Raw genomic sequence first — 72,089 nt, 5'->3', positions numbered from 1 at the left:
TCATAACAAGTTGAACCCTATTTTTGACATTTGTTTTTGTGACCTTATAAACTCCTTTCACATCGATCTCATTTTAATTCATAATCTTAGTGGACCAAGTTAAGAATTGGTAATTAATAATCTTTCTTTAAATTATTTTCACCTACATAAATGGAATGAAACACATTACACATATATAAATTATTTAATAGCAAATTTCAAAAGTACCTTTAACATCCACGTTTAAAAAGTAATTTTTTTTAATCGAAGAGAGCCGTGAGATGAAGCATATTCTTTTGGCCTATGAATTGGCATCGGGACAAGCGGTCAACTTCTCTAAATCAAGCGTTTTATTTAGTAGTAATGTGGCGGTCTATTTGGGAGAGGCAATTTCGAGCATTTTGGGAGTTTTTACTCCTATCAATAGTGGTCGTTATTTGAGGCTCCCATCCTTGTTGGCAGAAGGACGAAAGTGATCTTTGCCCATTTTAAAGATCGAATGTGAAGAAAGTTGCAGGGCTGGAGAGGCAAGCCTTTATCCAAAGCAGGTAAATCCACTCTTATTCGTGTTGCAGGTCAAGCCATTCCTATCTATTTTATGTGTGTTTATACTACTTGTCTCTACTGCTGAAGAATTACAGAGGATGTTGAATTCTTTTTGGTGGGGTAATAAAAGGGATGGATCTCGTGGTATCAACTAGTTAGCATGGAAAAACTATGTATACCCTGTCTGAAGGCAGATTGAACTTTCGGGACTTCATTGCCTTCAACCTTGCAATGCTGGGCAAACAAGGATGTCGACTATTGTCATCTCCAGACTCTCTTGTCAACAGAATTTTTAAAGCTAAATATTATCCGGATGGGGATTTTCTAAGTGCACGGTTGGGTCACTCACATAGTTACATTTGTCGGAGTATTTGGGGCTCTCAGCTATTATTGCAAAAGGGTATTCGGTGGAAGATTGGTAATGGAAAATCTATTAATATTTGGAAGGATCCGTGGCTTAGAGATACTGACTCTTGCATGATGACGCCGCATGTGGTTCCTGGTTTGGATAATCTTCGGGTATTCCACACTCAACTGACTGGGACATCGAATTATTGCAGGAAATCTTATCACCTCGTGATGTTCAGGCAATTTGTATGCCATCGGTGTGGATTTCGGGTCGTGAGGATCAGATAATTTGGAATGGGTCTTCAGACGGCTGTTTTTTGGTCAAAAGTGGGTATCGAGTGGCTCAGGAGGTGTTGGAAGATAATGATGATCTGGATTTGGAAGGAGAGTGGCAGGTGATATTGAAGGCTCATATTCCTGATAAAGTACGTTACTTTTGTTGGCGGCTTGTGAGGGACTGTCTTCCTACGCATGTTAAACTCAGATCAAGGGGAATTAATATGGACAGTGCCTGTGTTCTGCGGATATTGAAGATTTATGGCATTTATTCATTCTTTTCCCCAAAGTTCAAGAGTTGTGGCAATTGACGAATCTTGCTCCAATAATCAACTCTATGGCTAGTCATTCCAACAATTTTACTGTTTTTTTATTTGATGTCTGCAGGTCGGTTACTATTGATTTTAGGGAGCGTTTTATGATGGCAATGTGGGGATGGTGGAGTGCGAGGAATTTCCTGTTATGGCAGCAGAAGACAGTGCAAGTAGCTGCAACGGTAATCTCAAGACGACAAATTCTTGCAGAATGGAAGCTGGCTCAAAAAAGACAGTTTCTGGCAACCCCGTCTATTTCTACTGATATCAGTTGCTCCTCGGTGTGCCACAGACCAGTGGCTTGTACTCTTTCGTGTTGCACCGATTTGAGTCAGCTTGCGCAGGATGGAAGATCAGGCTTCAGTGCTATTATCAGGGACTCAAATGGTTTATTTGTGACTGCCCAAACTTAAACTTGTGAAGAACTAATAGAAATACGGGAAGGTGAGGCTCTTGCACTCAATCAAGCAATCTGGTGGGCCATCGAGCATGAATTACCACGAATTACTTTTGAAACTGACTCTAAGCTAGTATGTGATGCAATTCATTCAGATGCTACTGATCATTTTGAGTTCGGAGATATCATCAACAAATGCAGATCTTTGTTATCAAATAATAACAGCTTCTTGGTCTGTTATTTTAAGAGGCAAGCAAATAGTCTAGCATATGCATTTGCAAGGTCGACTTCTATTTGTGCTTGTCCAATTTTTCATTGATGTCTTACCGATTTAGTGGCCCTAAGGGATGGCGATGTAGTGATGGTAAGACCAAGTGTCGTATTCCACAGGGATTGAAACTAGTTGGTAGAATAGTTACCTTAAGTGTTAGAATTCAAAAGGTTGGTTGGTTTGATTTTTGACAATAACTAAACATAAACAGATAAGAATAAGTGAAATGATAAAAATTAAACTAAACCAAGATAAACAAGCTCATGCCTAGCACTATACCTACGAACAACTGCATTTACACTCTTCCCTTTTAATGAAGTAAAACCATATTCCTGATTTGGGTATCTCCTCTTTTATCACTAAGGTCCGGTGTCCCATTTCCTAAGATTCTAAGCAAGTTAAACCAACCAAGTGTCCTTGTGTTAATATACAAGCAAGCATTAAGAACCAGGAAGCATTCATAAATGAAACCCCAATATATGGTTGTTTTCGTGTCCGTCCACTATAATATAAGCCAAATAGTTATTTCCATTACGTCGGAGCACCGTCGTGCCATCTTCGGTAATTAGCATATAGATTGGATCCTAATTTATTCTTTAAGCATACTATTGACAATCATTCATGGATGGAAATACTTCATTAATAAAAAAGATTTACTTACAGTCGCCGTTTAAAGTCTGGCTAGGCCTACAAAAGGAATTACTCACTCATTTCCATGAGTGAACAACTTGTTCTTCCCAAAATAATTCTTCCGACAATAAACATAAAAACAGAGAATAAAGATGAAGGTGGCGGAAAACGAGGCACCCCTTACATAAGACTACTACAATATTTATAGGTCCAAAAACAAACCCTAAAACAAAAGGGTAAAAAGTGCGAAAGGACAAATAAACAATCTCCCTACACTTGGCACAAGATGGAAGCTGTCTTGCTTTCCACGTTTTTTCTTTCTTTCTCTCTCCTTTAGCTTGCTCGACCCGTGCATTTATCCGTTCCTTCCAAGTTGACCCGTTAATGCCATTATTTATGCTGTTCTGTTCTTCTTATAGCTTGTTCGTGAGGAATCATACTTGAACTATTATTTGTGCCTATTTCTTCTATTTCTGGTTGAAAACTATAACTCTGAAGCTATTTTCCATGAATGTTCAGCCTCTTAAACTTGCTCATTTCACTCATATCAAATTACCCCAACTTGAACTCTTGCTTGTCCTCAAGCAACACATCAAAAATAAAAGTGAAGGAATAGGCAGTGATTATATAAGTAAAAACAGATAAGTCGATGCATGATAAAGTCTTAATAAAAGTGATAAATCTCATACCAGGGAGTTTAGGTTGCCTTCAACTATTGAGCGGATTCCCTGATCTAATAGTGATCACTTGTAAGTGCTTCTGTTGTTTCGCTCAGTGCTCGCAGTGTTTGCTCTCAAATTGGGTTGTTTAAGTCTCTCGACAGCAATGCATGCATAGGAGTAAGTCTGGACTTTGCCTTTCTGTCTAACAGAGAAATCAAACTTTCCTAGACACAATCAGAATCATTAAAAGGGTAAGGGAGGTTTAGGTGTTTGGTTGGATATAAATGTTTGGCTGACATAGGTACTTTCAAAGCTCCTGTTTGATTTTCTTTTGATTATTTTCAGAGGGGATGATTCCTTTTTAGATTTTTTTCATAGATTGTAAGGATTTTGGATTGAGTCCCCTTTTTGTTTTGATGTTTCTCGGAATAGGGCTATTCGATATTCGCTTCTTGTTTCCTGTGATTCCAGCCATGGGGTTAGGGTTTTAGTGTTTGGTGGTGTATATTTGAATGTGGGGACATGTGTTTGGGATGTTCATCTTCTTGTGTCAAGAATCGTTTTATCCCACTGAAAGGCAGACAAGGCAAAATCTAACCTACCTAAAACATACAAAGCGCACTCCAATATGCATGATTTGGGCACAAGTCTCACTGGTTGTTTGCACTTGTTCAGTAATCAATATGTTCAGGGAGTCCACATGCAAATTGATCAACCTAAAACTTCTCACTATCAATTATCACAGCAATTAAAAAAAATTATGTGCATGACAACTTAGCTATTAAAACTTATTCAACCAATTCCTAATGAAAATGAATGGATGGATAACAGGCGGGTGTTGCACACAGGGTGTGATTGTGATGTGCTTTGTTTTTGGAGAGGTTGAGGTTAATGTGATGCAAGGGAAAATAGATCAGTGGGGTGAGCAAATTATATGAACAGCTAGTCAGATGCTAAGACGATGTTCCCCTACCCCCAACTTAACCAAAACATTGTCCTCAATATAAGACAAATGGGTAGGAAAACAGACGCCAACAGATTGCGCAATAAACACAGCAGCAGCAGGCCAAGCAAAGGATAGAGAGAAAAGAGAGATACATTTACACAATTGGAGACTGGGAGGACTCATCCTCCTCATCAGCATTGGGTTTTGTTACGGTTGGTGTGATTCCTTCTACCATAATCTCATTGTTCTTGATGGGGCTCTTCGGTGACTCATCTGAAACATTTGGTTTTACGGCAGTGTTACTGTTTCCTTCGAGAATAGCTATTCTGGCACGCATGATTTCCAATTTTTGCTCGTATGAGTTGATTCTTTGTTCCATAACTCTCATGTTGATAAGGATGGTTTCCATACTCATTCTTGCTACAATATGGAAGATCTTGTCATCATCAACACTTGGGGTGGTCTCCGGGAATGCACGAAGGGGTATGATATGAACAGGTTGGGGCATTCCATCCTCCGATCTTCGTCTCTTTGATGGACCAGATGTGTCCTTGTCTTTCTTCTTGAGTTGCTCAGCCTCTCTCCACAGGTACCAAACACCTTTGATGTCGCAACAAATTTCAATACGCTTCATCACCTGCAAGTTTAAAGGTTCCATAATGGGACCTATTGTTAGTGTGGAAACCTTTGGGTCAAAGAACCCAAGATTCTGAGCAATGGTCGTGATGAACGGTCCACAATAGAGGCCAACGATATTTTTTTGTTGTTGCAGTGAGGCTATATACTCAGCAAAATAATACCCAACGTTCACTGGCTTTTGGTCCCGCAAACATGCCAGGGCGAACAACTCAGTAGAGGGAATAGTGGCTTGATGAACCCTACCAAATAGTGAACCAGCAAGTAAGCGATGCAAATATTTCAAGGCATAACTCTTGATACCTGAGGCTTTTGATGAACATGGGTTATAGTCTGTGTGGCCTGTGATGGAGTGCCAGAAGGCGTTAGCATCAAATTCTTGAGGAATTTCTCTGTAGGCCGAGAGGTAGGGTTCTTCTTCCAGTTTGGTCTGCTCGACCAAGCCGAGAAAGATGTTCATCTTGTTCAATGAGCAGTTCATATGATTTCCCATAAGACAAAATTGATAGCGCTTATGGTGGTTTGGATCCGTGTACTTGACGTCTCGTTGAAAGGGGGAGATGAACTCCATTGTGAACTCGTGATAGGCTAGCTCCTCAATGGCTAGAAATTTCACTAAGTTTGCTCCTTCAATCATTTGTCGGACTTCTGCATCCAGACCAACTTCTCATAGACTCTCTCAATATATTTGCCATGTTGCGCAAAGCTCGGTGTTCTGAAAATCTTCATAATTCTTCTGCTCAATCTCGTCGGAGAAAGTTAGGAGATGCTTAGATAAGACAAGGGAGTCTTGGGTGCTAGAACTGATGTCTGGTTTCTTCTCCTTTCCCTTGGAGACGGTGGTGGACCTGGTGTTCTTGCGAGCCATGATGTAGAAAGAAGAAGTCAGGGTTAACTTTAGGATGGAAAGGGTGCAAATATGAATGTACGGTAAAGGTGGTGCCTTTTATACACAAAGGCGATGGGTTATGAACCGTCAAGGGTGGTTCAAACCGTTTTGACCAATCACATTCCTTATTCCACCGTGAGAATAGGGAATTATTTCGACGTGTTTGGAATGAGGGTTAACCACATCAATGCTTGTGGCCGTTGTGTCTGGCAGCCTGCCGCCTGACAATTCCCAATTAAAGGACAAGACGGCTCGGGCGGTGGATGTCCTGTGAGTGGTGAAAAGTTGGTGGGGGAAATGATTGTTCGTACATCCCTACGTACTTAAGAGGATATTTATTCAAATGTGGACTTAAAGCAAAATATTAGTAATTAAAGATGAAGCAACGAAAGATAAATACTTCTAATTAACCTAACTATGCTTAATAAAAATATTTTTATTTTCTTTTGATTAGGGTGCGTACCTCCCTTCGTTTATCGTGGTGTGTTCAAACAATGGGTGATGCCCACTGTTCCTGGAGGTTCATGGACAATGTAGTGTTTCAGACGCTGACCATTGACTTTGAAAATTGCTCCATCGTTGTTCTGGATTTCAATTGCTCCGTGGGGGAATACTCAATGTATAGTGAATGGTCCGGACCACCTAGAACGCAATTTTCCAAGAAATAATCGCAAGCGTGAGTTTTAAAGGAGTACATGTTCGCCCTCTTTAAAAGTCTTAGATTGGATACGTTGATCATGCTACTTCTTTGTTTGTTCCTTATATTTAAGTGCATTTTCATAGGTGAACAATCAGAATTCATCCATTTCATTCAATTGGGCACACCTGTTCTGCGCAACAGCCTAGTCATCAAAATTTAAAAATGTTAGTGCCCAATATGCTTTATGCTCCAACTCAACTGGTAAATGGCATGCTTTCCTGAACAGAAGCCTAAAAGGGGACATCCATAGAGGTGTTTTATAAGTTGTTCGGTATGCCCACAATGCATCATCAAGTTTTAGAGACCAGTCTTTCCGTGAGGAATTTACTGTTTTCTCTAAAATATGTTTAAGCTCCCTGTTTGATACCTCAACATGCCCGCTTGTTTGCGGATGATATGGGGTAGATATATGATGAGTGACTCCATATTTCTTGAGAAGCTTCTCAAATAGGTTGTTGCAAAAATGAGTACCTTGGTCGCTTATGATTGCCTTTGGCACTCCGAATCTAGCGAACAGTTGTTTTAAAAAATTTATGACCACTTTTGCATCATTTGATGGGTATGCACTTGCTTCAACCCATTTGCTCACATAATCAACATCAACTAGAATATATTGATTTCCAAAAGAGATTGGGAATGGCCCTAAGAAATTTATGCCCCAAACGTCAAAAATTTCGCAAACAACTATGTTGTTTAAGGGCATAGCATTACATGCCAAAATATTACCTGTGCATTGACATTCATTGCATCTCTGAACAAACCTTTGAGCGTCCTTGTAAATGGTTAGCCAAAAGAATTCAGCTTGAAACACCTTTGCGGCTGTTCGGTTTGCTCCAAAATGGCCACCAGATTCTGAGGTGTGGCATTTTTGTAAAATTTCCATGCCTTCTTCTTGACTCACGCATCTTCGGAGCAGTTGGTCTGCACATAGTTTAAACAAGTGAGGCTCCTCCCAAATATAATATTTCAATTCAGAATAAAATTTTCGTTTTTTATTTGTGGAATATCGGAATGGTTTTATTTTGCACGCCAAAAAGTTAGCAATATCAGTAAACCAAGGAAGCGTAGAAATAGCAAACAGTTGTTCGTCAGGAAAATGATCGAGGATGTCTGGCTGTTCGATCTCTGTTGTGGCTTCAATCCTGGAGAGATGGTCAGCTGCCAGATTTTCGGAGCCCTTTTTATCCTTTATCTCTAGATTGAATTCTTGTAGTAGTAACAACCATCGGATCAGCCTAGGCTTTGCATCTTTTTTGGCGAACAGGTATTTTAACGCAGAGTGGTTGGTATAGACTGTTACTCTGGACCACACAAGGTATGAGCGGAATTTATCGAACGCATAGACCACAACCAGCAGCTCTTTCTCAGTGGTTGTGTAGTTTTGTTGAGCTTCGTTTAAAGTTTTTGCTGGCATAGTGTATGGGTTTGAATTTCTTTTCAACTCGTTGTCCAAGAACAGCTCCTATGCTTATGTCGCTGGCGGCGCACATGAGCTCGAATGGTGCACCCTAATCTGGTGAAATTAAGATAGGTGCATGTGTTAACATATCCTTCAGCTGTGCGAATGCCTGTTTGTATTTCCCATCGAAGATGAAGTTGGCTTCCTTGTGTAATAGCACAGAGAGTGGTTGTGCGATATTGGAGAAATCCTTGATAAACCGTTTGTAAAATCTAGCGTGTCCCAGAAAACTACAAACAACCTTGACAGTTGTGGGAACAGTTAGCTTCTCAATTACTTCCACTTTAGCTTTATCAACTTCCAACCCCTTACTTGATATTTTGTGTCCTAGAACAATTCCTCCTGTTACCATAAAGTGGCATTTCTCCTAGTTTAAAACCAACTGTGTCTCTGTACATCTTTCCAGCACAGCTTCCAGGGTTTGTAAACAGGCTTCAAAGGTCATTCCATAAACGGAGAAGTCGTCCATGAAAATTTCAACTGTTTTTTCGATCATGTCATGAAATATGGCCATCATACATCTTTGAAATGTGGCATGAGCGTTGCACAGTCCAAACGACATTCGTTTGTATGCAAAAGTCATGTATGGGCATGTAAAGGTGGTATTTTCTTGGTCCTTCGTGGAAATGTGGATCTGGTTATATCCTGAATACCCATCCAAGAAACAGTAGAATTGATAACCAGCTAGTCGCTCCAGCATCTGGTCGATGAATGGTAATGGGAAGTGATCTTTTCATGTTGCTTAGTTCAGCTTTCTATAGTCGATGCACATTCGCCATCCCGTGATTGTTCTTGTAGGAATGAGCTCGTTCTTTTTGTTTAGGACCACTGTGGTTCCTCCTTTCTTCAGAACAACCTGTACAGGGCTGGTCCACACACTGTCTGAAATTGAGTAGATGATCCCTGCTTCGATAAGCTTGATGACTTCCGCTTTGACTACTTCCTTCATGTGAGGGTTTAACCTTCTTTGTGGCTGCACAGTTGGTTTGTGATCCTCTTCCATAAGAATTTTGTGCATACAGATGCTTGGACTGATTCCCTTTATATCTTCAATTTTCCATGCTAACGCTTCCTTATGATGCCTCAAGATATTAAGTAATTGTTCCTTCTGGTCCTTCGTTAGTGTGGCAGAGATAATGACTGGTCTACTATTCGGTGGATCCAAGAAGGCATACTCTAAATGATTAGGCAAGGGTTTTATCTCTGGGCACCTTGATTCCTCTTTGTTTTCTATGTTTGGCTCTGGGAGGATATCTCTATCTGCTTCATCAATGCCGCTTTCAGCGGTTTCCTCATTACGTGCTGATTCGAACAGTTGTTCTACTTCTTTATCCTTCTCTGCGTCGTACTGTTCCTGCAAAAAGAGAGTTTCATCACGTGTGTCTAGGAAGTAACACGCATCATCAGAGGCATATGCATATCGAACAACTTCATGCATTTTAAACACTACTTCTTCATTATTGATCTTTATAATGAGATGGCCTCTATGTACATCAATGACAGCTCTTCCAGTTGCTAGAAATGGACGTCCTAAGATTATTGGAACTTTCAAATCTTCAGCAATATCCATTATTACAAAATCAACAGGTAAAATTAAATTTCCAACCTTAACCAGTACATCTTCAACTATACCCTTGGGGTATCAGATTGATCGATCAGCTAGTTGAACCGTGACCTCTGTAGGTCTTGGTTCTCCTAACCCCAATTGCATATAAATTAAATAAGGCATAAGGTTGATGCTAGCTCCTAGATCACATTAGGCGTTTTGAATAGTGAGCGTTCCTATCGAACAAGGTATAGAGAAACTCCCTCGATCTTTTAGCTTCTTGGGAAGCTGCTGTTTAGCTTGTAAGATTGAGGAGCTATCTCTGTTCAGTTGTACCATAGCTACACTTTCCAACTTCTTTTTATTGGTGAGTAGGTCTTTCAAAAACTTGACATACATAGGCATTTTGGATAAAGCTTTGATGAAAGGTATATTTATGTGCAGCTTTGTCAGTTGTTCTAGAAAGCTCTTGTGTCTCTTCTTATAGTTTTGCTGCTTCAATCGCCCCGGGTACAGTACTCGTGTTTCGTATTGAGGTGCAACTGGTCCATCTTCGATCAACTATTTATCTTTCTTCCATTGGGGTGCAGCTATTTGCATCTTTAGTTCAGTTGTTCTACCTGCAGCAGATTTATCAATAGTGTTAGATAATTCCTTGCCTCCTCTTAAAATAATAGCATTGACCTCTTCTTTCGGGTTGGTCACTGTGTTGCTTGGGAGTCCTCCTTTCTCTTTTGAGGAGATGATCGTTGCAAATTGTTGCATTTGAGTCTCGAGGCTCTTTATGGATGACTGTGTCTGCTTCATGAACTGCAACATCATGGATTCCAAATCAGGTTTTCCTTCTTGTTGAGCAGCTGGTTATCTTTGGTATTGTGGGTTAGATGTGCTGCCTTGTTGCGGCTGATAAGTTGTTCGTTGATTATCATGCATGTACGGTGGTTGAGCAGCTGGTTGCCTCTTATTATCCTGCCATGAAAAATTAGGATGGTTTCTCCAACCAGAATTATACGTATTCGAATAGGGATTAGGTGGTTCTCGAGCAATGAAATCGCATTGTTCTTGCATGGATGCTCCTGGTTTGATTCCCGGACAATCGATTGGTCTGTGAGGACCGCTACAGAAATCACACCCATCAGGTGATAGTATCTTAATAGGAATAGGTGGTTGCGTGTGAACTGCAGAAACATTCATCTTTCCCCTTGTTTTAACCAGTTGTTCCATCTGCGAGGAAAGTCTCATGATAGCCTCGCTATTTGCATTGTTCGTGACCCTCTTCGCATCACTTCGTACCGAGTGCCAGTTATAACTTGTGTTGACAACTCTTTCGATTAGCTCGTATAATGCTTGAGGTTCAAGTTCCTCTGGATTTCCGTTGGCAACTGATTCAATTTGGATCTTGTACGCGTTGGTTACTCTGTTGTAGAAGTTTTGAACTTGCATCCACATGGGTATGTCATGATTCGGTACTCTTCTCAACAATTCCTTGTGTCTCTCCCATGCTTCGGATAATGATTCATTTTCCTCTTGGAAGAAATGAGAGACCTCATTCCTTAGCTTGATTGTTTGTCTTGGGGGAAAATATTTCATCAGGAACAGTGTAGCCATTTCCTCCCAGTTTATGATCGAACCTGGTTGTAAATTCTTCAACCAATTCTTCGCCTTGTCCTTCAAGGAAAATGAAAACAGCTTGAGTGTGATCACCTCATCACTTTCATTTCTATGTGTGTGAAATGTGTTGCACATTGTGATGAAGTCTTGAATGTGGGCATTTGGATCTTCATTTGGGTATCCACCAAACTGAATAGCTGTTTGTAGCATTTGGATCATTGAAGCTTTTACTTCAAATAAGAGGTTTCCTTGGATGGTCTGGAATAGTCCTTCATCCGCAATCTCTGGTTGTCATTGTTATAGTTTCCATTAACACCATTGTTTTCAACATGACCCTCCTCATTGTTCCCTGGTTGTTCAGGATCTGGTATCTCATTTTCGTGATTCATCCTAGCATGTCTAGCTTGTCTGAGCAGTCTTCTTCTTCTTCTTATGTAGGTTCTCTCGATCTCGAGGTCCACATGTAGAATAGGAATACTTGTTCTTCGCATAAACAGCTAAAAATCGAAACAAAGAAACTGGACAAACACGTGGTTATCGGGTAACAAAATAAGCATACAAATTCTTCCAATCTTAGATTTAACAATACCCGGCAACGGCGCCAAAAACTTGGTATGTTGTATATGGACTCTAGCAAGTGTACTAGGGTAGATGTAGTGCTGGTAAGACCAAGTGTCGTATTCCACATGGATTGAAACTAGTTGGTAGAATAGTTACCTTAAGTGTTAGAATTCAAAAGGTTGGTTGGTTTTATTTTTGACAATAACTAAACATGAACAGATAAGAATAAGTGAAATGATAAAAATTAAACTAAACCAAGATAAACAAGCACATGCCTAGCACTATGCCTACGAACAACTGCATTTAGACTATTCCCTTTTAATAAAGTAAAACCATATTCCTGATTTGGGTATCTTCCTCTTTTATCACTAAGGTCCGGTGTCCCATTTCCTAAGATTCTAAGCAAGTTGAATCAACCAAGTGTCATTGTGTTAATATACAAGCAAGCATTAAGAATCAGGAAGCATTCATAAATGAAACCCCAATATATGGTTGTTTTCGTGTCCGTCCACTACAATATAAGCCAAATAGCTATTTCCATTACGTTGGAGCACCGTCGTGCCATCTTCGGTAATTAGCATATATATTGGATCCTAATCTGTTCTTTAAGCATACTATTGACAATCATTCATGGATGGAAATACTTCATTGATAAGAAAGAGTTACTTACAGTTGCCGTTTAATGGCTGGATAGGCCTGCAAAAGGAATTACTCACTCATTTCCATGAGTGAACAGCTTGTTCTTCCCAAAATAATTCTTCCGACAATAAACATAAAAACAGAGGATAAAGATGAAGGTGGCGGAAAACGAGGCGCCCCTTACATAAGACTACTACAGTATTTATAGGTCCAAAAACAAACCCTAAAACAAAAGGGTAAAAAGTGCTAACGGTAAATACAAAGAAAGGACAAATAAACAATCTCCTTACACTTGGCACAAGATGGAAGTTGTCTTGATTTCCACGTTTTTTCTTTCTTTCTCTCTCCTTTAGCTTGCTCGACCCGTGCGTTTATCCGTTCCTTCCAAGTTCACCCGTTAATGCCGTTGTTTATGCTGTTCCGTTCTTCTTGTAGCCTGTTCGTGAGGAATCCTACTTGAACTGTTATTTCTGCCTGTTTCTTCTATTTCTGATTGAAAACTATAACTCTGAAGCTCTTTTCCATGAATGTTCAGCCTCTTAAAATTGCTCATTTCACTCGTATCATTTTTCACGAGGGAAAATTCTCATATGCTGTAAATAAGTCTATAAAACTAAGCTTAAAGCAGATGGTAACTCGGAACACTATAAATCCAGACTTGTAGCCAAAGGTTATACCCAAATAAAAGATATTGACTATATGGATACTTTTTCACTTGTAGTGACAAGACAATTGTTGGATTTCTTTTGGCGGTTGCAGTTATTGAAAACAGGGGCTTTATCAATTGGATGTAAACACTTGCATGTGGATTTACATGAAGAAGTTTTCGGACACAAGATTCAACCATAGTATGCAAATTTGTAAAGTCATTGTATGCCTTGAAATAAGCTAGTCACGAACAGAATGCAAAGTTAACTCATTTCTTGTGTTCCTTTGGAAATCAACAATCTCTTTATTGTCATTCCTTATTTATCAAAACAACTGACGATACTATCACTTGTTTATTGATTTACATTGTTGATGATGTTATCCTCATTGATAACAACTCAACAGAGATTCAAGCGGTTACATTATTCCTAGATGATCAATTTAAGTCAAAGATTTAGGAAACATTGAAGTTTTTTTTTTAGGAATTGAGGTCTCAATAAGTTCCAAAGGAATTCTTCTTTATTGACGCAAGTATGCATTAGAACTTCTTCTTTATGTAGATTTATTAGCAAGTAAACCTTCTATTAAACTAATATAAGGTACATTACGATTTTCAAAGGCAAATGACAAGTTACTTGAAATCAAAACAAGTTATAGAAGGTTAATCAACATATTAATTTGCCTAATAACAACCAGAATAATCAATTAAGACAAATTTTAAATCATCTCTAGGCTAACTATGAAAGTACTCAGATATATTAAACTTTTCCTGCAAATAAATTATTTTTCTCAATCATCTACAAAAATGTCTTTGAAAGGTTTCAGTGATTATGATTAGGCAAGTTGTTAAGACAGACGAAGGTATGCAATATTTCTCGGGAATTCCTTTATTTCCTAGAAAGTAAGAAGCAACATGTAGTTTACAAAATTTCAACAGAGGCAAAGTATAAAGTTTTAGCACTCACTTCATATAAATGGTTAAATTATTTGCTCAACTTTCCATTGGTTTCACACAACAAACATCATCAATCTTGTATTATGACAAGAATTCAGCAGTTTATTTGGATCATAATTCAACCTTTTATGAGCGATCAAAGCACATAAAGATGTATTATCATTTGATGCGAGAGAAATTACAAGTTCGAATTGTTATTGATGAGAGTGAGGACTACCCAACAGTTAGTAGATATACTCATAAAACCTCAGATTATAGGGCATCTTAATCGCGGCGGTCCATCTTAATTACTTATTATACTAGAGTTAATTATCTACGGTTAAAAATTTGTTGTTATATCCGTTATAAATTATAACGGCTATATATTAAGAAGCTTGTAGTCTTTTAACATAGTAATTGAATACAAATTGAGTATTTTCTTGAACAATCTTGAGACAATAGCAAACTTTTGGAGAAAGTATAATGGGAAAAGCAACTTTGAACATATGGTTTTACCTCTCATCCATGATAAAAAGAGAGGAATATGTGGTCCAGTTAGCACTCATAAGACAGTACTATTTAATTATGATTAAAGATTAGAAAGAAGATAAACTTACATTAGTAGTGCTAAAATCCAAGAAAAGAAAAAAAAAAAAAAGAGTAAGGAGAAGAAAAGAAGCACCTAATGTATGGACTTATTAGATAAAAGGGGAAAAGATGATTAATAATCTATTTAGCTCTGTCTGTTATGATATCAAAACCCATCTCAGTTGGGTCAGTTGCTTGGAGTTCATAATGGATCCCTTCTAATGCTCTCCTCAATCCATCTTTTGATGTTGCATATAGCATCTTTGCTCTAATTCTTGATGCTGTTGGAGCCCTGTAATTTTATTCTTCTTCTTATTATAATATGCTACATCTACCCAATAATTGCTAACTGATTAATTATATCAATTATTATATAAAAGAATACTGTAACAACAAGTAATTGAAAAACTTGTGCACTAATAATATGCTTCTAGGATCTCCAATTATTCCATCGACATCTCAAACTCTAACTCCTAAATTCTTATTGGAAATTCATTCAAAACTAACATTACACATTACGAATATAAAAACACACTTAAAAAACTAAACTAAACTGAATCACTGACAATCTGTTTTATATATATATATATAGTCGATTTGCGTTGAAAATTACTTTCTATTATATCTTTATATACACTACTTGCTCCATGTCTCATAGATTTTTTTTCTTCTCGTTTTCTTTGATATTAATTTCTGAATTAAGTTTTATAATTAATTTTTTCTAATACATCGTTTTTTTTTTATTGTGGTTTTATAACCATGCTTGTAATTTTCAATAAATATTAAATTTATTATAATAATTGTAAAAAGTTAAATCATTTTTTAAGTGCCAAATAATCTATATTAATTACATAAAAATCTGTTTTTGATTTCTTAAAAATATTGGGACCTTGAATGAGGCTTGTTTATATACTATGGCATTAAGAGCAGAATCATACTAGTAATACTTAGATTAACAATGATTATATTATCTCTATCTAAATAGCATTAAAATTAATGGGCACTGTTTTTCTCTCACCAAATCATTATTCAGTCCCATTGGATGCTTAAAATGTCAACCATCTTTTTGTTTCTCTAAAATCAATTTTTAGTATTCTATTACAGTACTAATCACCAACTTTAAATTTCATTATTAAAAAAAAAAAAAAGCATGAAAACTACTCTTGAGTTGAGATTATAATAGAAAAAAACTCAATTGATATGATAATTATGGAAAATCAGAAATAATAAATTGGGAGGAAGATAAAAGGGAGGAGGGACGGACCAGGCAATGAAGAAGATCTTGCTTTTGCGGCAATTATCGACGGTGACATAGTCGAAATCGAAGACGGCGTATCTGCAATCGTCGTCAGGCAAAGAAGCAGCAAGCGCATCATAGCCCTCGCCGGGAGCACCAACCTTATCGACGGTGACCAATTTGGATTTCTCATCGATCTTGAAGACTACAAATCTGTGGACCTTTTTCCATTTCATCTCCATGAATGAATTCTTACATTCATCAGCCACCCACATTCCAGTGGTTGCCTAATTAAGGAACAGATTAGAATTAAGCAGAGGATTAAAATTGAAAAGAAGAGAGGAAGAAGAAGAAAGTACCATCTTGAAAGCCATAGCCATTGCTGCTGTTGTTGAATTTTGACGCAATGTTTGAGCAGAGAAAAGAACAAGTTGAAAGTAATGGGTAGGAGTGAGTGGGAATATCACTCTTGCTTTCTCCTTATATAAACTCTTTCCTTCTAATTTCCCCCTCAACTCACACTTATATTACAACTTTATCCATACTTCTCTTTCTCCATTTAATGGAAAAAAAGGTTCAAATTTACCCTTATAAATTTTTATAAAATTCATATTTATTCTTAACCTATAAAATTATATAACTATATTTTTAAGTAATATAATTTTAGTGCCGTATAACAATGTATGATGAAAAAAAATTGAATGGACTTTTAATGGTTACATTGAATAAATATCAATAATTAAAAAAAAAAAATAAATATCAATTATGTTTAAAAGGTTTATTATACTACTAATACGGTTATAAGCACCTTTTTAAAATGTCTACAACTAAATAACTCAGAGAATTACTTAATTATTACACTTATTTATTTTAATTATATTTGATAATTGCAATTCTTCCGACACTTAAAATAGGTATTAAGTTAAAAAAATCCTTAATTTGATAGGTGCAAATATTTAAATTAAAGTTTGAAGTTAAATATTATTAATTAATATTTTTATATTCAATACATATTTTTATTATTTATCAAACAATTATATCTTTTAGTACTTAAGGATTTAGAATATTCAATACTAAAATCCAATATTTTATCAATCAATACATATGTTTCTCATATATAAGTTAATCATAAAAAAAAAAATTATCAAAGTGTCTAAAATATTTATTGTAATATTAACACAAAAAAAAACCAAAATATACAAAACCGTTTCAATTGATGAAAAAATTTATTTGGCAGGTCTCATATGACAGTCAAATAATAACTGTATTTTGTTTAAATTTTTGATTAAATAGGCGTTAATTAATCACAAATTTGGAAGTTACCATTTATTTGACAGGTCTGATATGACAGTCAAATAATAACTGTATTTTGTTTAAATTTTTCATTAAATAGACGTAAATTAATCACAAATTTGAAAGTTACCCTCTATTTATTTACTTGTTTTATGGTTTTATTATTTCTACCACTTTCAACCATTATATAATAATGAAGTTATGTATAAATGAATCTTATTGTATATTAGGGTTTAATCTAGTATATAGTTAAGCAAATATTGATTTAATAATTAATACATTAATATAATGTCACATCATATTAAAAGAAAGAATACATGATGAAAAAATAAAGGAAAAGGAAAGACAAAAACGAGGTAAAGAGTCAAATTAAAAGAACTTAAGGTAGGTATTTCTATTAAAATCATTAAAAACAAAACTAGAACAAAAAGACGGAAATAAATTCTACCATTGATCTTAGAATTAGGTCCGGACTTTGAAAGACAATCAACGACTCAATTTTCCTCTTTGAGACGTGCGAAACTCAAACTGCTTGAGTATTAATAATGTGTGAACACGGTAAAGTCTCAAGGGACATCATGACTTCTATTTTTCATTTGCTGCCTTAAATGCAAAAATGGCAGTCTTAATTTTAGCAAAAAAAAAAAAAAAGAGCATCCTTATTGCCTAGACGGAGAGCAAAATAGTCTATAGGAATCTTTAGAGTTTCGAAAAATTCCTCCGCACCCAAAGTGTCAAAAATCGGAGAAAATGCACCATTTGTATTTATCTTCGTCCAACCTAGAGGAGGAGCTGCTAGTTGACAAATATATATGAAGCCTCGAAGGAGTTGGGCGACCATTAATGTTTAAGAATATGATGATCTCTGACCGAAGGAGAAGCAATACCTTGATGGAAAAAGTCGGCATCCTTGACACTCTTCCAAACTAGTCGAAGAGTATTAGAAATATTGATAGGTTCATTGTTCAAAATAAAATTATTACGGATCTTCCAAATGACCCAATTGGTATGAATAATGGCGATACGCTAAAGCAAAGAGATTTACGAAGTGAAGTGAAGATCAGTAGAGTGTTGGAAAAGCTGAGCAACATTCTCAGACGAGTTTAAGTATGTTAAGTGAGATTTCATTAGTATATTTCAAACACATTATGTATATATAATTATAAAATAATGCATCCTATCAATCAACGAGTTAACAAAAAGTAAATATTAACTATACAGCTGATTTATCGCTAATTTGTTAATCGTTAATTGTTTGATATTGTTAATTATAAATATATTTACTGAATTGAAGCTGCGGTATTACAATGTAACATGATATAACCCTAAATTATAAATAATTAAAATTGTGGTTAGCCAAAAAAAAAAATTGAAGTTAACCAAAAAAATGAGTAGAAAATTGTAGTTGATTTTTGTTAAGTGTAATAGTTATACAAGGAATTTAAGTTGGATAGATTAGTATATTCCAAATTAGTGATAAAAAAAATGAGGCAATTATAGAGTTTATAGTTGGATTTGGAGGATAAATTCTTTTTAAATGATTATTGGGTCCACTCTATACATGATAATATTGGTAATGTGCTCTCCTTTCCTTTTTCGTTCTTCAATGGATAACTACTGAAATTTCAAATCTCCAGACAAAAAATATGTTTTTTAAGGAAATGACTTATACATTGGTTCTTCAATAATTATTCTCTTTTTTTTTTTCTAAAAAAATAACAATATTTGTTTTAAAAAAAATGGTTAAGGTGCAAAAATACCCCTAACATTTTGGGTTAGAAGCAATTTTACCCCTAACGTCTAAAATTGTGTAATTTTACCCCCTAACGTTAGAAGCCAAGCAATTTTACCCCTAACATTGATAAATTGGATCAATTTCAAACACTATTATAAAACACAGATATTTTTGTTCCTTATTCTGCACCAATTGCATAACAATTCGTTATAAAAAATAGGATGTCTTGTTTTTTTATAATTTAATAATAGAATTTGAGATTAATATTTATAAATTTGGTGAATTTTTTGAATTTTTTTTGTCTAATTCGTATAAAAAGAGAGTATTTTTTTTTCACATCCCAACCTATGTTTGTGATTTGTTACTGATAAAACGACGCACGTGTGAATTGTAGATGACAAGATTCATGATCGAAAAGATAGTTTAATGAATTATTTCTCAAATTAACCTAATTTATCAATGTTAAGGCTAAAATTGCTCTTGGCTTCCAATGTTAGGGGTAAAATTGCTCTTAACCCAAAACGTTAGGATATTTTTGCACCTTAACCCAAATATATATATATATATATATATATATATATATATATATATATATATATATTTATTTACTCTCTGTGATATATATATGGTAAAGCAAGATAGTAAAAACGGTGGAATTAATTGTTTTCTATAAACTGTGGGCGGGGCATTGTATATTTTGTTTTGTAAATTGGTTTTTCTTTTTATATATAGTTATAATGCCTCAAAATTTCCAAAATTAAGAAGACTCAAAACGGTTACATCCACCCACGTTATTTTCCAGCTTCAAAAATTAAAAAGACTGAATTGATAAAATCGTGGAATACCTAACAATTACAGGCATATTGACATTAGTTTTTTTTTTTTTTTTAAATAACTAATACGCCTTTATTTTTATTTTTTTCAGCTATACCACATTTTAATTTCTAGAAAATATTGCTTTATATATATATATAAGGTACCAAAATAAATCTAAAGTTTTTGGAGAAGTACCAATTTAGGTTCAACGTTCAAAATAGCACCAATATAAGCTTAACGTTTACAACATAATATCAATTTAGGCTTAACGTTTATAATATAGCATCAATTTAGGCCTCAAGTATAAAATAGCACAAATATAGGCTTAACATTTAAAAAATAATACAAATTTAAGCTTAAAGTTTACAAAATACATGCAATTTAAGCTAAACGTCAAAATTAAATTAACCATATTATATTCTTTCCCTATTAATTATATATGTTATCTTTTACGTAGTTCTATATTCCTATTTATTATAATACAATTAATTAGTATTCTTGCCCATTAAAATCTTATATTTGTTTTCCATCAACCATTCCATGACTACTAAATTTTATTGTTCATGTAATATATGGAAACTAAAAGTAATTGAATATCCACAATATTTCGAACACTGGCATGTATCAATATTATTTTAACTAGTGTTCAAAATATTGTGGATATTCAATTACTTTTAGTTTGCATATATTATATGAGCCATGAAATTTAGGTGTCACGTCCGTGTCTGAAAATTATTTGATATAGATTTTGGAGTATTAATTAATTACGATTTTAAATATACTATTGGGTTTAATTTAATGTTTTTAGATATAAATAAAAAGTTTTGGGTAGATTTTATAAATAGTTATAAATTAAAAGGATCTTTCATAATAATAAAATGTTATATTATGGTAATGTTAATTTTAAAAATTTAATACCAATGGTTTAAAACACTATATGATTGATCATAAATCATATCACTAAAACGTGGCATTGACATATTTTTTTATGAAAAAAACAAATAAAATAAAAATAAAGTATGTGTCATATATAGAATTAATTGTAAAATAACGTGTCAATATTGAATTAGAAAGTAGTTTATATTAACACGTGGTAAGAAGTTGAGCATTAAGTTGTATGTACAAATCTTAATTTTGCATATAAAGGAGGAGAAGATGAATGTTCCTTGGTTTTTCTCGGAATTTAATTTGAGAAAAAGTAGAGTAGAGTTTTTACTTATAGAAAATGACTTCGTGTGGTCGGGTGCAATCTTTACTATAGTCATATGAGCGGTGTGTAACAATAACACTCAACGGAACAACACTCAACGGATCACACTGATAAATTTTCGGTGACCAATGATGATATTTCGGTAATTGTATTTTATATCTAAATTATTTATAAAGTGTTTTAGGCATGAGTTTGAGTAAGTTTAGTTTCGATAGTTTCGTAGAATTTTAATAGATTTATAATTAATGAGTTAGTGCCTATCAATTATTAACAAAAATATAAATTTTAAACTAGTTGTCCTTTAGATTTAATAACGTGAAATTCGGTATTAATAGACTATTAGCAGTGTCGCGAGCTTAAAGGTATAATCAGTCTAAATTAACTACGTCGGTCTAAAATAACTATACCGGTTTGAGTTACACGGTATATAATATTATTCCGGTGATAACCGAAAATAATCCAATAAGAATATTTTGATTATTTTAAATTCTATCAATCAAATATTTTAAACAACTTTAATAGTTAGAATTAAAATACCTTGAAATAGAAGAACTATATTGATATTTAACAAGTAGAGTCGGTACAACGTCGAATATAAAATTTGTACCAAAATTTGAATATAAAATTAGTCCAAGTAACTTATCCTTATATAACGAGACTAACTGAACATTCGGTCGAAATTAACGTTGTCCGTTTAAATGGTCAAAATTCGAATATTTATAGATTCGGACAATTACAACGAATTTTAGGATGAAAATTAGTACGAATAGACTTATGATAATATAATGAGTCTAATGGTATATTCGGTCTAAAATAACGATACTCAGTTAGCGTTACGCGTTACAATTTCGGTAACAAACATAAATGATCTAATAAAAGTGTTTAGTTTAAAATTATTTATATAATATTTGAGTTTAAAATTATTTATATAATATTTGAGTTACTTTGAATACTTGATTAAATTGTTTAAAATATTTATATACTTTGGATTTTGATTATTTGAAATAAATGAATACTCTAGATTTTGATTATTTGAATAATAATTATGATTATCGTGGTACTTTGAAAATTGGATTGATAAAATAAATTTGATGATTTCTTACGAATTGTTTTTGGAGAAAGCTGTTGCGGTTATTGTTGTTCTTATTTTTGTGATTTGGATTGAAGTCCAAATATGATTTTTATGTTGCGATATTTTGAAAGATAGAAAAATGGTTTTGTCCATCTAGGATTGCCTGAGGTAGGAGTTGTATTTGTAAGACCATACCTAAGGGCGGTATGGTCAGAGTGCACGACTGGTAGTCCTAACGTTAGGCAATGCGAGATATAAATGAGATATCTCGATTATTGATATGATTGATGTTATGATAAACTACATGGGTGGAATTCGAGGATGTACACACACATACGAGTTTCGTATTACGTTTTTACAATGTGTGATGATTTGATTTGTTACAAATTTTGATAAAAAGGTTTATTTGATTACGAGTTGGTCTGATAAAACGATTATGGATTGGTTTGAACAAAACGTATATTTGGTTACTATTCAGTTTGATAAAACGTTTATTTGATTTGATTCGGTTTGATAAAACGTTTATTTATTTTGATTCATTTTGATAAAGTGATTTATTTATATATATATAATTATATACTAATAAAGTGATGTATGCGGTTAAATCATTAGCGAGTTAATTAACGTGCCAATAAGTTAAAACGAGTTAATAAGTCAAGAGAACTACCGAAGTTAAGAGAACTACCTAAAATAGGTAGAACTACGTGGCTTTGATTCTCGGTTAAAGATTTAAAACGTTCGGGATACGTAGGAAGCTCGATAGAATTATCGAGTCCAAGCCAAATAATTAAATAAATTTTAGGGAGTCTGAATAAATTTTTATATAATAGAAAATCGATTTGCCTTTTAGACTTGATAACATTCATTATCCTGTTTTCCGTTCATAACCGATGCTGTTTAGGATCGGATGTGACATTAGGAGTCATGGAATGGTTGATGAAAAACAAATATAAAATCTTAATGGTTGATTGAAACCATTCAGAATGGTGATGAGTTTTCAATGCTATCAGCATAAGTTATGTACTTGTGGTTAGAGCATCGAAAACTTCATCACCGTGCTCACTTTTCAACGAGTACAATCCAAGTGGCAAGTATATTGTAAAGGGTTTTGTATGTGCATTGCTATTAACTGATTGGTTGAATACCTTAACCATGCATAAAGTGATTGGTATGTGAGTTATATTGCTATGAAATGATTGGTTAGATAGAACTGTTTAGAAAGGTAGAACTCATGGGAATACTCTTATACCTACGAGCTATACTGCTAGAACTGATTGAGTATGTGTATGTGTATGAAGCATGTTGACTTGTTTTATGTTTTGTTTAGGAAGCTAATCATGTGTATGAATGTTCATTGGGCATGTAGTTGATTAGGCATATTATGAATGTTCATTTTGATATGGGAATACTCTTATAATGTTCCTTTTCACTTGGCTTGTTAACGTACAAAAAAGCATTCAACATGGTGATAGGTTTATGATGCATTCAGCACAAAGAGAGTCCCTTGTGGTGGCACAATCATAAACCTCATTACCAAGTTCATTTGTAATGGAGGGGCATGGAGCCAACATTGAAGATCATATTGATTACCAAGTACATTTGTAATCAGTAATCATTCTGTTCTTCAAGAATGGCTCTATGCCCATCCAGTAGTCCACACCATCCAGCTCAGTGTTTCTTTGACATCCAAATCTCCTTTCTTCAAGAATGTGCAGATGGTAAACAAGGATATCGGGATGATGGGGAACCATTAGAGTTAAATGGCGTCGAATACTGGAGGGGCATGGAGCCAACATTGAAGATCAGATTGATTACCAAGTACATTTGTAATCAGTAATCATTCTGTTCTTCAAGATTGGCTCTATGCCCATCCAGTAGTCCACACCATCTAACTCAATGGTTGCCCAGCATCCAAATTTCCTTGCTATTCGCACATCACGCCCCCCTTGTACGCTATTCGCACGTCATATCATAATGCCCCCCTTGCTTGCTATTTGCACATCATATATCCACTGCATGCTCTTCAGTCCATCTCGTGGCAGTTGCTACGTAACCTGCCCTGTTGCTGATGTATTGTTCAGCAATTCTCTCTCGGCCAGGAAATGGCCCCTCAATGAAGGGCTCTACCAGTAATCTATAAATATTCCACAGCAGCTATAAAATGCATAGATAAATTAAATTAGACCCCAAACATGAGTAGATAAACTAGACCCCAAACATGAATAGATAAATTTACGGGTAAAAAATACATAGATTTACATCTTACCGTGGCAATACTATGGGAAGAGCGATCAAGTAGCTGGGGAATAGAAACATGCCCCAAGGGACCGATATTAGGATGGTAAATTTTGATCCTGAATATGACCTGCGAACAATAGTAATATCATGAGTGTATTTACAAAGATATGAACTGATTTATATGTGTTAACAAGTTTATGCATGTTCTTACAACTAGAGGTGTGGAGGGGAAATCGACAGGGAAGTCCATTTGGACTGTGAATACACCTCCTTCATAAGGGGTGTTTGGAGGGCCATTCATCACGGCAGTCCATTGCTGCCGGTCAGGACCATGTATATTGACAAGCCACCTAGGTGCCTCATATCGGAGTTGGTCAATCTGAAACTCAACATTACGATAGAGGTTCCTTCTATCCATGCTCGAAATAACAAACTGTAAGTATAGTGTTAGGTTGCCCTGGGTGACTATTGAGAATTGGTAAACGCTTCCTATTTATAATGTGGATGGGTAAGTGAATAGTCTCAGAATGGAGTGTTACTTTGTCAAAAACAAAGTAAACATACTTCTATGCTTACTTTGTTTTTGACAAAGTAAGTTTTACTTTGTTTTTTCTACCATTTGATGAGCTTACTTTGTCAAAGTTCATCTCCATCCAATGGTGAAAAAAACAAAGTAAAACTTATTTTGTCAAAAACAAAATAAGCATAGTCCAACCCATAAATATAAGGTTTAACATTACACTCATTTGTACGTTAACATCAAATCCGTTCTCCACTAATAACTATAAGACTTGTATTTTATCCTAATATATTAATAGTTACAAATAAAATTAATATAAAATATATTTTCAACAAACAAATTGAAGTGTAATATGAATCGCTTAAAATGAAACATATAAACATAATAATAGCATAAATATGTAATATAGTAAAGTGGTGTCATCCTTGGATCAACATCCACATCCCCTTCTTCTCTTCTTCCTCTAAATCTATCTATCTTTGCGTCAAAGTAAAGTAGTAAAAGAAAGTGTGGGCGTTTTAGGGTAAACTACAAAAACAAATCTTATAGATTTTCGTAAGTCTGATAATGTCTATGTAATTTGAAAGTTGTGACATCAATATGAAATTTTCTCCATTTACAAAAATAATATTTTCCCAAACTGTCTAAATTTAACTATTGACAAATATTTAAAACAAAACCATTATCACTTTCTTTTTATCTCATTTATATTTTCCTAATATTTAAAAAAATAACTAAAATTAATTCTTTTTAGTAAATAGAAATTATTATTTTAAATAGTGAAAATCTCAGACCCGTATTTAAATTTTTAATCACACAGATATCTTTGTAAATGTTCAAAACTACACTTTGTGTTTTCACAACTAATCAAGACAACAAGCTTTCGATAAAAAAAAATAATGAAATTGTACAAAAAATCATTGAAGTTTGGAATTTATTTCATAAAATCGTTCAACTTTATTTTCTTTCAACAAAATCATTGTACTTTATTTTCATTTCAATAAAGTTACTCCAGTCAATTCATGCACAAAAAAAAATCATCAAAAAAGCCGGCTCCAACATTTTAGAGGCCTAGACATTAGATTAAAAAATTCAAATAAAGATCAAAGATTTAGGATGAGACAATTTGTAGAGAATAAAATGGTTAGAAGCTATGTTATTGTTAGCATAAAGTAAAAAAAAAAACACACATATGATTTGGGTTTTTTTTTTCTAACGTAGCCTTGTAGCTTAAAAACTTATAAATATAGATCTGTGTACAGTTTGCAAAGTAAATCATTTCGTCAAAAAATGTTATCGTTGTTATACTTGTTTGGAGAAATTAAAAAATCTAACTTTGTGAATTAACTAACCACAAATTTTCGATTGGAAAATTGACACCTATCATTTAGTTGCAAATTGCATAAATCAAATCATGTTTGCGAATTTTTAAATTACGAGATTGTGTTTACAAATCGAGCAAAAAAATAAAGTTATTTTTTAATTTACTCCTATTGTTAAAATAGAAATTGTCAAATTAATTTTGGAGGCCCTTTATTGTTAACATATATAATTAATCCACTGATTAATTATTCTCTTGTATTATCTTATTGTTCTATATGTATTAAACTGTTTACTAATGATTCTATTATCTGTTGTAATAGTATAGGGATGTAATCGTAATTGTGTAAACAGTCCATGTATGATGTAAGGACTGTCACTATAAATAGGGGCTTTAGGAGTAGATTAGATTATTGATTTTTACTTTCTCTTTCCCTTCTCTGTAATAAGGATTTTAGATGAAGAGTCTTTACGACTTCATCTTCTTCTTCAACACTACTGTAACCTTTCTTCAAGTTTTAGTACAATACATGATCTCTTTCTTCAAGCATGTATGTTAAGATGGTATCAGAGCCATTCTCTCCTCATTTCCGCACCAATTTCGTGAACATCGGTCATTGATCGGTCCAAGAATCTCTGTATTCTGGTATTACGACTTCTATTCATCCTTCTTTCCCAATATTTGGGTCTTTTGATTTCTTCTGCTCTTTATTTCTCCTTTACCTAAGATCGCGATTGTTTTTCCTAGAATCTTTCCTCTACATTCTTTGAGTCTTTTGATTTCTTCAATTCACTCTTTTTTCTCTACCTAGATCGCGATTGTTTTTCCCAGATCTTTCCTCTCCACCCTTTGATTTTCAGTTATGGTGAACCGAATCGACGAATCCAGCCCTTATTTCATTCACTCTAGCGAGAATCCATCGCTTATTCTTGTTACTCCATCTTTGTCTGGTACTAATGATTATCATTCCTGGAGCCAGAGCATGAAGATGGCCTTATTATCCAAGAACAAATTGGACTTCGTTGACAGAACGATTGAAGCCCCGGCAAGCAATTCGACACAGTTCGTCACTTGGAAGAGATGTAACAACCTTGTTCTCTCCTGGATCGTTAGGTCTTTATCGGCATCAATAGCTCAGAGTGTACTATGGATGGGAGATGCAAGAAAAGTTTGGGTAAATCTGAAGGAGAGGTTTGCACAGTCCGACGTTTTCCGTTTAGCGACGCTCCAAGGAGAAATTTACACCTTAAAGCAATGTAATAAGTCCGTCTCAGATTATTTTACTCGATTGCAGATGCTCTGGGATGAATATATTTCAATCAGAGACATTCCTGAGTGTGTCTGTGAAGGCTGTGTGTGCAATGCATTGGCTACAGTCAGAAAGAACAGAGATGCAGATCAAGTGGTTTGCTTTCTAAAAGGGCTGAATGATGCTTTCGCCACCGTTAGGTCTCAAATAATGGTCACTGATCCTATCCATAACATCAACAAGGTCTTTTCCTTGATTGTTCAGCATGAATGCCAAAGTCAAGCCTCGGATGCAGTTAATATGGGTCAAGATTTGCTAGCGCTTGTTCAGAATCCCAAGAATCAAACTAATGACCTTCAAGAACTTATAGCATTAGTACAAAATGCAAGGGGAAACATGAAGTTTGGATCGAATGGTCAGAAATGCACTCATTGTGGTTTCAAGAATCATACTGTGGATAGCTGTTACAAGAAACATGGATATCCACCGGGCTACAAATTAAAGAACAAGGTTAATAGGGCAAATTTCGTGAGTACAGAAGATCTATCTGAGAACAATTCAAGTGGAATTTTGGGAGCAGCTCCAGCTAGCATCAATCCAGCAATGAATCAATTGTCAAATGATCAAATACAGCAGCTACTGAGGCTTCTTCCATCGTCGAGCAATACATCGCATATCAATTGCGCTACTGCGTCCATCTGTCCTGTGACTAATGTCACTGAAGGTATGTTGAATGTATCTATGCTTGTCAAAACCCGGAAAATCTCTTGGATAGTTGATACAGGGGCGAGTTGCCACATATCAAGTATAAAAGAGATATTTTCAGATTTAAGACCTGTGAATAATTGGAAAGTCCTCTTACCTAATAAGACCGAAATATATGCATCTCACATAGGAACTATTAGGTTCACAGAGGATTTCATTTTACACGACACTCTTTTAGTACCTAATTTTGCCTATAACCTCATTTCTGTTTCTAGGCTAACAAATACCCTGAACTGTGAAGTAAAATTCACTAATAATGACTGTTCTATACAGCATATACAGACGAAGAAGATGATTGGTTTAGCTAGGTCCAGTGATGGACTTTATCAACTGCAAAGACCCTGCTTGAATGATGACTTTTCTTTTAATAAGTATGTTGTTAATAATGTGAATGCTATGAATCATGGCCCTGTTAGCCAATCTTCTGATGTTACTTTGAATGATGTTGATAATCATGATGAATACAACGATGTTTTGATGTGGCATAATCGCCTTGGGCATATAGGACAATCTAGTTTTAGGCACATGAATAAACATATTGGCAACTTGAATATTGGAAACATTGTTTGTGATATATGCCATTTGGCCAAGCAAAATAAACCTGCCTTTCCCATTAGTCAGTCTAAAACTAGTGCTTGTTTTGATATTGTTCACATGGATATATGGGGCCCTACCCATACTGGTATTAATGGAAATAAGTATTTTCTCACTGTAGTTGATGATTTTTCTAGGTATACATGGGTTTTCTTCATTCAAGTTAAGTCAGTCATATCCATTTTGGTTCAACGTTTTGTTGCCATGATTGAAACTCAGTTTAATAAAACCATTAGGATCATTAGGACTGATAATGAACTTGAGTTCAAATTAGATAATTTTTATGCAGATAAAGGGATTATACACCAAACCTGTTGTGTTGAGACACCTCAACAGAATGGCCTAGTAGAAAGAAAACATCAACACATTTTGAACATAGCTAGGGCCTTACAGTTTCAGAGTAAATTGCCTGTCAGTTATTGGACTTATTTTATATCTCACGCGGTTTTTCTAATCAATAGGTTGCCTTCTAAAGTCATTAACTTTGTTTCGCCCTATGAACTTCTTAAAGGTAAAGTTCCTGACTATAATGATTTAAGATCATTCGGGTGCCTCTGTTTTTCTTCCACTTTACATAGAGATAGAAAGAAGTTCGATGCTAGGGCCGAGAAGTGCATTTTCTTAGGATACCATTCTGGAACCAAAGGCTATAGGGTGCTCAATGTAGACACTCATAGAGTTTTTGTCACCAGAAATGTTATCTTTTATGAAAACTCTTTTCCTTATCAAGAACCGGTCAGTAGAGATAATAACTACAATATTGCCCCTAGCTCCCAAGAAACTCTGAACAGGGATACTGAGATTGAGACTTCCAACAGAGAAATTGAGTTTCCATCTAATAATATCCCACCTAATCATAGTGTTAGGAGGTCTAATAGAACGACTAAGCAACCTGAATATCTGAGGGATTATCATTATGCCATTGCTCAGGGTCTCTCTACCACTCCTATTGAAAGTACCACTTACCACCCTCTCTCAAAAGTTATTTCATATGATAGACTATCTCAACCTCAAAAGAATTATTCATTGGCTCTTATGATAAATGAAGAACCCAGAACTTACAAGCAAGCTGCTGTTCACCCCGAATGGCAGCAGGCTATGCAAGAAGAGCTAAATGCCTTAAATAAAAACAAAACTTGGGAGATATGTTCTAAACCTGAGGGTAAGGAGGAAGTCGATTGTAAATGGACTTTTAGGATAAAAAGGAAAAGTGATGGGACTATAGATAGGTATAAGGCTAGGTTGGTTGCTAAGGGCTTCACTCAATAAGAGGGGGTCGATTTTATTGACACTTTCTCACCTGTTGCTAAGTTGACTACTGTTAGAGTCCTTGTAGCGTGCGCTGCCATCAAAGGGTGGCATTTAGAACAGCTAGACATCAACAACGCGTTTCTACACGGGGATCTTGAGGAGGAAATTTACATGAAATTACCTCCTGGTGTTTCCACCGATGTCCCCAATCCTAGTTGTAGACTGACTAGATCGTTATATGGGCTTAAACAGGCCAGTAGGCAATGGAATATAAAACTTACCACCGCCTTACGATCTATAGGTTTTATTAAGTCTATGGCTGACCCTTCGCTGTTTATTAGAAAGAAAAATAATAGTTTTATCGCTATTACCGTTTATGTTGATGATCTGATTCTCGCCAGTGATAATTATGATGAAATAAGGGAGGTTAAAGCTTTTTTAGATAGAGAATTTACCATTAAGGATCTAGGAAAACTCAAATATATCCTAGGTATTGAGGTCTTTAGGACTTCTAATGGTATACACTTATGCCAAAGGAAGTATGTCCTTGACATGCTTGCTGAGTTTGGTTTTTTAGAATGCAAACCGTGCTCCACGCCCATGTCAATGACAAAAATAGACTTTTCTCAATCACCCCTGCTAAAGGACATTACCCCCTACAGAAGACTTGTAGGGAAGCTTCTATAGCTCACTAACACTAGGCCTGATCTTAGCTATGCTGTGCAACAACTTTCACAGAATTTAGATAAGCCTACTGACCTACATTTAGTCGCAGCACATAGGGTACTCAGGTACTTGAAAGGTAATCCCGCCCAAGGCATCATGCTTTATGCAGATTCTGACATTCACATAAAAGCTTATACTGATTCCGACTGGGCTAATTGCCATAGGAAAGTCTCTCATATCCTGGAAATCAAAAAAGCAACAAACCATAAGCAAATCCTCGTCGGAAGCCGAATATAGAGCAATGTCTCTTACTTGTGGCGAGGTCCAATGGCTTCAATATCTGTTAAAAGACCTGCATATGCTAGAATTACATCCTCCCACGTTATTCTGTGATAACATATCTGCTATTCATATTGCTAAAAACAGTGTGTTTCATGAAAGAACGAAACACATTGAATTAGACTGTCATTATGTTAGACAGCAAGTGCAAGCTGGAAAGATTCACCTGCTTCCGGTTAGATCAAATGAACAATTAGCCGATTTCTTCACTAAACCACTACACACACCCGCTTTTAAATTTCAGTTACAGAGATTAGGAGTCATTAATGTTCATCTTCCAGCTTGAGGGGGGATGTTAACATATATAATTAATCCACTGATTAATTATTCTCTTGTATTATCTTATTGTTCTATATGTAGTAAACTGTTTACTAATGATTCTATTATCTGTTGTAATAGTATAGGGATGTAATTGTAATTGTGTAAACAGTCCATGTATGATGTAAGGATTGTCACTATAAATAGGGGCTTTAGGAGTAGATTAGATTATTGATTTTTACTTTCTCTTTCCCTTCTCTGTATTAAGGATTTTAGATGAAGAGTCTTTACGACTTCATCTTCTTCTTCAACACTACTGTAACCTTTCTTCAAGTTTTAGTACAATACATGATCTCTTTCTTCAAGCATGTATGTTAAGATTTATTGTTTCATTGTTGTTAAGAGACGGTAATTAAAAAAAAACAATGTATGTTATTCTTGTCGATTTCTTTTTCTATTTTAATTGATTAATTTCTTATTTTCTATATATGATTATTATTATATTCAGATGTGGATAATAATTATTTGTAAACATAATTTCTAACAATTAGGATTTCAAAAATTATTATAATCCGTATTTTTTATTTGGAATCTCTAAGTGGCTCTCCCAAGAGCTGGCTCTAGTGATTTGATATTCATTCACGAGGAATGGACTAAGTTTTACATATAACATAACATTTCTTAATTGAACTACTTGTAACTACTATCTAGCGGTAGAAAATTGTATTTTTTATTTTTTTAGTATCACATGATACATAAAAGTAAGTGAATTTTAATGTGTCAATTATACTTATTGCAATTCAATAAAAATAACTTTATTAAAATACAAAAGATAAAGTTTTAAAAAATTAATTTAAAAGAAAATCAAATTTAATAACCCAATCTCTAACTCTAATTCATTCTTTCGGAAAAACAAAAAACTCTAGTGATCATCATTAGAATTTATCTAAAAAAACCCAAATCAGAAATGATGCGTATTATTCGACTAGTGAATTAGTTTTGTGAGGTAGGTTGGTTGACCAAATTAGATTTGATTATTTATTGGTATGTATGAATGCACAATGATGATTAGCATGAAAAGAATGTGCTGCATGCATAGAGGGTTGAAGATTTGATATTATCCACAAATTTGTCTGCCTAGCTACTTGTTAATTGTGATCGATCCCATTGGAATTAATGCGTAATAGTAGTATATACTTATAACTAACATGCATATACTACTCATTAAAATAGATAGATAGAAGAGGACAAACAATAAACACCCGAAGCAAAAGAATGGAGGTGAAAGAGGAGACATGTTGGTGGTGGCCCTCACTCATGTCATGGCTTCTTCTTAATGTAACCATTCCATTTGGATCTTAAATCAATTCTTACCAAGTTGCTACCTCCTCAATTATGCATATCTCGGATGTGCTATTTTGTATCCCTTCTTCTATAACATCACACATGATACCCCATCCCATTCGTCAAATGGAGTTTTTAGTCTCCGCAATCCAATCTATCTAGATAGATAAGTTCTAAAAATAGTTATTATTACTATTAAGCCTCGTGAATGTAATCTTAACCTTGCTTGAAAAAGGAAGAAGAAACTCAACTGATTGAAAAGTACAATTCGAATGGGTTAACAATTTTAGATGTTATTTTGGAAAATTTCCCTTAAATCTTCTTCCTCTTCTATGAATGCTAAAGATGTTACTTTATGACATGCTAGGTTAAACATATTGGTCAAGATCGATGAGTCGGTTGGCCAAACAAGATTTACTAGATAGTTTAATTAAAGTTGAATTACCACCATGTGAATCATGTCTTAAAGAAAAATTGCATAGAAAACCATTTGGAACATGTACAAGTGTAGAATTTCCTTTACTATTAATTCATTCAAATGTATGGTGTCCTGTGAACGTGCATGAGGGCTAGGCATAGTGCCTACTACTTCATCACTTTCATAGATGACTATACCAGGTATGATCATATCTACTTAATGTCTCACAAGTCTGAAGCTTTAAGCTATTTCAGAAAGGTTATAAACCTTGTTGAGAACCGGTTAGACAGAAAGATAAAAGCTTTAAGAACTAATTATGGCCAGGAGTACCTCTGAAATGAGTTTAAAGTTTTATGTGATGAAAAGGGAATAGAACACCAATTATCTATTCCATACACTCCGCAATAAAACGGTGTTGCCGAGAGAAGAAATCGTACTCTTCTCGGTATGGTTAGATCTATGATGGATGAAGAAAATCTACCTATTGGGAGATGTTTGCTGACAGCTACATATGTCCTAAACAGAGTTTCCTCTAAATATGTCACTTCAACTCCATATAAGTTACGAACAGGTTGCAAACCCGTGGGGTTACACCACTTTCGCGCACTATACCTCAAGCAAGTTTGGTAAACTTCATCCAAGAGCCGAGAAATGTATCTTCATAAGATACCCAAACATATCAAAAGCATATGTTCTAGTTAGAGAAAACGATAAAGGCTATGTGACATAAACAGATTCACGAGACGTTGTATTTTTAGAGAACGAATTCCCAAAACTGGGGCAAGTAGACCATGATCTAACTTTATATGAGGAACTTGATTCAAATGGATCTATTCGAGTGGGAGGAATTTTGAGGAAGGACTTGATCCAATGGTTCAAGACCATGATCAAGTACAAGAACTTTATCTTGAACCTCAAAACGTTTCGAATGAGATAGATCCTAATTTAAGTGGGAGCATGATTCCTGACTCAGATGAGAATATGACACAAAGTCTAAGAGAAAGTTTCCGGGTTACGATGAATATATGGGATACAGCTATCAGGACTCAGAAATGCGTCGTACTAAAAGGGAAAAATTCAAACGTCGATGATTCAGTATCGAAGGCATGGCTCTTTTAGTAACTCTAAACGACGAAACGGAGCCTAGAAATGTCAAAGAGACTCTCTCTTGTCCATAAAAAGAAAATTGATTACAACGATTCAAGAGGAAATGGCCTCTATGCGATCCAACCAAGTTTGGGAACTGGTTAATCTACTAAAGGAAAGAAAAACTATTGGGAGCAAGTGGGTTCTCAAAGTGAAGTGAAAGGCTGACAACAGTATCGAAAGATACAAAGCTTGCCTTGTCGCTAAAGGCTATACATAATAGGAAGGGATAGACTTTGAGAAGACGTACATGTTGCAAGGTTTACATCTATCAGGTTAATCTTAGCTATAGTAGCAAGTTTAGACCTAGAGCTACATCAGATGGATATGAAGACTACTTTTCTCAATGCAGAACTGTACGAAGAAATCTACATGGAACAACCTGTGGGTTTTATCATACAAGGATGTCAACAAAAGGTTTGTAAGTTGAATAAATCAATTTCTGGCCTTAAACAGTCTTCTAGACAATGGTATATTCGATTTCATAATAAGATGATCTCGAATGACTTCAAGTTGATTGAAGAAGACCCTTGCGTCTATAATAAACACTTAGATAGAAAATGTATCATTCTATCATTATATGTTTATGACATCTTGATAGCAGGAAATGAAATTGGTTTTGTGAACCAGATCAAAGCTTGGCTAAGTACGAGTTTTGAGATGAAAGATATGGGTGAAGCCGCATATATTCTTGGAGTTAAGATTTCAAGAGATCGTTTGAAGAACATGTTGGCTCCATCTCATGAGACTTATGTCAACAAAATCATTGATCTATTCAGTATGTGCGGTTGTAAGCCTGTAGATAGCCCGATGATAAGGACACCATCAGTACCAATATGTGTCCATAAATACAAGAAGAAAAAAAAATGAAAAACGTTCTTTACACCAGTGAAGTTGGTAGTCTAACGTCACTTGTTGTATACACGACTCAATACATGTCATGTCATTAGGATGGTAAGATATCAATCTAGTCCAAGATAGGCACATTAAACAATTGTTAAAAGGATATTGAGATATTTTAAAGCAACTGCAAACTATTCTCTGTGCTACCAGGCAAAGATCTCAATCTGAGAGGATACACAGATGTTGATTGGGCAAGAGATTTAGACGAAAGGAAGTCCATGCCAGGCTACATATTCTTGCTTAAGAATGATGCCATTTTATAGAGTTGCAAGAAACAGACATGTGTAGCTTTATCCACCATGGAAGTCGAGTATGTATTGTACTCATCAACGGTATAAAAAGCAGTTTGGTTGAATAGGTTCCTAAACCATTAAATGTTACTACGTCTAATACTTCGGTCGTAGTTAACATTGATAGTCAATCTGTTATTACTTTCGCTAATAATCAAAGATACCATAGCAAGTCAAAGTATATAGAGATTAATTACCGCTTCATCATGGACTTAATTGCATGGAAAGAAGTTAGTATGAAGTATGTGTCAACTCATGATATGGTTACGGATCCCCTTATCAAACCTGTCAAAACAAATGTTTATACAAAACATGTTAGATCCCCAAGGATTGCGTAGGATCTAGGCATACTTCTGTTTTTCATGTATTTTTATGAACATGATTTATTAATAAAGGTTTCATGAATTTTTACAATACACAAGTGCAAATATTTTTTTTGTTAATGTTCATTGTTATATGATACAATGCATGTAAGATAGAAAATGAGCTCACTCACACAAGCGTTTACCCTTGTTTTGTCACATGGTGACAAATAGAAGGATGGGGCTGTTTTTGAACAATTCGAGAGCATATTCAATAATAAAGCCGCCTTGCAGAAGGTATGAAAGAAATTTCATCATGGTGCAAGATGATCGCATACACTACAAGTGTATGAAACAGATTAAGTGTAATCTGAAAGGTGAGTTTGAGACAACTTAAAGCCTTCTATCTATATAGCCGGAAGTAACCACTATATGTAGTTAACTAAATTAGATGTTTGAGTACATCTGAACCTATGTTTCTGTATGGTGTTAAAATACGAGATGTGCTCCTCTTTCCAAGAAAGAATTGAACACCATAACACATGTTTCATACCATGTGTGCTTTGCCATCCACAAGATGGAAAAGAAGTGATCTTGCCTTTTTCCTAATGTCAGACTGACATGGTGAAATCATGATTCTCGACCTTCCTTATCCTTAAAGACCCTTAACTTATTCTAGAAGTATAGTCTGATGTGGCTATCTTGGAAAGGTCATCTTTAGGTTGATGTGATAATTCCAACAAAAAAGAACCCGACTGGATAAGTGAGCTAGACTATGATGGAAATGATAAAATAAGAGGGAAAGATATTAATTAAGTTCAAATCTTAAGAGTTTGTATATTTCACTATCCAGACACTTATATACATGTACCTATTTGTGAAATTATAGAGATCAATGTTATTACAGTGGATGTGATGTGGAATCTAGGATAAAGCATACACCTGGGACGGTCCATGTTTAAATATAAAGATTATATATCTCCAATGAGTATACAGTCCTAAGTTTGATACATGCACATCGAGTAGATATATGTTCCGACGAGTATATAGCACTAGAGCTCTCGATAGTATGTAGGCCGTACGAACTAATTGTTGTAGTATGGATGATATTAAGATAGGGATTGGATATGTTTATGTATGGATGAGATTAAGATTAAGATGTTATGATTTATTCAGATTATGGCTGAATAAAAAAACTCATCCGAAATGGACTCAGGCCAAACCCATAAAAAAAGATTGAGGATTAGGATTAAAATTTTATAAGCTAAACCTAAGCTATAAATAGATAGCTATTTAACCTTAATCACAAGGCTAAATAGAGCTGATCCGAGTGAATAAACAATTCTTATACGACTCTCCCTCCTCCTGCGCCACCCTATCTCTCTGTCTCTAACGTTCGCTTTAGTTCATGGATCAACCGTTCTCACCTCGTGACTAATATCCGCGTGGGTGATACGTGACCAGTGATATACGAGATTATGGTTGATTCTATTCTTTCGTTGTTTATCTTATGAGTGGGTTTTGCTCTACTAGAGGTAAATCTTAAACTCATGTTTGTATTAGGATCATTTGTTAGTATACTAATAATAATAATAATAATAATAATAATAATAATAATAATAATAATGGAGATTAGCAAATGATATGGATTGGTAGGAGAAGACATGTTAGAAATTAAAGAAAGGAATAAAACTACTTCCTTCTTCTGTTTGTCTAATTGCATGGAAAAGCATCTTCATCTAACACATTATTACTATTCCCATCTTTCTTTTAGTAAATATTAGTACAACACAATATATCATAATCATGCTCAAATATACGTATGACTTGATCAAGAATACTAAGGCACAATTCAACTGACACTCAAAGATTAAAATGCATTAAGGTCCGTTTGGTACGCTGTAATGAACATTATAATGGAATGGATGATCATTACCATGTTTGGATTCGTTATATTATTTTATTGTAATGGAATCACAATTACACCACTCAATTTTTCTTTACAAATTTATGTATTGGGGATTACACACAAATTAGACATGAATTCTCATTATGACTAGCCATAATATATATATATATATATATATATATATATATATATATATATATATATATATATATATATATATATATATATGAATTATCCACCATTCTTATTAAACGGTAAAGCATAAAATGAGAAAAACATAAAAATGCAAAGAATGGGGAAAATGTGAAAACGGAAAAACACGGAAACAAGAAAACATAAAAAATGAAAAAATGTGAAAAACGAGAAAAACATGAAACATGAAAAACGAAAAAATGAGAAAAAACGCGAAAGATGGTAAAAATGCGGAAATGAAAAAATGTGAAAAACTAAAAACGTGAAAAACATGAAAAATGCAAAAAATATAAAAAAAAATATGAAAACGGGAACAACGAACAAAAACTAACAAGTTCTTAACCATCATACATCGATTATGTTTCCATGCATGTGAGAATTGGAGAATAATTTAAGTTTCTAACTACATTTAACGAAACAAAAATAAGTATTGAAATAGTAATTACATTTCACCAATTGTTTTTTTTTTTAAATTCGCCAACCAAACATTGTAAAGGAATCACTATTACATTACATTGCATTACAACTTTGATTATATTACAACATTGATTATATTACATATTGCATTACAGCATACCAAACGGGACCTAAGGGTCCGTTTGGTACGCTCTAATGCAATGTAATGTAATAAAAATTATAATGTAATTAAGGTTGTAATGTAATGGAATGGAATAAGCATTACATTACCATGTTTGGTTAGTAAAATTTTACAATTGATGTAATGGAATTACCATTACATTACCATGTTTGTTTGCTATGTATAATCATAAATTTCTATATACTCTTATAAATATGGAATAAGGTGTAAAAATACATTTTTAACATTTACAGACATGAACAATTTTACCCAACACAGATATTTTGTTAATTATTCTGCATCAATTGCACGTAAGATGATTGTAAAAAAAGATTTCATATTTTTTGTGATTTAATAATAGAATTGAAAATTAATAGTTTTTAAATTCGGTGAAATATTTGAATTTTTTTTATCCCACTTGTAAAAAGACAGGATATTTTTTATTTTGAAAAAAAATCATGTTTAATCATATGTTTGTGATCTGTTACTAATAAGTGATAAAATGACGCACATGTGAAGTGTAGATGACAAGATTCATGACCGATAGACAACTTGATGAATAATTTCTCCAATTGACACAATTTGTCAACGTTAGGGGTACAATTGCTCCTTGTCGTAAATGTTAGGGATATTTTTGCAGCTTATCCCTATAATTCTATATATTTATAGGAATAGGGTGTAAAAATACTCATAATAATAGTAATAATTGGATATTAATAATAATATGATGTAAGAATGGAGTAAATAAAAATGTTAGATCGAAGGAATCATGATTACATAGTCGAATGTAATTTGGGAATTCATATGGATTTCTTTAGAAATCCTGATTACAAAACTTATGGAAGAAAATTTAAGTCATAGAATTTTCATTACATTCCAATAAAATTATAAATTGCATCCAAACATAGTAATGAGTTTTTAATGTAACGAGCATTCCATTACAAGACTCATTACGTCTTACCAAACGTACCCTAAAATCATAAAAAGAATGACTAAATAAAACACTTGTTCAGCCAAAGTTTCCTTTTATATCCGTTTTAAGGGTCATAATCTTCGAGTCCAACCTAAGCCTTGCTCACCAAGCTAAGGCTTCATCATGCCAAAACAGATACTCATTTCATTTCAATGCTTTTGCTTACATGATTTCAGCAATGTCACAACCAACTTCACTTTTCATCATTTGCTTGCTTCTTTTCTTCAGACTGGTTATAATTGGTAAACAAAAACATCATTAAATATATACCAAAAATGCAAGTGTAATCATAACTCTGTCCTCGAAGCAATCTACACTGTAGTTCAAAAAATGCAAGCAGATCGCTTACTGGAGGATCATTAGGATCAACTCCTGCAAGCTGTGACAAAAAAAAATAGATTTGTCAGGAGATTAATCATACATGATTGGAGACTGGTCAATTATTTATCAGAAAAGTAGGAGAATACATACAGATGACATAAAAGACTGATCCTCCAGCACTTTGCTCATATCTGATTGATTTGATCCCTCCTTTGCAGCATCTTGCATGGACATTTAAAGAGCTGCACAAGCCACATACCAGCAAATCACAAAAGAGAGGTATTATTACTTGCTCAATATTATAAAACAGAACAGCCTTGACAAGTTTTAAGTTTGGACTACAGCTTGGCAAGATTTATAAACTTTGGATACCATTTTCACCATCACTTGGGCAAACTATGATGAAATTGACTGGGAATTCAGCAGAAAAAATATGACAGGCAAGACAGTAGAACCCAGACCTTTCTTTTTCATTTCGATCGTATTTACAAAAATAGTACAAGGAAAATTGGCAAATGCATTCAGGTGCAGAGTTCTAGGGACTTAGTTTCACCATTCCCACAAACAGGAAGCAGTCAGACATATGTTTCCATGCTGAATTATTTAGCATAACATAACTATTAGCCTACACTAGATATTATCCCCAATTCTTACTTGCCATAAAGTCGAAAGTAACTTACTAAACCCTTTGACTTGATTACAAATTGCCACAAAAAATTGAAGCTGAAAATACGAGTGCACGTATATCCTAATCAAGTAGTGTAACATTTTCCACGCAGGTAGCCTTTTCCAGAGAATTTAGGACAAGCCTTGGAGGAAACTCAACACACACACACAGAGGAGCGTGATGTAGCGCTTGAATAAAATGGAAGAAACCTACCAATAGCCAACTCCTGATCCTCATGAGTTGTCTCAGACATATCAACATCACGCACAGCAGAAGTAAAACGATGCCTTCAAAATTATGTAAACACTTAGCTGAGCACAAGCATCCTTCAAAATATACAAGTACAAAACAAAGCAATGCCAAGTATTGCAATTAAAAAATACCAACCATCGGAGCAGCACTATTCCCAGTTTCTTCAGCAGCTTCATCGTCAGCATTGTTAACCATTTTTTCAGCAGCTCTCTTGGCAGCCGCTTCTTGTCTTGCTCTCTCCTCTTCCATGGAAACTCTGAGGGCAAGAACCAGCTCGGGATCTAAGTTGGGATCTACACCAAACTCAAAATCACCCCCCAACCCCACATGCTGCAGAAACTGCTGATGCAGCAAAATCACTTCCTCCTGCTTCACCATTGAATACAGGTGTGCTGCACAGGAATAAAACTACCAATCACTCACAATGGAAATTTTCCAGAATATCAACTTCACTATACAACAACAACAACAACAAAGCCTTAGTCCCGAAATGATTCGGGGTCGGCTAACATGAACCATCATATAAAACCGTGAAAATCAAGTCGTGTCAGCGATACAGATTCGCTCCCTCCACTCCGTCCTATCCACTACCATATTTTCCTCAATTCCCAATAAACTCATATCACTCTCGATCACCCTCCTCCAAGTTTGCTTAGGTCTTCCCCTACCCCTCACCACTACATCCCTTTGCCACTCTTCGGTTCTCCTAACCGGCGCATCAAGCGCTCTACGTCTCACATGGCCAAACCACCTTAGTCGGTTTTCTCTCATTTTATTCTCAATAGATGTGACCCCTACTTTTGTCCTAATTATTTCATTACGCACCCGGTCCTTTCTCGTGTGACCACACATCCATCTCAACATACGCATCTCCGCCACCGACATCTTATGGATGTGGCAGTGTTTCACTGCCCAACACTCCGTACCATATAACAATGCTGGTCTAATTGCCATCCGGTAGAATTTTCCCTTCAATCTATTAGGCATGCCGGGATCACAAAGGAAACCCGTAACACTCTTCCACTTCGACCAACCAGCTTTAATCCTATGAGCAACATCTCCATCTACTTCTCCATCCGTTTGGATAATAGATCCTAAATACCGGAAGCAATCCGAGGCCTGAACAACTCTTCCATCTAGGCTTGAACAACTCTTCCATCAACTTCACTATAACAATAAAAAAAAACCCTTCTAGTCCACACTTATGCCAATCAATCAGCCAATTCTATTCATCTTTTATAAGCAAAATTGTAAATCAAACAAGAACTTCCTTCAATGATATCTACACAAGTGTTACTGCTGCCCAAATCTTAAAAGAAAATAAAAATTCAGATGATATATCACATCTGATAAGCACATCAGACAAAGCATTTGGACCAGGAGGAATGTGAACTGTGGCTACTTTCATTATTTTTGACAGCAGCAAGGAGCGCCTCCAACTTCTGTCTTTTCACCATCTTCTTCACCAAAGTCAACAATATCGAGAGCTACACTATTCTTTTTCAATTTCTTGCCAATGAGCTCCAGCGTCTTTTTATCATATTTGACAGGACTATGAACACGAAGAAAGCAAGAAAAACTTAAGATGTTAAAGAAAATGAAAGAGCGAATCATAAACTAACAGTCAATTTACCTTGCAGCAAAAACAATTATTCTCTGATGTTGAATTTTGTTTTGAAGATGTTTAAGAGTTAGTTAAGCAATTTGAATTGCAGCTGTCATGTTCATCTCACCCCCCAATTTCAACATCTAAGCAATTTCAATAAAATAAATCTAAATGAAAGGTAAGTAAATCGACTCATCATCTCATCCTATGTAAGCCCCCTTTTAGTTTTCATTCCGGCAGGTTTTATATATGGGACAACATAATCTACATACCAGGTTTGAGTTTGACCAAGGTAAGTTTCTGATGCTTGTTTCCATCTCAAATGTGCTGCTTCCCGACAATTATGACACCATAACCAGTTTTGACACCTATATGTGAAACACAATGGAAGAAACAGGCATTTTCCCTGTTGAATGTTGATGAAGATGTGTTGATATGACAAAAATGGTCAGTGCAGCAAAAGGTTCCTCTGCGTTTGATGTAAAACTTGAAGCCGAAAGCATCTCTTCAATGATGGTTTGGTATAAGTAGAGCAGCACAATAACTAAGATATGACCGAGTTGTCTTTGCTTGCTCTAGTACTCTAATTGGGCAATAGCATCTCAATTTTCACTTTTTTTTTTGTCATTAGGTCCGATTAATAACTCGAGATCTCTAGCGACTTGAGGCTCTTACAGCTCAATGTTCAGTTCCTCACTTTCACAATTGCCCAAAAAACATTGGCACAGACAACAACTGTAAAAACCCAACTACTAGATTTGATTTGATCCCATCTAACGAATGAATGCCTCTCTGGGATTTGATTTGATCCCATCTATGTACTGATGGCGTAAATGTCGTTTCCCATAGTTTTTCTTTTCTTTTCTTTTTAACTCGGCTAGAGGTACAATTTCTAACATAATAACACAATTTACAGAAACAATCTGACTTACACAACACGAATTGACACAATTATCTTTCTTTTTTTTTTGTATTTATATCATATATAAATTATAATATAAAACAAACTTTTTTGTATTTATATCATATATAAATTATAATATAAAACAAACTTGACACGACAGCCCAAAATTACCATCCCAAACTAAGGCCGCCCCTAGCCCCATAACCAGCAATTCTCAAACATATTGGACATAATTCGAAACTGCTGAATGCCGATACAGTGCATTGAAAGTAGTTTCATCTTTCAATTTTTTCCACAAAGCAATCGTATAGCCCATAAGAAACAGGACTATTCTGTTGAAAAGTTTGCGGTTGTATCAGAAATTTCAATTCAATTAAGCTACACAGAAACTTAAATGCTAATTTAAACTTATATACTGATGCAGTTAGTCTAGAACCTACTCAATATAGCTTTCAGATACTCAAGGGAGAAAATGCCACCATGCAAAATAATTTCACAACATAACAAAAACTGTCAATTGAATCTACACAGCACCAAGCAGAAGCTCCCATTTCAACATGTTGCAGTAAGTCACAACTGCTTGGCTGAGCACAGGTGCCCTTTTACATTCTCATTTCACTAATTATAAGCCATCTGTGATACAGCTAGACAAAAATGCTTTAATCATCGTATCTATACTCACTCGATTCTGGCAACAGGGGCACAGCAGCGCAGCAGAATAACTCCTTGTCCTTGAGGAGAAGACAGCTTCCATCCGAATTCCATTTCAGATCAGTTATATTAAACTGCGGCGAAGAACTGCTCACACAGTAAGCACCAGGAGTCCACATATACAAGCAAATCAGTTTTCATTATATGCTAACATCCGAGCTACACTTAAGCTTCATCCATACAATAACTTAAGAAAACACAAGACTGAAGAATAAAAAAGAACAATTCCCAACTTGGTTGAGATATTAAGCAAACTTAGGAGAAACTGATGATGCTTTTTAGCAGAACATATTCAATCAGTAAGTTGCCTGAAATTTCAGCTCTCTTTATTGAACACGCCTCATAATTGTACAATGCATCAAAAAATTCAAGATATGCACAACTCATCCACTGCTAGTCACATACAAATTAAGGACAAATGACACAGGTCAACAATTTCTATTATACAACACCACTTCTCGGAACAATCGGCACTCTATGGTTTCTACTGATGGGTAGGTTAACATAAACATCATGAACATCTGCTTTAAACACTTCCCCTCTATCTCTATCTATAGCATAACAGATGTAAATTGTGTCGATCACATCGTCCAGCACATGGATGAAGAAACTCAGAACCACAATCAACACCACCCATGTAAGAACAGCCACAATATATGAATCAACTCCCAGCTTGCTTACACCCTTCAAGATGGCCCAAACCTGTTTATGCAAAAACATAATATCAGAACATTTTCATCAAAAAGGAATACCTTAAATAGATATAAAGTGTTTACTCAGTTATCCAAACAATAACTGTAATATGCAAGATACAGGTAACTAGCTCCCTTAAATTTCCCTTTTTCCAACTTCAGGCATTACAACCCGGAATTAGATCTGAGAAATAGAATGGATTGTACAAATCAAAAGCGAATATCATAAATGATCAGTTTCTGTTACATAGAAATATACACTCACCACAATTGCATATATTGCTGAGAAGACAAATGCAATTCCAGCCAACAAACGACTGGAGACAGTTTCAACAAAAACAGCAGAGAGAAGATTGCGTTTTAATAGCTCATATGTCATCCTCGAAGAAGTGCAGTAGCCTTCACCGGTGATTGCTGCGAAGTTGATAGTGAACTTGTTAAGAAAATCTATTGTCGTCAGTAATGTGTTGACACAACACCTAAGTACAAAGTTCACCATTCCACGAACACCCTCTTGTCTTGCACTATCAACAGCAGCACGCACCACACGAACAACACAAATGAGTAATCCAGATAGGCATATAGTGCCAGAGGAGGGACCAAATGCATTTCTGCAATCACAGCACACATATAACTGTACTGTAATGATTGTTTTTCGCTAAGAAAAGTGTCAGGAGTGTTGGTATCAAGCAGGAAAAAGGTGTCAAATGATTTTATATATATATATTGGTGACAAGAAAAGAATTAAAGTTCAGATCGCTCTAAAAAATAAAAGGACTCGCAGCAGTATGCAAGAGGTCTATACTCAGATAGCTAATTTAGGAGGTTGAAAATGCAACAAAACCCCAAACATAAGCACCAGCCAGTTGGAAATATAAAATTTATCATTCATTGCCAATGTCATATGTATAATATCTGTAATGCAGTAGAAATTCTGGGTATCACTCATATTGACCACTAACATTCATACGCATCCAGGCCCTCATCAAGCTGCATAGCTCCATAAACAATATATACATATATACACTAAGGAATTTGTGAACAATAACATGCCCCTCCCCGTGACAGGACGCCTAAGCATATTATCCCCTGTGGCAGCAATGAGAAACTGCACTTAAATGTACCTAGCAAACTTAAGTTGACGTTAGCCAAATTTGTCTATATTCTCTTTTGTTGATGTATTAGGGCAATCCATTTGCCCCAAGTCTACCAACATCTAGAACTCCTTTAATACTTTGTCAGGAATAGACACAGCAATTGATTCACTCATCCTCTAGATAATATCTCATCACTGTTTATCATGGTATCTAAAGGAGCATAAAAATTAATCTAAATGTAGAATTTGAAATTCCATGAAAACCGATCAAAAAGTGCATTAAATGTAATGTTTGAGAAAACTAAAATTTCTTAGGAGAAAACATAAGCAAGTAAAAATATGCAGCAGCTGAAAAACACCTCAAGGTTCTTCTAATGCCACGCTTAGGAGCTGAATGGTCCTTGGAGAAGTACCACTGAGCAATAGTCCCGCTGATCACATAAACCTGAGTTTCAATCATCGTAGTCAAAGACCATAGCATTGTAAGAATCGCCAAGGTATAGTAAGCAGGTACCCAGCTATCCTGTTTCCAAACACAAGTGTAGCCTCCTCCACTTGATTTCTTTGTTGCAATTTTCCCATTCTGCTTTGCATACACCAAAAAACCCACAATTGGAGCATAATAAGCTAATAAACAAACAGTCAGCAACGGCAAAGCCACAAATAATCCCAAATTCTTAGAAAGTGCATCAGATGCAACCCCAAGTATCCTCACAGTCAACTCAATTCGATGCCAATTAGCCACAAAAATCCACAAAATAATTCCAATCACCAGGAACACGAAAAGCAGAACCAAAATCCTATAAACCATAGGCAAGGCGTCGCTGCAAGAAGATTTAAGTGTGCAAGCAACGAACCAATAGACATTGAAAAAGGTGGGAATGAGAATAAAGAAAGGGAGCGAGATGTACACAATCTGCTTGGTGTAATGCTTGAGTAACAAAAGCAACACGAAGCACATGGGTGCACTCAAAATCAAAGTTATTACAATGCTCCATATTGAAGCCTCCCAAAAACTAGAATTGGACGAACTCAGCAAGTATAAATACAAATTGGAATGTGCAAATCCATCAGTTGACATAGAAACCGAAGCTTGGACGCAAGAAGTTGAGTTGGAGTCATAAACATAAGAAGAAAGATTGGAGTAATTAGAATTGCTATGGAAAACAGAGAAGATTCCAAAAGCGAAAGTAGAAAGAACAAAGAGAACAAAGAGAATAAGAAAAGGAAGGTCTTTGAAGGGTCTAGGACCATAATTGTAAGAGATCTGTAAGTACTGAGTTGGGTCGGATTCATCTGGATCAGGGTGGGAAGCTTCTTCAATTGAAGAAGGAGGGGGAAGAGGTGGGAAGGGGGGTTTAGATAGAAGAGGGTCTGATGGAGAAGAGTAGTCGTAAAGAGAATTTGGTTTGCTCGGTTCACCGGTGCTGCCCATTACGGAGTCAGGGGAGGAAGGACAGCAAAGCGGTGGTGATGACGGCGGTGATTATGGCGGCGAGAGCATAATGATCGGTTGACTGGTGACGGAGGTGGTATGTGGCAGTGGAGGTGATAGAATTTATTGGTAAGGTGGAACGTTTTTCTTTTAGCTATTGCAGTCAAAAAGATTTTTGAATGTGGAAAAGGTTTAAAAAGAATTACTATTAATGTTTTCAACCAACTTAAAGTTTATCCATGCCTAACAATTAAAACGACTACCAGTTGCTTCAATGCTTATCTTAAAAAATTGGGATAAGGAGCAAATTTGCCCCTATGGTTTTAGTAGAGGAGCGAATTTATCCCTAACGTATGAAATAGACCAAATATACCCCTAACGTTTACATAAAGGATTAAATATGCCCTTGTCTAACGGAAAAAGATAACGGAATAATTTACCGTTAGTTGACTTGTTTATTGACCGCCACGTCAAATATTTTTAATCCTGATCGTACATGTCAGATATGACGTGTATGTATCTGGACCGTTAAAAAAAATATAATAAACATGTGCCACTTAAAACCCCCAATTTTTCTTTTCCCGCTCTTCTCTTCTCTGCGTTCCCGGTCCTCCTGGATTTTTTATATTTCACCGTCTCTTCCATTGGGATCAAAGTTGATCTTCATCTCTGCTACTTTTTGTTCTTCTTTTCCTATTTGCTATTGGTGCGCTTCTGGCTGTGTGTTTTTCCTATTATTTCTTTTGGCCTGCTTTCTTCTTCCTTCGTGCGATCCTGACTTTTCTGCCATTGGTTCTTCCAATCTTCGTTCTTCTTTACATGGTTAGTTCGTTGGGTTTAATTGTCGATTCGTTGGTTTTAATGGTCGAGATAAAGGGGTGGGCTCCCCTTAACTCATTATGGCTGGAAATTGCGATTTTGGAAGGCGTTCTGCATCTTCGAACCTCTGGGAAAGTAAGTTCCCCAAACCCCCTCTGGTCGAGTAACTATGTACCTTGCAGTCGAGCTTCTTCGAACCTTAACAGCAACCTTTACATGCGCCAAATTCCATAAAAACCAAATTCCCCCGGGAAAATTGAAAACTCTTAGATAGGAGCGTTCAGCGATTGAATTGCCTTCAATAAATCTAACCAGCTAAGCTTGCCTATGGTGATATGGATTTTATTTGCAGACATATTTTACAATGAGAACCTTGTAACCCAAACATTGAATTTGGAATTTGTGTTGAGAATAAGAATTGGAAAGTTTAGTATCTTACTTTACCGATATTCATGTCTTTGCAAATTGCAATTCAATATCATGGATGGTGTGCACTTCAAATCTTATTAATACAATTTTCTTTTTAGTGTTTTAACCAACTACCATGAAACTAAAAGTTTTCTATTGACTTTTATATTGTTTGTGATGTATTAATATAAGTGGCCATTCTCAAGTTTCACTTATTCATTATGAACTTTGCTTATATTTTATTGTTTTTCCACATCCATCATCACTCATAGTCTTTAAGTGAATTCTGGGAAAATATTATCTCTTATTCAATTGATTTATTTGTTGCCACTAATATGGTTTATATAGTGTGACATTAAAAAGAGAAACATCAATGAACAGAAAGCTAATTGTTGTTCTATGACAGCCTTACCAAAATAAAAGGATCAAACATTTCCTTGAATCTATTCATTCGAAGATACTTCTTCACACGGTTCATAAGAAAAAAACCCATCTCCAGTTTCAATGCGAGAGTTATCGAATGATCTTTGCCCGGTTAAAAGCACAAGTAACAACACTCCGAAGCTATAAACATTGTTCTTCTCGTTAAAGCAACCCGTAGCCAATGATTTTGGCGCAATAACTCATATAATCCCTGCCATAATATCCTCGACAAACGTCTCGCCTTCAGGAATAGACACACATAGTGAAAAAATCAGACAGTTTGGCTGCAGAATTTCCATCCAGGAAAACGTTTGAAGCTTTAATATTTCTATGCACGATAGGTCTTGGAAATGCAGTGTACATATACACTATCACATTAGCTAAATCTATAGCAATTCAACCTCGCATTCCATGATATGGACAGCAAATTGGCTAAATATGAAAAGAAAAGTGGACCAAAAAACATCAGCAGCAACGTCATCTTAACAGAAGACTCTTAAGTCATAAAGAAGTGATCAATTAATACCATCCATTTGTGTATAAATATCTTTCAATGCATACATTCATCACCACACAAACTTAATAACTATAGCCATGTTGTCTCTCTTTTTACACAAGCTACTTTACTTTCTTCTTTCCTTTCATTTCCTTTTTCTTGCATCTTCTTCTTTAGTTGTTAAACCATAACCAGAAAGACTGGTATTGGTATCAGATTCAGTCTTATGATGGCAGGAAATTCCAGACCAATTGCAAAGAGAAGTAGATAGAGACCATGAAGATAAGACAGAATTATTATGAAATTGAAGAGTAGATTTCCATCTCATTTGGCCTCCTCATTAATAACTAAAGAAGAAGAAGAATAAGCAAGAATAAGGAAATGAAAGCAGAGAAGAAAGAAAAGTGGTTTCATGGCTATTATCTATGAATGTTTATTTTGTACGGCTTACAACTTGAATTGGAAACACTCGTACCGGATGCACAAACAATTTCGTTATTGGAAAATTGATATGCTTGCTTTATAAATATTCACAAGATTAAATGTTTTCAAATTCAGAGCACCTTAAGTTTTAAAAAGATAAAATTTATCTGTCAACAGAAAACTAGTTTACCAATATATTTACTACCAAACTGTCAAAAATTTTACTAACACATTTACAACCAACCTACCAATTGCACTAATTTATGGATAAACTTTTTTCTTGCCTTTTCCTAATTACATTATCTCTTTCAGCTTCAATTTGACGAGTTGTCATAGCTTTATTTCCTTTCCACTGAAGCTTCGGAGGCTCGAATGGTAAGTCAGTTGGCATAGCAACTTCATGTTCATTTTGTGAGAAATGAATATGTCTAGTTCCACATGCTGAATCAAACAAGGGTTTCAACCTATTCTGCCTTGCTTCTCTTTCACTTGGGATAGGAAATGTAACAACAGCAGGATTATGGGAAATCACATCTTGTGCTTCATCAAATGGTTCAACATTGCCTTCAATGATAACGGTTTCACCAACATTACCAGGCTATCAATTAAGAAGAAATACTCATCAACTAATAATCTGAAATACACATGTAACTGGCCAAAAATTAAAGGATTAAATTACTTACATTATAGATAACACTACCATCATGGTCATCATGCAAATATCCATATCCAACTTCTCTAAGGCGTTGCCTAGGTTTGATCCAAACTGGTTGATTGCTTGATCCACTTTTACCTTTGTTTACTGATGGCTGTGTTGCATTTGATGTCTTGATTATTGCTTCAGAGTTTGCATCAAATAACTCAGCACTTTGTTCAGAAATTGACTTGCCCTGTGATAATTTAATCATGAAAATTTCAATTAAAACAACTAAGTAAATGAAACTAATATTGGTAACAAAAACTAATCTAATATATCAACTCTTTAGACTTTAAACCTTACATGTCTAATATCTTTGTGAAAAAACAAAGAAATAAGTTCAAGGGCAGTTGTAAAGTTTAATAATGGATTTCAAAAGCATACTTATTTAGGAATGTCAAACCAAATTCATGTATCCATCAATGAATCCCACACAATACAAATAAAAGTTTACCTGGCACTTCATTCTTTTATGCCCACAGCCTCCACAATTTCGACATCTTTGCATTTGACCCTTTCTAGATATTCTGCTCCCACGCGATCCAGACTGTCTTCCTTCATTTGGCTCTCTTGTTCTTTTTTTCTTAGGCCTTCCTGGCATACGTTGAATTTTTGGGGGTTCTATTGGCTCAAAATCATCACACCTCCAAAATCTTCTGCCTCGAACAGGTTGCAATTTGTGCTTATAAGTACTCTGGTACATTGACTTGTGATAGAATTTGTCTATTACCGTTATAGGATCAATTTTCGCATGGTATAAAGCACAAACTGCATGTGGGCATGGTATACCGCTCAATTGCCATTCTCTACAAGTGCATCTTTTTTCATCCAAGACCACACAATGTCTGTCAACCCCTTCTGTCACCTCATACCCCTTCTCCCCATTGAATTCTATTCTACAAAATCTAGATATCTCATTATTAGCATGATATACATCCAAACTTTTCGGGGAGTATTCAGTGGTCCAAGAATCTATCATCTTCTCGTAAGTCATTAGCCTTTTCATTACTTTCACCCTAAGTTCCTCCAACATTCTCAGTATTGGTCTTGACCGTTGAAGAAGGATCCAACTATTAAAACTCTCTGTCATGTTGTTATCCGCCATATGATCCTTACATCTTGTACTAAAAAATGCCCTGCACCAATGTTGAGGAGGATACTTTAATAGGTGTTCAGCTGCTTTTTTATTTACCGATCCCATTTTCTTCAAATTATCTTTGAACTCCTCTTCAAACGTACTCCAAGCACATGACCAAAAATGCTTTTGTATCTCTTTCCCTCGAAACTTCGTTGACCAATTGGCAAGAACATGCCTTGCACACCATCTATGTTCTGACATTGGCAATTGTTCACTAGCAGCGGGGAGCAGGCCCTTCACAATTTAAACATCAATTAAACCAAAATACCATTATCACATTTGTCAACATCTTCTCAAGTCTCAAGTTTCAGTATGGTTGAAGCTCTAATAAGCTAATCAAATATTGCCAGTTCTATATACAAATTTATTTAAATGGTAATCACTTGAAACTACATTTGACTAATAAACCTTTATATACAATAACTTAACCTTATATCAGAAATTACTTACATAGAGCATTTTTCAAATAAACCTTAGCACAAAATATATATTTAGTATAATTCTAAAGCAAACTTGACAATATAAAATTTGGCCTACAAATATGAGAACATATAAACATATAAGCTTCATTAATAAGAGAAAAGTACATACCTTTTGCATATCTGACATCAATGTTAAATTTGACCCATTTCCAAGATTAAGTTGTTGTTTTAGGTGCCCAATAAACCAATCCCAACTATTTTTTGTCTCTTTGTCTACTACAGCCCATGCAATTGGGAAAAAATGGTCCATTGCATCATGACCAATAGCTACAAGCAACTGACCTTTTGCTATGTCTTTAAGAAAAGAACCATCAAGGCCAATAATAGGTCTGCAGCCTTCTAACCAACCTGTTTTGCATGCATGAAAGCATACAAACACCCTCCAAAATATTCTTTTTCCTTGTCTTAGGCCCTCGGGATACAATTGAAGATCAAAAAAACTACCAGGATTACTAATTCTGAGCTCATTCAGATAGGCCTCAAGACATGAGTATTCATCCTTATAGCCCCCACTTATTTCTTCAATGATTAGCCTCTTTGCTCTTTTGCACATTGATGACTTCACATCAAGACTAAGGTATTGTTTAGCATGATCAATCATATCTGATACACTACACTCAGGTGATCCTCTAATAGTTTCCTTGAAATAGTTAGCCAAAAAGTCAGTTGTAGCCCTAGGGTTCATATATTGTCTGTCACAAGTATGATTAGGTATTAAAGTCTTTATTCTTAATCCATCACTTTGACCATCCTTAGATGCCAAGACCACAAAATTGCAAGTAGCCTTGCACCTATATCTCACCCTTTTCTTGTCACTTTTCATAAGCTTCAGTGCAACACCTTCCCTAACTGCATAATGAGAAACTGCCATTCTAAATTCAGCAGAATTTGCAAAGCTTTGCCCAACATATAATTCCACATAGCTTTTATGTCTGTTTGTCCTTTCTTTTCTGAATTCTTCTACATTTTCATCTATTGAATTCAACATTTCTTCTTCATCTCCTAGTTCATCAGATTCAGAACATTCCTCTTCCATGTCTAAATTTGATATTTCTTCACTTTCACTTTCATAATCCTCTTCTCTTACTTCATAATCTTCCCCATTATCATCTTCATTGTCATTTTCTTCTTCTTGGACTACATGTGCATAACTACCTGGACCTTCATGTATTTGTTCCCTTGAGGTTTCCTCATTAACCCCTGTCAGTCGTATGACTCTGCCCCCAACTTCCCTTGGTTGAGTTGTTTGAACTGCTTCTTCCAAGTTCTCTCCAACCCGACTTTCTCTAATCCTAGACCCTGGAGTTTTTTGAACTACTTCTTCTAGTAACTCTTCATTCCCAACAATTTCGGCACATTTAGGTGAAAAATATAATGGCAGGTCATCTTCGTCTAGTGCATATATATGCACTTCACCACCTCTAGATTCTATTAAATTGGACATCAACATGCATATGTCCTTATCAAACTCTAATGGAATTAATCCATCATCTAGAGACTTGGCTCTCTCTAAATACATCAACTTATGATCATCTTTATAAGAAAATTCTGTTTTATACTTGTCTCTTATATCTTTGACAGACAAATAATCAATATCGATCCTTTTTTCAATTTCAACCTTGCCTCCCACGTAATCCTTTTTAGGTACTAATATCCATTTCCCACCGTAATGAAAATGCAAATCACAAAGTGTGGTCATGCTGTATATGATATAAAGAAATCAGAACACTTAGATCACTGTATAAACCTAACATTATAATCAATAAAGAAATCATAACACATTAGTCATTGTATAAACCCAACAATGTAATTATGCATAAAAATGTTTTAGCATGCGTTAAACTTTAGGACCAAACTCATATCAATAATGTAGTTAATTATCTATGGAATACACCCAAATTGATATCAATAACATTTGGATCACATGTTTCCTAACAAATTCATATACATAAAAATTCAAAGCATCTATGCATATACTATAGTTTATTATTGAGGAATAAAGTGGCTCTAGACCATATATTTCTTAAAATACACATTGTCTTTAAACTTTTCCAATTGAAGTAATGGAACTGTAGGTTAATTGTACAAAAATCATGGGTTTCCACAACTGCTAAAAGATTCAGAGATATCCCAAAAAAATACAGTCTTAAAGAAAAAATCTGAAAAATATTCTTACCTTTTGTGATGCTTTCCACAGAGAAAAATTAGCTTTATTTAGATAATTAAAACTAATGAACGATGGAAAGAAGAACGACGATCCAAGAAATAAGGGGAGAAATTCCTGATCGCCAAAGAAATAAGAATGCTGTCAAGAAAATTGAAAATAGAAAGCGGAGAGGAAAAGCGATCATGAAAATGAAAAAGTCAGGATCGCATGAAGGAAGAAGAAAGCAGGCCAAAAGAAATAACGAGGAAAAACACACGGCCAGAAGCGCACCAATAGGAAATAGAAAAAGATAGAAAAAGAAGAACAAAAAGTACCAGAGATGAAGATCAGCTTTGATCCCAATGGAAGAGACGGTGAAATATAAAAAATCCAGGAGGACTGGGAACGCAGAGAAGAGCGGGAAAAGAAAAATGGGGGGTTTTAAGTGGCACATGTTTATTATATTTTTTTAACGGTCCAGATACATATACGTCATATCTGACATGTACGATCGGGATTAAAAATATTTGACGTGGCGGTCAATAAACAAGTCAACTAACGGTAAATTATTCCGTTAGACAATGGCATATTTGATCCTTTATGTAAACGTTAGGGGTATATTTGGTCTATTTCATACGTTAGGGGTAAATTCGCTCCTCTACTAAAACCATAGGGGCAAATTTGCTCCTTATCCCTAAAAAATTTAAATACCCTAAATTTATCTATACAATAGTTTCGTGTATTTTTCTTCAAAAAAACAGTTTCGTGTATTTTATTATTTATAAATGTATTAGCACGGTTTTGATTACATGGACCTTAATGATCATGCACTATTTGATCATTCACCATTAGATATAGAGGCTTATTAGAATCTTAAGGTGGAAATTCAAAACATCTTAAGGCTTAGATTTAATAAGCCTACAAATTCATTTGGTCATTAAATATTAAATATTTTAATCAAATAGCAGTTAAATTAATATGTTTAACGTATTGATAAAATTGATATTGTTTTGAAATGTTAGGCATATACAAGAGCAAGCTAAAGTTTTACGATAAAATCAAATTTGCATGTTATCCCTTTAAAATTTATGTTTGGTATATCATTTGTGTACCTATTTTTTTTAATAAATTTATCTGACTATTTTAATTGCAATTTTAAGTTTGTTTTTTTAGTTCATCATTCAATTTATAACTATTAATTTTTAGAATTTTACTACAAACATCAGAAAACCATTAATTTATTCTTAAAGTATTAAATACGTTTAAAATATGTAAAATATCGTAAAATTAAAAATCGCATTCCTAAAATACCAGATTCAACAAGAACGCAAAACATCGATCTTGATTCCAATTCCATCAATACCACACTTAACTGTATTTTCGTTCGTTCTTTTCAGTGTCATCTTCTAAAAGCCATGATTGTTTTGTTTTGCTTTTGCTTCTTCTTTGTCTCCTCCTTTGATCTTGATACTCATATGCTTGAATCCATCTATCTTTATTTCGTGATTTCAATGTAACACTATGTATGGAAAGATGAAGATCTTTGTGGATATGAAAGTGGAAGATGAAGAACAAATCAGCTCAATCTCTTTCGTAGCTTCACCGAAACCACCTTTTGTTTTAATACGTCGTTGTTTTGCAGTGATATACGGTTTACATGAGTTTAAAACTAATCAAAACAAATAAAAAAACAATACATATCATGCAAAAGTAATTGAAATTTGGTGAAATTGACTGCGTTTACAACAAATAAATAAACAACACAACTCTACGAAATTAAAATATGTGTTCTTCAAATCACTTTATTTACCAAAAACCAATAAAATATAAATAGCATATATCATGTGGAAGTGAAATTGCCTAAAATTGGTTTTAAAAATGCCTTAAATTGGCTGGTATTGGCTAAAATTGTGTAAAAGTCTCTAAAATTTTGGTAAAAATGAATGAAATTGGTCGGGAAAAAAAATCAAATTGTGTAATTTAAAAATATTTGTATGCAATTACATATTACTTTCACCCACAGGTTAAAGTAACTAGAAGTGGGTGAAAGTCTATGAAAGTGAGTAAAGCCTAGTAAAAGTGATTGAAAAAATAAATCAATGTTTCATGAAATAATACTTGAGTTAAAACAAGTTTACAAACACTTTTAGTTCCAATGAATTATACTTGAAAGTACTCATGACATGGTTTTTTTTTTCTTTTCTGAAATTGAATAAAATTGGTCGAAATAATAAATAAATGAAAATTGTACAATGTATGAGCATTTTGTTATAATTAAAGTAAAGAAAAAAAATATAGAAAAACGAAGAAAAATGTAAAATGGACAACAATGGTAAAAAAATCAAAATGGTTGAAATTATTTTGAAATAATAGCTCCAATATTTCATAAGATTACATTAAAAAAAAAATTGACTAAATGTATAGAGATTTTTTTTATTTCACACAATCACCAAATTTAATCTAATGTGAAATTTTCTGAAATTAACTAAAATTGGATTTAATCGACTAAAATTTGTTTAATTGAGTGGAATTGGTCAAAACAGACAAACAAAAACATAAAAATACATGTACGAGCAATTTGATATAATTAAATGGAGAAAAATATATAAAAGGAGCAACAATGGTGAAGCAAATGAAACTCGTTAAAAATATTCTGAAATATTAACTCTAAGATTACATTTAAACGTGTTTAAATACAGTTTCATACCAATTTCACTCAATTTAACCTTATATAAAACGTGTTTAAATACAGTTTCATACTTTTGAACTGAAATTAGTGAGTTGTACATGTCATTGAATTTTTGGAACAACAGTGATGATGATTAATTGACAGCAATGAGTGTTAGAATGAAACAAAAGTTTGATAAGTATTGGGGGGATCCAACAAAAATGAACAAGATCATTTAGTTTGCAACTGTTTTTTTATCCAATAGAAATATTTGAAGTTGTTAGAATTTCTCTTATTCAGTTTTATGGAGATGCACGTGGCACTCAAATTTTTTATAATGTGCATAATTCTTTTTTTGAATTGTTCCAAATGTATCAAAAAAAAATGCATGATGTGAAAGAAAAATCACGTGATATCTCAATTGAGCCATAAATAGTTGAGGTGGAGAATTCAACTGCTAGCAAATATGAACCTCCAAAATTACTGTTTCATAGAATGCACAAGAAACAGAGAGTAAACATTGAGGATAGTAGATGGGGGGTAAGAGATTAGAGTTGGATGTATATTTGTATAAAACTTTAGAAGAATATGTTAAAGGGTTTGATGTATTAAATTGGTGGAAGATTTATTCTGCAAGATTTCATGTTCTCAGTATCATGGCTAGAGATATATTAATTGTGCATGTTTCTACAGTGGCTTCTAAGTCTACTTTTAGCATTGACGGGCGAGTTATGGATGATTATAGTAGTTATTTATCTCCTGGTGTTATTGAAGTTTTGACTTGTACATAAGATTGGATTTGGACCAATCCTAATCCTTTATTTATTGAAGAAGATATAATGTTAAATAATTATTATCAGTTTTAATGGATTGTTGAATTTATTATTCGTAGAGTTTCAAGTAATGAGACTTTTAACATATGAGTCTGCTATGGGTAGTAATCCTAATACCAACCATTATTTGTAATTATTTTTGTGCTAATTTTTATATGGGATTGGACCCGTAAGAGCCTCTATATTATAAGATATATTGAAGATATTGAATATTCGGTCTAGTACCATAATGAATAATAGAAGAATAAGATGAAGATCCGAAAGGATCGAAGAAGATTCAGATCGAAGATCCGTAATTATATGAAGAAATTTTTCTTTGGCTATTATTACGGGTGCGAGAGCTTTCGGGTGTAACGGGAAAAGTTCGACGGTCGAAGTCATGCAAGTTAAAATTTGGAAAGCAGCGGAATGATGGTTGAAAGCGAATCAATTTTTCAGTGATTTCAAGTAGGATTCAGACAGAGCGGAGATTAGTTGTTGAATCGAAGTGAGCGATCGACTTGGGTGGAACCTCGGTTGTCGTTCGAGTGAATATGAAGATTCACTTATAGGAAGTCAGCTCGATCAACGAGGCCGTTGATCATCCAAGTGATGCCTTGGGCCAAGTCATCCCAAGCGCCCGCAGTTTGTTTTATATTTATATTTAGACTTATATAATTTTACAAGTATTCTACGATGTAATTTTGTTTAGTTATTCTTTTATTTCGTAGGTTCAATTTCTAGTTCAATTTTGATTGGTTAGTTAGTTTAATTCGAACAATGATTTGGTTGGATTCAACTTGAAACTTCAAGACAAAACTAATATTTTGATTGTATTTGTTGTTAGACCATTTGAGATTTAAGTATTTTAGTTGAATCACAATAATATTGATTAATTATTATGGGTGTGATCCAATTGGATTGGATTGAATATTTATATTCTTATATTTTCAAATTAACATCTTTTTCTAATGTATGTTCCACGGGGTTTTTCAGAATAGTATTAAGTTTAATTCTATAGTAGTCTTGTTTTGATGTGTTAAAGTATTAAATGTTCTTGTCTTGCCATAAGAAATCTTCCTAAGAAAAATCATATGTACTTTGTTCGGTCCAAACATGAACCGAACTGTACCGGATCCAAATAATTCGGTTCAATCCGGATCGAACTGGGTTATAATTTGATTTGATTCAATCCTTCAATTTGACTCGGTCTAATTTGGTTCAGTTCGATTTTTAGAAATATATTTTTTAAATATATTCGTTTCATTTCATGGTCTCTCTTTCTCTCCCTCAGCGAAGAATGCTGACTGATTTCATTTTCCATGGCTTGTCAATTAGAATCATTTCTTATGGAAATAAAATTAACGGAAGCGGAGGAATCAATGATTGATCCTAATAAAAGTTCAAGCATCCTTTTGAGTTTTTGTGGTAAACCTTGTTTGATTGTTAAATTTCAAAGGTATGACACAACCTCTTTTTGGTAACTAAAAGTAAATGTGAACGTGCTAATAACTAACCCAAACCATTTTAACCCGATTGATCCGACCCAACTAAAATATGATATAATTGGTTAAATATACTAATACTTTTTTCATTTCAGAAATAGAAGGTTACCATTCAAATTTTCAGATTGCTTAGTTCATGATGAAATTCAACAAGTGTACATACAGAAAATCATTAGAATAATTAATTTGTATTTTATAAATATTATGTTTATAGAAGGTCAAACGAATTTAATATTTAATTAAATTAACAAGTTATAATTGAAGGAGTTTATATTTGACTTTGGAAACTAGGGGAAACAGGAAGGGTAGTAACGCCTAACGTCCCTTCATGGTCCGCCGCCGCCAAGCGATCAGCAACACGATTCTGCTCTCTAAAAATGTGTCTGAACTCTACGAACTCAAAGGAGGAGCAAAGCCTTTTAATAGCTTTGATGAGGTTGCGACTGTTAAGACCCATAGAATGATTCTCAGAAATCATTTTGATTACTTCCAAATTATCAGACTCCGCAGAGAGCCTCTTAACACCCAGCCTTTTAGCAAGATTGATTCCAGTAAGAATAGCCCAGAGCTCCGCAGAAAAGGAAGAACCCAACCCTAAATTCTGGGAGAACCCAGAAAGCTAGGCGCCCCCTGCATCTCTAAGCACACCTCCAGCCGCAATCTTACCGTTACTGAGGCAGGAACCATCAGTATTCAGCTTCACAACCCCCTCTCTTGGCCTGCTCCATCCCACGAGATGGACATCACAACACTGAGAGGCTCTGGCAAGGGACTCTCCTTTGAAACTATCGATAGTAGAGAAAAGTTTTTTCGAGAAGAAATCAGCTAAGTTTGTCATAAAAACAGTTTTATCTCCAAAAATCTCCTCGTTTCTCCATTTCCAAACTTGGTGACAGATAATAGCAAAGAAAATGTCACCATGCTCCATGTATGGAAGCAACTTTCCTCTAACACCATCAGAGAACCAATCGACCTCAGAATGTGCCATGAAGGAAGAGAACATATGGTGTGGGAGAATTTTCCTCCAAACCTCTTTACTATTAGAGCAATCTCTAAGAGCATGGCACAAAGTCTCAACATGGCCTCTGCATCTACTGGAAGCTCCAGAATCAGCCAAGTGCCTTCTGTGCCTATCCGAATTAGTAAGAAGCCTGTCCTTAACGCCCAGCCACAGGAAACTCCTAATACGGAAAGGAACTTTAAGGGTCCAAATCGACTTCCACACATCCGAGGGAGGATCAGATCTAAAGAGAGAGAAAGCTTCAAAGGCCGATTTGCAAGAATAAACTCCATTGTTAGTCAGCGCCCAACAGTGCCTATCCAAGTCTTCCTCTTGATTACTCACCTTCACTCCCCGCATTCTAAGGAGAGTCTCAAGGCTAAAGAAAGTATCAAATTTTGACCAGATCCAGTCCCCTTCCGAGTCAACCACATCGGCAATCCTCCAGTTGCGTATATCACTAGGCGGGGGGGGGAAGAACACACCTCAATTAACGGTTTATCCCCAATCCAGTTATCAAACCAGAAACTAATGGACTTACCATTCCCCACCTCCAGGCCAACTCCCGAGCAGAACTCATCAAACACAGCACTAAGTCCTTTCCAGAGGAAGGAACAATTAGCAACTCTCTCTTTCGGGCCCCCGAAGATTTTGTCTTTCCGATACTTACCACAAAGGAGGCGAACCCAAAGAGAGGAGGGGTTTTGCCACATACGCCAAAGGAGTTTCATTAATAAAACTTTATTATTGTCCTTTGCTTTCCTAATACCCAGACCCCCAGAATCTTTAGGCTGGCAAACCTCACTCCAAGACACAAGATGGATCTTCCTGCCCTCCGCAGCTTCCCCCCACGGGAACCTACGGTTAATCTTTTCAAGATCATTAAGCACAGGATCCGGAAGCTTACAAGCCTGCATGATGTGATTGGGAGCAGCACAATTAACAGATTGAATTAACGTGAGGCGGCCAGCGAGAGACAAAGTCTTGGCTTTCCAAGTGGCACACTTCGAATTAGCTTTATCCAAAGTCTCTTTGAAGGAGCCTTTAGACACACGCTCACTGTGGAGGGGAACGCCCAGATACTTCCCAAGAGAATCAGTAAGAGGAATACCTGAGAGATCACTTAATCTCTTACAGACTCTCTGATTCATATTCTTAGAGCACATCATCCTAGATTTCTGGATATTAAGCTTCTGCCCAGAGGCCGAACAAAAACAATCCAGAATATCCATAATGACTTTCAACTGCTCCTCATTACCCTCAAGAAAGATATGGACATCATCTGCAAAGAATAAGTGAGTCACCTGGGGACAGAAGCTGTTGATCGCCACAGGGTGGAAACTCCCATTATCAATCGCATCCTGAATCAGGTGAGAGAGCCTCTCCATAGCAATAACAAAAAGGAAAGGGCTCATAGGATCCCCTTGACGGATTCCTCTGCCCGGGGAAAATTCCTCCGACATATCCCCATTGACCATAACTTGAAACACAGGAGAAGAAATACATACCTTAATTAAACTTCTCCAGCTGTCCGGGATTCTAACTCTCTCAAGGCTCTCCATCAAGAAATCCCAATTAATTCGATCATAGGCCTTCTCTAAATCCAGCTTCAGAGCCACAATGCCTTTCCTCCCCTTCCTAATCTTCATCGTGTGGACCATCTCTTGGGCGATCACCACATTATCCATCATTTGTCTACCAGGCACAAAGCTACCCTGATTCTGACAAATGATCGCAGGAAGAATGCCACGGATTCTATTAGAAGATAGGATTGAGGTTAGCTTCCCTAGGCTAATTCTTAGGTAGTTTGTTGTTTTTCGTTTTTCTTTTCCTTTTCTACCAAAAAAAAATATTTGACTTTAGAGATATATAGCTAAATTTCCCAAATGACTATTGAAATGTTTTATTTCTCTAAATTGCATCTTCCGTATAAATATTATAAAACAAAATTCCGGTTACGTCCTACCCCACAAGCTCTCAAATTTAAATATTTATGTATTCAAATCAAAATCAAATTCAACTAGATGGTTAAAAAAAGATTTGGTACATTCTTTTATGTTGGTTAGGGCTAAGACCAAAATTATTGAACTTGTAACATACTCAATTATTTGCCTTCTACAAAATTTCTGAAAACCATTAGAAAATTTATGATTTTTCAGTTTCATCCAGTAAGATATACCAAAAAAAGAGCAGTTAGAATTGTCAAATTACTGGGGTAAGAAATGAAATAATAATTAATAATAGCTGTAGAAGATGGAAAAACAAAAAGGAATATTCCATATTTGCAAGTAAACCTAACACTGGAGTGAGAGTCTAAAGCAGATTAACAGAGGACATTATACAAAGGTTATATATATATATCTAAGAAGTTGGGTTCATCTTATCTTTCGTCATCCCACTTGTTCTTTGGTATCTCTCCAGAATCAGCAATTACTACTTTCTTTCTGGGTTTTCCACTGTATGTTCCTGCTCCCCCTTCTATTGCATAAACTGTGTCCATCCCTTGAATTACCTTCCCGAATACGACGTGCTCTCCATCCAACCTGTTTTTCCCCCAAAACATGTTCACCCCATCAGATTACTAGCTTTCCATTCTCTAGAGCTACAATTGATTCAGACCCTCTAACCTCATTTCTGAGATAATATGTTTGAACAACTACACAAATTGCAGTACATCAAATAAACAAAATCATTGATAGTTATTTAGTCAATCCTTATCAAATTAGTTAATATTAAGTGAAATGTGGTGAAAAATGGCTTTCTTCAATGATTCATAGTTAAAAACTTCAGAGCAAGCAAAAACCAGAAAGGTTAAGTTGAAGAAATCTAGTAAGTTTCTGAGCAACAAACTTACATGTCAGTTACATATTATACTTACAGCACCAGTGATAAGAACAAAACTTACCAGCTAGCTTTGACAGTGGTAATAAAAAATTGTGACCCATTAGAATTTGGTCCTGAATTCACCATGGAAACAACACCTAAAAACAGAACATATATTAGATGAAACTCTTGGTTGAAATTAGAGAAGAATTAACCCTAAAGATCAAGCATGTTGACTTCAATTGAGTTACTACTTGAAAGTTGAAAATCATTAGTCAAGAATTTAGAAAAATTAAAACGAACCTGCATGTGAATGTTTTATCTTGAAATTTTCATCAGGGAAAAAGCCACCATATATAGAATCACTTCCCTTTCCATCACCGGTAACTACATCACCACCTTGAATAACAAACCCAGATACTATACGATGAAATTGAGTTCCTTTATAGTGAAGTACTTTACCACTAGCACCTTTCCCCTTCTCCCCTGCAGTGGAGAATGTAAATTATGTTAACAAGATAAAGTATATACATGGCTTCTATCGTGGCATCTATAGAATGTAAGGACCATAGAAACTAGAAAAGGGAATAAGGTCTCCAATACCTGTGCACAAGGCCCTGAAATTTTCTGCAAGAAAAAAACAGAAGCATTAGACAACTGAATGAGTACTCGAAAGAAATCATAGAAGTGCAAATGAACAGCACACATAAGCTTTACAGGTGAAAAATGGTAAGAAATAAATACCAAGCATATTAAACGTCAAACATCAAAGGCGTAAACCAAGAGAAGGAAGAAGAAATTTACTAGGTAGCACAGCCAAAAAAATTATTATGTGTCTAGGTGGTGGTACATAAGTGGACAGTTCATAAAGAACCATTTATTACGGTCAAAATTTGTTTTAAGCCAGAATATGCAGTTCAAATTCATATAGAAGAAGGATCACCCAGGTTATTCTAATAGTTTGTTATGTTTAAAATGACCCAAGTCGCCAAATTTAGCCATGTAAGATTGCAAAATTATTATAGTTTATGATAGAAATGCTAACAGTCTTCCATGTTCTATATTTGCAATTCCATCACATTATCCATAACCAAATATTCTGTAAATGAATTACAAAAAAAATATTCTGTAAATGAAAGTTAAATACTACATACAAAAATCCAACTTGGTACCAAGAACATACCTACAGTTTTTGGTACAACCAAACCATACAATCCAATAACAATCCTCCCTGCATTTGTTCAGGAACACAACTGAAGTTAAGAAGGCATGAAAAGGAGTTCAAACTTATGCAACATATCAGTGAATAACTGCCAAGAAAGCATGTAAATTTCAGATAATTCTTTGTTTCTTCTGATTTTCAATTAACAAAGGAACAATACGAAAGGATATTTTCACAAGATGTTAGTTCTTGTTGCAACCCCATACCTAAACGTTGCCCATCAATATCAATATCCAAATATACTCTATTGGTGATATCATAAACCTCTTCTGCCTTCAATTCATCCTGCATTAAATTTCAAAAGGAGGTGGAAATTTAGAAAAACAAGAAATTTAGAAAACCAATAAATTTTCACAATTTATAACCATAAATTTTGGTGTTATTTGCATTATAGAAACATAAACATTTAATATTTTGAATTAATGGAATGACAGAAAATTAGCTACGAGACTACAACGACTTCAAGTGCCTAAAATCAGATAACTGATATCACACCATTATTCATTCAACCCCGTTAAGTGCAAAAGCCTAAGAAAAATGAGTAGAATGAAAACAAACATTAAAGGGGAAAAGAAACAAGAAGTACTCGAAAGGGAGGTGTGTCGTGTATGCATTAATACTCCATTAATTACATGGAAAGTCTCCAATAGGTAAGACGAGACTCACTCTTCCTCTCTCAATTTTTTTTCCCAATTTTCTGTTGCAAGCAAAAGGATTTCCCCTTGCTAGGAAACAACTAATGAACCTAACATTTTGGAAATCCCTCTACCCATAGAGTAAATCTTAGATCTAGATCACCTTGCGAGAGAGTCCTACCAGTAATTAAATAGTTAAAGCCAATAGTTCTCACTTCACAGACTCGAGCTAAATCTAAAATCATTTTCTCATGACAAGTATAATATTAATATCACTGCCAACATGCACATAGAAAACATACATATTCTAGGACATCTAATCAACCATCTCTCCGATATGACATGTTAAACTTCCATCATTACATTGTGGATGGGACGCGGGGTATGTTTGTTATAAATAAAAACATAATCGTACATATCAAGTAGGATGGGTGGTTCAGAAAAATGCATTTGAAGTGAAGCATTTTCTATTCTTGGAAAAAAGAAAGAAAAACAACACGGTGCACAAAGCTTACACCGTGAGTGAGGTTCAGAAAGGGGTCAATCCCATTATGGGCCTATCTTACACAGCCTTTCCGAGCATTTTGGAAGAGGCCATTCCCATGATTTCAACCTTTGCGATCGCATGGCACACAGCAGCAACCTTACACCAAGGCTCCTTATTCTGATGAAAAGTTTTATAGCCAAAGTTCATATTTCTTACAACAACAACAAAGCCTTAGTCCCGAAATGATTCGGGGTCGGCTAACATGAACCATCATATAAAACCGTGAAAATCAAGTCGTGTCAGCGACACGGATTCGCTCCCTCCACTCCGTCCTATCCACTACCATATTTTCCTCAATTCCCAATAAACTCATATCACTCTCGATCACCCTCCTCCAAGTTTGCTTAGGTCTTCCCCTACCCCTCACCACTACATCCCTTTGCCACTCTTCGGTTCTCCTAACCGGCGCATCAAGCGCTCTACGTCTCACATGGCCAAACCACCTTAGTCGGTTTTCTCTCATTTTATTCTCAATAGATGTGACCCCTACTTTTGTCCTAATTATTTCATTACGCACCCGGTCCTTTCTCGTGTGACCACACATCCATCTCAACATACGCATCTCCGCCACCGACATCTTATGGATGTGGCAGTGTTTCACTGCCCAACACTCCGTACCATATAACAATGCTGGTCTAATTGCCGTCCGGTAGAATTTTCCCTTCAATCTATTAGGCATGCCGGGATCACAAAGGAAACCCGTAGCACTCTTCCACTTCGACCAACCAGCTTTAATCCTATGAGCAACATCTCCATCTACTTCTCCATCCGTTTGGATAATAGATCCTAAATACCGGAAGCAATCCGAGGCCTGAACAACTCTCCCATCTAGGATGATTGTCCCTGCCTCCCTACTCCTACGGCCGCTAAACTTACACTCCAAATATTCTGTCTTACTTCGACTCAACTTAAAGCCTCTAGATTCTAGAGTTTGCCTCCATAGTTCCAACTTCATCTCCACTCCTTCTTTCGTCTCCTCAACCAACACAATATCATCTGCAAACAGCATGCACCATGGTATACCATCTTGAAGTGAACTTGTTAGTTCATCCATAACGATGGCAAAAAGAAATGGGCTTAGTGCGGAACCTTGATGCACTCCAATCGTAATAGGAAACTCTTCAGTCTTCCCAACACTAGTACGTACACTCGTGCATACTCCCTCATACATGTCCTTTATGATGTCAATATATTTCCGCGAAATGCCTTTCCTTATCAAGGCCCACCAAAGTACTTCCCTTGGTACCTTATCATATGCTTTCTCCAAGTCAATGAAAACCATATGCAAGTCTTTCTTCTTATTTCGATAGTGCTCCATTAATTGTCTCATTAGATGGATGGCTTCCATAGTTGATCTTCCCGGCATAAAGCCAAACTGGTTTTCCGAGATCTTCACCGTCCTCCTTAGCCTTTGTTCAATCACTCGCTCCCAAAGTTTCATAGTGTGACTCATTAATTTGATTCCCCGATAGTTGGCACAATCTTGGACATCGCCTTTGTTCTTATACAAAGGGATTAAATTACTTTTCCTCCATTCTGATGGCATCTTATTGTTTCTCCAAATTTTGTTGAAGAACGTCGTCAACCATTCGATTCCTCTTTCTCCCAAACATCTCCAAATCTCAATAGGGATGCCATCAGGTCCTACTGCTTTCTTCAACTTCATCTTACTTAATGCCATTTTGACTTCACCCTTTTGAATTCTCCGCAGGCATTCATGATTTATCATATCGTGATGGATACTTATATCTCCAACATCTTGTTGGCGATCTCCATTAAATAAGTCATCAAAATAGGACCTCCATCGTTCCTTGATATCCTTATCTCCAACTAGGAGTTTCTGGTCCACATCCTTCACACATTTAACTTTTCCGAGATCTCGCGTCTTCCTATCTCTCATCCGAGCAATTCTATATATGTCTCTTTCCCCTTCTTTCGTATCCAATCTTGTATACAGATCCCGATTCACCTTTGCTCTAGCATCTCGTATGACCTTCTTTACTTCCCTTTTAGCCTCTTTGTATTTTTCGTAGTTCTCGTCACTCCTACATTTCCCCAATAGTTTATAGGATTCTCTCTTACTCTTTACTGCTTGTCGTACTTCTTCTGTCCACCAAGATGTGTCCTTACCCGGTGGCATGCTACCTTTAGATTCCCCTAGAACTTCCTTCGCTACTTCCCTTATACTATGCTCCATCTTATTCCATATCGAATCTATATCTGAATCCATATTGCAAGTCCAAATATCTTTTTTGGTCATCTCATCCACAAATTTTTGTTGATTCTCCCCTTGCAATTTCCACCACTTAATCTTAGTCTCTACTTGAGGTGTTTGTTTTCTTATACATTTCCTACTTCGAAAATCTAGCACCACTACTCTATGTTGGGTTGTCGTACTCTCACCAGGGATCACCTTACAATCAATATAACTCTTTCTCCAAGCACTCCTTACTAAGAAGAAGTCAATTTGGCTCGCATTACCGCCACTCCGATAAGTCACTAAGTGGGATGTTCTCTTCATAAACCATGTGTTCATGATACTCAAGTCATAGGCTGATGCGAATTCCAAAATATCATTTCCTGCTTCATTCTTATCTCCAAAACCATACCCTCCATGAACACTCTCAAACCCATCTCGCCTAGAACCCACGTGTCCATTGAGATCACCCCCTAGTACCATTTTTTCATCCCTAGGAACCTGTTGCACCACTTCCTCTAAGTCATCCCAAAAAGCTTGTCTTATAGACACATCTAATCCTATTTGTGGCGCATATGCACTAATGACATTCACAACCTCATCCCCTATCACTAGCTTAACACTCATAATTCTATCGCTCTTCCTAGACACCGCTACTACCTCATCAATATACTCCCTATCAATAAGAATACCTACTCCATTTCTACCCTTATCCTTTCCTGAGTACCAAAGCTTATAACCCCAAGGAGCTATCTCTCTAGCCTTAGCTCCAACCCACTTGGTTTCTTGTAGGCATAATATATTTATTCTCCTCCTCTTCATAACATCTACAATTTCAGCTAATCTTCCTGTCAAAGTTCATATTTCTTATGAGATTAAAATCCTTCCATATACATTCATGCACTATTCATTAGTAACACTGACTAAAAGCATTGTGCACAAGAGCACAAACAGGTGGATCTCTCATGTTACATGCAGAAGGCATATAAACACACTCCTTTTTACAACTTTAAAAAAAGTTCATCTCCTTCCTGTCAATCTGATACTCCTTAAAATTTGAAATGAGACTGGATAGGAAAGCAAACTAGAACAACAAATTCTATAAACAAAGCCACTTTTCAATCACAATAAAATGGGATGTCTGAAAATTAACACTGTATAACTCATGAAATGCTCCATACAAGAATGTACAGTTCAATAACTAAGAACACTGAACTCGAGATCAAATTTCCTATCCATCAAGTACTACATAATTCTACTTTCCATTATTGACCAGTTATGGATGCTCCGTCTGATACTCAACACCTTAATCATTTTGAACTATATACAAAGTAAAAGGAAAGGCTGAATCATAATGATAGTTGAAGAGAACTGAATTACTGAGCTTAAACATTTCCGGCAATTTTCGACCAATATAAGAAATCACTGTATATAGAAAGAGAAAGCATAATCGTTCACAGTAGAGAGAAAGCATAAAAGTTCAATTACGAATCAGTAAAAACTAATTCGTCTATAGGATTAAATTCACGGGCAAAGCTCAAAATGTAGAGTCCAGTAAGCAATTATGAAAACCGCAATTAGATCAGGGAAAACAAACAGAAGCGCGTTTACCATCAGAAAGGCAAGGCAAAATCATGAAAATCGAAATCAAATAATAGCAATTAATCAGATCCGAAAGAAAACATATTAAAAGCACAAGAAGGGGAGTAAGGTAAATCAAGAAAACCTCACCTTTCTGGGGTTAATGAAAGTGAAAACAATCAAAATGGTGAAGACAATGAACATGAGGAGGAACTTAGGATGAAGCCAAACAGGCATCTCTCTACGCATAGCTCGAAAGGATAAACAATTATTCTACCCTTGGATCAACATCAATTTCTACTTTATTGATGATCAGACACTGCGATAGTGAATCAACAGCGCAGAAAAAAATCGATTAATAAGAGAGAGAGAGAGAGGAAAACAATGGCAGTAGTGGTCGTCTCAACCCGGACTGCGTAAATGCTGGGAAATAATTGCCGCCCGAGGCGCTGAATGTGGAGAGTATGTGGGAGATTTAAACCATTTTCTTAATCCAAACTTTATTACATGAAATTTAATCAAATATATCAACAACTTGTCTCTTAGTACTATTTATTTAAGGCCTTTTATGGAAATATAGCAAAAAAAAACACTCAAAACAAGTTCAAAAATAAAATGGATGAAAAGTTGAGAAACATGTATGACTCCTTCAACAACAACAAAAGAAAAGGAAAAAAAAAATCCTCTTTTAAACTTCTTAAATTTGAAATTTGCTATCCAAATTGTACATCTTGTTGTTGTTTGAGAGTTTTAATTTTGATACCAAAATTGTGAAAAATGGTGGTGAAATAAAATAGATCGAGTAAATCAGTTTTTTATAGCGTGTATGAAAATTTTCTCCTAAGGATTTAGATAAGAATTTAGAAGATATGTTTCAATGTTTCATTGATGTTCTTGCAAAATAGAAATTGGTCGGATTTCTGTAAAGCACTATGACACTCAAGTCAGTTTTAATCTAAGAGAAAGAGAAACAATAGCAACACAATTTTGTACTAGAGTTTCCTATGTAGAATAGAAAATTTATATTGAAAAAAAAGATCTATCTTGATATTTAGAAACTCAAAGTATGAAGGAAAAGAATGTGACTGAATTGTATTATTATCTCAACAGAAATTACAACAGAATGAATATACAGAATATGATCATAGTTCTATTTATACATGAAGAATAATAGCTAACAGATTCTAGAAGTTTCCTAACAAACTATCTAACTTCTATTTGTTGCAATCCTCTGCTTTAGGCTTCACTATTCTATTTTGAGTCTATTTAACATTCCCCCCTCAAACTGGTATGTGATTCACAATACCAAGTTTGGATAAGAAAGAATCCAATTGTGCTCTTGTCATTGTTTTTGTAAAGAGATCTACGAGTTGGTTAATGGTTGAGATATGAGGTGTGACAAGAAAACTTTGTTCCATATAGTCTCTAACAAAGTGTATATCTATGTCAAAATGTTTTATCCTTTCGTGATCTCCTGGATTTGCTGCAATTGCTATGGTTGATGTATTATCGCAGTAGATTGATATTGGTAATGTAACTGGAATTTTGAATTCCTTCATCAGGAAAGAAATCCATTTCACTTCTTTAGTTGTTACTGGAAGACTTCGATATTCCGCTTCTGCTGAAGAAGTGCTTACAATGGACTGCTTTTTGCTTTTCCATGCTACAATTTAAGCACCAATGAAAACACAGTAACCGATTGTTGATCTTCTTGAGCTCCTGCAAACTGCCCAATCAGCATCACAATATGCTTTGAGTGTTAGAGATGTTTGCCTTAGATAAAAAAAAATCCCTCTTCCTATCGCACCCTTAAGGTATCTCGAGATGTGAATAGCTGCTTCCATATCATGTTTGTGAGGTTTAGACATATGATGACTTAACTGTTGAGTTGAGAAACAAATTCCAGGCCTGGTAAACCCCAAATACAACAATCTCCCAATCAATCTCTTAAATTTGTCTGGTGAATCAAACTTCTTTATAACCTCATAGTTTTTGTATCCTGATGGTGGTGGAGAAAATGATACTGTTGCTGCAGTAAAATTTGCATCTTCTATGAGATCTTTTATATATTTTGTCTGTGAAATAATCATGCCAGACTGTGATCTTGCCACTTCTATACCAAGGAAGTATTTGACATATCTAATGTCCTTGATTGTAAATGCCTTATGTAAAAAAAGCCTTGACATTGATTATTTCTTCTTCTGAAGTGCCAGTTATCAGAAGATCATCCACATAAAGAACAATAGCAGTATACTCTTCTCTTTCAACTTTAGTATATAAGCAATAAACAGGTTTTGATCTGCTAAAACCAAATTGCAGTAACTTAGTTGTCATCTCTTTATTCCATTGTCTTCCAGCCTGTTTCAGGCCATAGAGAGATTTGGTCAATTTGCATACTTGACCTTTCTTTGCCTTAGCATATCCTTCAGGTGGAAGCATGTACAATTCTTCCTCAATGAAACCATGCAAATAGGCATTATTAATGTCTATTTGATAAACTGGCCAGTTGTGAGCTGCTGCTATACACAGAAAGGTTCTAACTGTCACAACCTTAGCAAAAGGTGAATATATTCATTATAATCAATGACATACACTTGATTATAACCTTTAGCAACCAATCTCGCCTTGAACCTGTCCACGGTTCCATCTGGATTTCTTTTAATTCTAAAACCCCATCTTAATGCAATGCCTTTTCTTCCCTTCTGGCAGAAGAACTAGATTCCAAGTGTTATTTTCTTCCAATGCTTGTAGTTCCTGCTACATTGCCATAATCCACCTTGGATCTTGTGTTGCCTCTGCATATGACTTAGGTTCCTTATCTTCAGCCAAATTGACTACGAAGGTAGTATGTAAAGGACTAAAAGTTGGTAAAAGATATAAGTTTTGAGAGTTGTGCACTGCAACTGCTACAAAATCATTAAGCCAAGTTAGTTTCTTTATAGCCCTTTGAGGCCTTAAGTTGTGTTCATGTTCTGCTGTATCAATATTTTCTCTTGTGTTTAGTTGTTGTGCATCAACACCTTCATCTACATTTGTTGTATGATCATCAGTATCAACGTTCTCTATTTGCTCAGTAGGCATAGGGTCAGAATGATTTATCTGTTCATTTGAACTTGAAACATCAACATTACTACAAGAAAAATTATTAGTAAAGAATTCATCTTTTTGTTGTTGAGGTAAAACAA

General features: G+C 35.2%; 3 protein-coding genes, 1 long non-coding RNA gene and 1 other non-coding gene across 6 annotated transcripts; 1 reads left to right on the top strand and 4 right to left on the bottom strand.

Moving 5' to 3' along the window:
- The first annotated feature begins 11,052 nt into the window (after nt 1-11,052).
- LOC136225233 (small nucleolar RNA R71) lies at nt 11,053-11,159 on the top strand. Its single transcript, XR_010686959.1, has one exon. It is a non-coding gene; the product is annotated as a small nucleolar RNA R71 (small nucleolar RNA).
- Nucleotides 11,160-14,570: 3,411 nt separating this feature from the next.
- Nucleotides 14,571-16,301, bottom strand: LOC136223858 (actin-depolymerizing factor 5-like). The gene is made up of 3 exons (XM_066012030.1): nt 16,177-16,301; nt 15,845-16,104; nt 14,571-14,872 (listed from the first exon to the last, which is right to left on the bottom strand). The coding sequence occupies exons 1-3, from the start codon at nt 16,195-16,197 to the stop codon at nt 14,722-14,724; spliced, it is 432 nt and encodes a 143-aa protein (XP_065868102.1). The 5' UTR covers nt 16,198-16,301; the 3' UTR covers nt 14,571-14,721.
- Nucleotides 16,302-39,053: 22,752 nt separating this feature from the next.
- Nucleotides 39,054-42,875, bottom strand: LOC136222308 (uncharacterized). Of its 2 annotated transcripts, XR_010685593.1 has the most exons (5): nt 42,317-42,875; nt 40,574-40,830; nt 40,400-40,473; nt 39,670-39,761; nt 39,054-39,577 (listed from the first exon to the last, which is right to left on the bottom strand). It is a non-coding gene; the product is annotated as an uncharacterized lncRNA (long non-coding RNA). The 2 variants fall into 2 exon arrangements; XR_010685592.1 differs by having other exon boundaries at nt 40,574-42,875.
- Nucleotides 42,876-43,963: 1,088 nt separating this feature from the next.
- LOC136222307 (uncharacterized) lies at nt 43,964-47,074 on the bottom strand. The gene is made up of 3 exons (XM_066009929.1): nt 45,807-47,074; nt 44,617-44,962; nt 43,964-44,361 (listed from the first exon to the last, which is right to left on the bottom strand). The coding sequence occupies exons 1-3, from the start codon at nt 46,880-46,882 to the stop codon at nt 44,101-44,103; spliced, it is 1,683 nt and encodes a 560-aa protein (XP_065866001.1). The 5' UTR covers nt 46,883-47,074; the 3' UTR covers nt 43,964-44,100.
- A 15,032-nt stretch (nt 47,075-62,106) lies between these two features.
- LOC136223795 (peptidyl-prolyl cis-trans isomerase CYP21-1) lies at nt 62,107-69,420 on the bottom strand. The gene is made up of 7 exons (XM_066011969.1): nt 69,055-69,420; nt 64,151-64,229; nt 63,906-63,953; nt 63,326-63,349; nt 63,026-63,208; nt 62,805-62,880; nt 62,107-62,442 (listed from the first exon to the last, which is right to left on the bottom strand). The coding sequence occupies exons 1-7, from the start codon at nt 69,151-69,153 to the stop codon at nt 62,280-62,282; spliced, it is 672 nt and encodes a 223-aa protein (XP_065868041.1). The 5' UTR covers nt 69,154-69,420; the 3' UTR covers nt 62,107-62,279.
- Nucleotides 69,421-72,089: the final 2,669 nt, after the last annotated feature.

Source organism: Euphorbia lathyris, chromosome 3 (genome assembly GCF_963576675.1).
Source record: "Euphorbia lathyris chromosome 3, ddEupLath1.1, whole genome shotgun sequence".
Lineage (NCBI taxonomy): Eukaryota > Viridiplantae > Streptophyta > Magnoliopsida > Malpighiales > Euphorbiaceae > Euphorbia > Euphorbia lathyris.
This window is presented reverse-complemented; position numbering and strand designations above follow the sequence as displayed.

Coding starts and splice junctions, on each gene's coding strand:
- LOC136223858 (XM_066012030.1), bottom strand. CDS start 16,197: ATGGCTATGGCTTTCAAGATG. Junction 16,105..16,176: donor TGGCTATGGCTTTCAAGATG/GTACTTTCTTCT, acceptor TTCCTTAATTAG/GCAACCACTGGAATGTGGGT. Junction 14,873..15,844: donor AAGATCTTCTTCATTGCCTG/GTCCGTCCCTCC, acceptor ATAAAATTACAG/GGCTCCAACAGCATCAAGAA.
- LOC136222307 (XM_066009929.1), bottom strand. CDS start 46,882: ATGGGCAGCACCGGTGAACCGAGCAAACCAAATTCTCTTTACGACTAC. Junction 44,963..45,806: donor GGCATTAGAAGAACCTTGAG/GTGTTTTTCAGC, acceptor CTGTGATTGCAG/AAATGCATTTGGTCCCTCCT. Junction 44,362..44,616: donor CAGCAATATATGCAATTGTG/GTGAGTGTATAT, acceptor TTGCATAAACAG/GTTTGGGCCATCTTGAAGGG.
- LOC136223795 (XM_066011969.1), bottom strand. CDS start 69,153: ATGCGTAGAGAGATGCCTGTTTGGCTTCATCCTAAGTTCCTCCTCATG. Junction 63,954..64,150: donor TATTGATGGGCAACGTTTAG/GTATGGGGTTGC, acceptor GAACAAATGCAG/GGAGGATTGTTATTGGATTG. Junction 63,209..63,325: donor TTTCAGGGCCTTGTGCACAG/GTATTGGAGACC, acceptor TCTCCACTGCAG/GGGAGAAGGGGAAAGGTGCT.